Source organism: Mya arenaria, chromosome 17, assembly GCF_026914265.1.
Source record: "Mya arenaria isolate MELC-2E11 chromosome 17, ASM2691426v1".
NCBI classification, from domain to species: Eukaryota; Metazoa; Mollusca; class Bivalvia; order Myida; family Myidae; genus Mya; species Mya arenaria.
Window position 1 is genome coordinate 21,102,694 of NC_069138.1, and position 72,089 is coordinate 21,174,782.

The following is a 72,089-nucleotide window of genomic DNA, read 5'->3' on the forward strand; positions in this document are numbered from 1 at the left end:
ATGATTTTATACCGGGTCCTTCTCTGAATTGGTTGACCAGAGCAGTGGAACTAACATTTGACATTTTGAAGTTATTCTTTCTGTTCCCATTCGGGATTGTTATCTAATCAATAAAATGTTCGTCTTTTATACAAAAGCAAAGAGCCTGAGCAATAAATGTCTCTTTTATTAAATATTTAAACAAACAACTTTAATTATTCGCACTTACCAATTACATTTTTGTATCCCCCAATTATGACAGTTTGTTATACTGACACGGACGGTATTTTGCGACATGCCGCAAACCGTCATGAATTTTTTCACACCTTCGTCTCGATCTACAGTTCGACATAAAGAACATAGGAAATGTGTGAAATTCGACCACTGGGACTGAAAAACGAGGTCGACATAGCGAAAAAGTTGAGATAAAAAAATCGACACAAACAGATTTATTTATATACTATAAGAAGGAATAAATTCGGGACCGGAAAATAAAGTCGACATAATCAGAAAGTCGACTTATCCGACGTCGACATAGCGAGGTTCGACCGTATATAAAGAGTTCATTTCATATATATCGTTGGGAGCCTTGGCTATACCTAGTAAGTTTTGGAATTGATTTTTCAGAGATCTTGTTTAGGGTGTGAAATCACATGACTTCTACGGGGTTCTCACATGGGTCACCATGGGTTAAAACCTATGTTAACAAACAAGAAAGCGGATTTTTAACACGTACATAGTGGTGTACAATTCACCACTCTATCTCTGAAGCGTTTATGGTAAAGTACAGCAACACCGCCTTTTCCTCATTTTCTCTGCCAAGTAATGTCATATAAGTCATCATCAAAACAGCATAAGCACTGTAATCGAATGTTGAATTGTCTAAAAAAAATGCACATTACCCGAGTACAGCCAATGTTCAGAGACACCTCATACATCAATGTTTTTCCTTATCAATGAATCAATAAGAAATGTAGCACTAGAAGAGATACCCGTGACCAGATCCAGTTCAGAATGGTTACACACTCATAACTAGAATATATGCATACATATGTACCCCTGTAAATATTAGTTGCTATATTTAGAGTTATTTAGATGTCGCAAGTGTTCGAATCTATTATCTTTCAAGTTATGGCTGCGTTGTACACTCTGTAGGTCGATGCCATTTCCGGGACGCTTGTCGACATGTTGCGCTTCGGAACGGCCATAAATCACTCAATATCCGGGCTGGTGGCTTGTATCATTGTTTCCGGTTCCGTTTTGAAAACGAGGCGGACGCCCATGGGACCATGGAAAATATTTAAATTATCATGTACATCGCGTTCCAAAACGAGAGGTTATTTCATTATGTTATAAAGCAGAGATGAGCTTTGTGTCTTCCATTGATGTAGTGCAACTCCTATATCAAGGACACAATACTTGGTCCAAAGGAGACTTAAAAAATAAAAACGGATGCAGTAGTACAAATGACCTTGTATGTTATAGGATTCTACAAACTAAATTCTAAACAATGTTTTTCATCAGTTAAAAACAAAAGAGTTTCCTAACATCTATTTATTCAAACAAAAGCAATATAGGATTTCAGTTTAGGCTTAAATTTAACATCGTTATCATTCCAAAAACATATTATGGAAACAATATACAGAGTCTACATAGAAAGTATGAAATATATATCTTTTAAAATGGCATAACTAAAATACAAGCAATACTATATACAGTATATTTCTAATGTCACATGTGAGTATATCATCACACATAAAAATCAAATCAATTGTTGTAAAATTATGCAAAATAATCAAAATAGTTTCACTAAAATAACTCTTTTTCATGACATAAAAAAACGAAATAAACATCTAATTAAAATCATTGATAAAAATCCAAGTTGAAATAATGACCTGTCTTAAACAAGATTATTCACGGTGTTACAGCAAAGCGCATGCAATACTTATATTTAAATATAGAATATATGATATATCGTATTTTTTATAGAATGTATTTTAAGAATTTACCCAACATGAACGTGTTAGAGATTATCAGTTTTGTCACATTATCCTAGTTTAACGTATGTTTAATTCAATAAAAGCAATGTCGGAGTAGGTGCTTTGGACTTTTGCCCAAAACATATTTGGCTGGCCTTCTTTATGTGCGAAAATGAAAAAGGTTATCTTCTATAGTCCTTTTGTAAGCAACTGGTAAAACACCGCGAGAAGGCCGACGACAAGAGCAAAAATAAACAAACATTTTCTATCCACTACACCCAAGAATTCTGCCATCTTTTTCTTTGCTTTGAGTTTTAGGATCTTGCTCATAGGAACCAAAGGCATGTTTGCTGCTGCTTCCTTGGACGGTCTCCCGTAATCATGACCCCGTCTTGGTTGCATCATCTTTTCAACAAACCTGAGCGCAATGTTGTCGATATGTGGATTGTCGGAGCCATGGCCATCCACGTAACTGACCCAACGGATACAGTTGTTTTCTTTTGAACCTTCTATACTGAAATTATTGACAACCTCTGCTTCAAACTTTTCGAAACATTCTTCGGTAATATAGTCTTCCTCTTTGTCGCGTGCTTCGTAAATATGTTGGTCTTTGACCAAATCGTACTTTGTTATCACGACGAAGACATCAACTGGGTCTAGATAGAACAGAAATTTTTAATATGGTTGTAATTTTGCACATACCCTCCTTATTTGCAATACTAGTAGTTAATGGTGTATTAATTATTATATATAATAGGTTACTTTTTATGCGTATTTGGTCTAATCGGGTTTATGTACATGTGTCTGTGTGTGGTTTTTGTTCGTTTATTCATTTTGCTCGCTCTTGTTCGGGCTGGAATTGTTCACTTTAGGAATGTTCCTGTACTTTCCATTGTATTTCATCAATTATGACAAAACCAGTTATTTTCACTTTGCTATCGTTAGATAAAGTTGATTTGTACAATTTTCAAGAATGATATTTTTACGAACATATGTACAATAATTCATTTCATATTCGAAGTAAACTGTCATTAATTGTCTTTAGTGTATCATTGTCAGCGTTGTCAGTGCAAGCACCATTGTACAGACACTTTAACCTCGACCATAAGTCAAAACCCTTACAGGATATTAATTCAAACCTTAGTATAACTGTTGTTACATTACAATAATAATGCGCACAAGAATACGCCAACAGATCAGTAAAGGTTCTTTTGTTGAACTTACATTTTGGCTTTCCACTCCGATCATCATACTCTTGCAAAACAGAGTGAAGGCATTCCACCAGCTTTTCGGGAAAAGATTGTTTGCAACTAGCCACAAACACCACTTTTGTAACTTTATTTTCGTCAGAACTTTCCAAAAGATATTGTAATGTTCCAATACCGTGTTCTTTTTGCAAATTTTCTACAAACTGAATCGAGGTTCCAGACGGGACAAAACCTGCATTACAAAAAGAAAATAAAGTTTCATTCATTTGTTGAAATTGTACTACAAAATGAATCCTACAAGTGTGTATTCAAAAGCAAAACAACTAACCAATAGGTAAATAAATAACAAATCCATCGGAATTATAGGAAGTCAGCTATCGGAAATACAACAATCGCATTATCAAACAAATAAGTTTTTGAAAACAAATGTTTAAGCAATGGCATAGTTCAATCATTTAAAGATGACTTCTCAAGGCTTGGATAAAGTAGTATCCATTAACAAATCAGTTGACAAGTTTACTCTATGACAGATAACTACAAAATATGCCATTTTCACAAAGTATGTGTAATAATGGAATACTCAAAACGTTAAAACTCACGAGTCAACATCGGACCCTCAGCAGAAATGTACTGACTTGTACTTTCAAAAAAATCGCAAATGTTATAACAATTAAGAATTAAACACAATAAAATACAGAAAGAAAAACAATTATATAACTTGGTAAATAAGAGTGATACCTCCAAAGTAGACCCTTAGAATCTCTTTGAATTTTTCTGAATCTTCATCTCCTGTCCCTGCAGCGTCTATAATAGTTGGCAGTTTACTCAGGCCTTTTTTAAGAATATTTTTTTCAATCGGCTCCATTTCGTTCGCCTGTAAGCCACACCGTACCAACCTTTAAAGAAAGCAAAAACTTTTATTAAACCATTTCAACTACAGGAACAAGTTTGTTAGCTAAGAAAACAACAAAGGTACTGTTTAGAGTCAAAAGCAACGCCAATTAACACTAGCAAATAACACACAACACAAATAATAACAGCTGAAAGCGTCCTCTTAAAATGAATATTAAAACAAATGATTTCCTAATGTCATTTTGTTTGATTTGCATATAGTGAGCGCGCCTTTATACGTCATCAAGTGACATGACATTTAAAGCGTTTTATTATTTTAAGATGGACTTGCAGTGGCTTGACCACTTTAACGGCTGCCTATGTCTGAAATGAAAGGTACTTCTTGCAAGATATTCCAAGCAAACGTCAACGTAGACAATATCTATCATGAATAGTTCAATTCTGACTTTGGAATGCTCTACTGACATATATGTGTAGTATTTGCAGTAGAGAGTACCTGTTAATAAGATGAAGAAGCTGTTTAATAATACCAAGCGTGAGCTACATAAATATTAAGCTACTCCTATCAAAAAGGTGGGACGAATACAGAACGTATACCGTTGGAGAATAAGCGTTTTGGATACAGCATGTCCTTTCCCCGTGACTGCCTTTGAATAAAACTTCCCACAGAGTGCCTTCACAATGGTGTTAACTATGGCGCTCTTTCCTGCCCCTGGTAATCCAAGAAGAAACACCACTTCAGGGTAGGTGCGGTTGGGCCTGTAGGTAAATAGTGAACATTTATCAGCCTTTTGTAGTGATGATATTTGGCAAAAAAAATGTTCAGAACAAATAAATTTATCGAAGCTTATCGAATAAATAGTTTACCTTTATTTTCGATAATTTAAATGTTTTGTTTTCGTGATTTAAGCCTTAAGACATTCGCTTATACAAAACAAACGCGAGATATCTGCCGTTCATAACCAGGATAGCTTTAATTAAAATATCAGTTTTACGAAATACTTTCTTGTTTCTATGTTGTCTCCAATCCGCGTGTACATATACTTACTAAAACCATGCATAGGCTGATATTTTCCATACAAATAATGAATGTTAAACCAGCTAGTTGATCTACATGTACAATGCGTTTATGAATTACTTGAGAGTTTTCGAAACAATACTTGTACGTGTACGTGTTCATCTAGAGTACCAGTTACGCGTTCTTGTTACAAGTTTGAGCGCGAGATCGATGTTCATAACACATTAACACTTTGTGATCTAATTAATACATGTAACTATGTGAATAGTTGTGACATTTGCAAAATCCTTAAGAAAACGGTTTTGCGGGAGTCGCTTGTCCTAATGGTACACGTTAAAATGATTATTTAACCAAACGACTATTATATTCAACTGCAACTTTCACTTATTCGATTTATGCACAAGAACTCGTACAAGTATGGTTTCGAAAACCTTCTTTGTTTCATATATTTTCATTATTTGTTGTTATCATTACGTTCCTACTGGAAAGTTCTCAGCATGCTGTTACTGTCTACTGAAAAAGTAAAACTAGTATGATCACCTTTTGCATAACTGAGCAATGCTTAGCAGCAGGTCGTTGTTTCGTTCCTTAACCTTTTCAAGATCTTTTGCCATTTTCTCACTTTTAACATCTGAAATAAAAAGATAAAATGTTATCTTTACAAAAATATATGGGAGCAAACACATTGACAGTGTAATCAGCTTTAATGTCCTTCCACGTCTGCGGCTTATGTCATTACTATTAGTGAGTGCGCCGGTATGCAGGCGTTGTCCACGATCAAATCATACCATACAATTTTACTGTTAAAATGTTACACTTAGAGATAACAATGAAGTCCAAAAATGTCTCTGTTTATAATATTGTTTATGTTGTAGACGTTTATGTGTTCAAATAGCCAAAATGTTCTCTGTTTCTGAATATTATAAAATGGGGTAAGGAGAAAAACCTTTTAAATACAGAGTCTGGTCTGAGACAAGTATTTCAGTAAGGTACGAAAGCCGTGGGTAATAGCTGTATGCAAATTATTTATCTGAAAAAAATAACTTGAACAGCATCCGGTATAAGTTTGCAAAACCGGTTTACTTGCAAACTTATTTTTTTTATTATCTTAGATATCAACTTCAAAAGCGACACATAGAAAGTTTGTCCATTAAATTAGAAATATTTTAAGTAAAATTAAAAAAAAAGTTTTAAGAAATATGAAAATTTTAATTCCAAAATTGATTTCTCCCGTTGGCCACCAATTGGATTTTAGGTCCCCCACGGGGTTTTGGCAAACTCCAATTGGAGAATTTTCCATATGAGCCGAAACGGGGGAAAAATCAGCAATTTGAAAAAAATCAAATATTACAATTTGGAACAGAAAATTACATTTCTATTTATGTTTTGAGTACTAGAGTTATTAACTTTATTAAAATCTAAAAAAAATTCAAAAATTATGATTTTGTAAAAACGGTTCTCCAATTGGAGAAATTTCCAATTGGAGAATTCCACAGTCAATTTCTATTGATTAAATTCACCAATTGGAGAATACAGAAGTTGGAGAACACAGAAGTTGGAGAAATCACCAGTTGGAGATTTCCACAGTATTACAGCTGCTGGGTTAAAAAAAAGTTGGGATATATACATGTCATCATATAATTGCTAATTAATTTAATATTGATAGAATATTCAAGAAAATAACAAATGCAAGATGTTAGTTGTTACCTGATTTCGCGTATACCATCGGCATTTTCAACTTGTGTGTAATCTAAAGCAGTTTTATTATATACAACTGCGTCAGATGTGTAGTTTTATTATTCCTTTTCAGAAAACTGTTTTATCAAAATGCATATTTCACTAATAAATCTAAAAAATCAAACTGTTAGCTTAATTTTGCATTTCCCAAAGATACTTCCTGGTGGTACTTGGTTATAATATTGAAATTTTAATCGACTTTAAGGTTAGAGAACACTGAATGTTTAAGACCACTCGGTCAAGGATTACCCGTGAAAGCGCAAGCACTTGCTTCAAACAGGGTCCTTTAATTATTTTTCAAAGCACCGATGAAGGGGTACAACTTTCATTGGTTAAATCTAACTAAAATAAACAAGCTCGATTTTGCTAAAGGTGATTAGCTGATAAAATCACTCTCTAGTCCGTTTCCTGGCTAGAAACTGTTACTGTGTCATTTTTGAGAGGCCATCCATGAGATAATAGCCCTGGTAGGGATCGAACCCACATAGTCATGGGTAAGAAGCAGAAACCTACACCACTAAACCACTTTCATCCTTAAAGTACCGAGAGGCAGGCATCACGCGGCAAAGGGATCGAGCTAAATGGACCATGGAATGAACCCACGACTACGACTTCAATAGGCTACGCCTTAACCAATAGGCTACGGAGACGGTATTAATACATGTACTCAATTGCAGATTCAGTGGGGGGGGGGGGGGGGTCAGTCGTCCGTTTATACATTCTTAGTCAATATCGGGGAAAATACAATATTAAGATAAAAATGCCCTATTTCGGACTATAAATTAGAGGAGTACACCTACCCCGGCCCAACATTTTAAGCCATTCAATTTCTGTTCTGAAGGAGGGGCGGATGTGGAAAGATTGAGCCAATGAGTTTCTGTAATCAGAATTGTTGTTTCATAATGTTATAGACAGACAGACAGACATTTTTATTTAGACTTGTACAATGTACATCATCTACATAAACATATATATTTTCATAAAACATGTCAACGTGTATATACAACATGTAATGGTAAATACGTTTTTGTTTTATATAACACAACATAGTATGTGTAACAAAGCAACATACTATCATTTACTATGTGTAACTATACTATAGTTCCTTTAAACAGTTTAAACGTTTTAGGACATCGAAATAAACAGACGCATGTTCAGTTTAAACATACTCTGTATACAACGTTCTCGTACTCCAGTGCGATGATGCTATGCATTATATTTATCATCCTACCTCTGATGAACAGGAATGACGACGTTTAAAAGCTATTATTTATACAATTATGATCATCTGACTGACTATCTGCCAAAACTTTTCTGTTTAAAGAGACTCTCTCATGTTTTAACACCAGACATATTTTTTTTCTCGTAATGCATCTGAACACTTATATTTATTTTACTCCTTGGTACTGAATTTGCAGAAATAATAGTAACCAGGTTGATTTTCTTTTATACTTCAATTGCATTTTTAAAAAAAGATGGGAGCAAGCCCATGCCGGTGCAGATAACACATACTCGAAGATTATGTCAATCAATTGATTGTGCAACAGCCTTTTGTTGAATCGTGTTTGTAACGCATTTCAAAATTTTGGACTTCAAAGACTATATATTTTAGCACATATCAACATTTAGGGTTCCAGCCATCAATAGCTTAGCTTTAACACTTAGTTTGATTCACAATACTTTATTTCGTAATAACAAGCTATAAAATCCAAGTAAAAGATGCATTTTTGAAAACCCTGTACGCTTCACTTAAATTCACTCAAATACTCAAGTGAGAAAGATTTAAAAAAGTATGTCATAAACATATCCCTTTAGCGGCTGAGGAAGCCGGTCCAAACCATTCATATACTAAAAAACTGAGTTTCTTAATATATAAATCTCTAATAAATTTGCCAAATAAAATTCAACATGGGTGAACAATTATAAAAAAAAATAACGTATTTTATGTATTGCAACATATTTATAAAAAGATAAAGTCAATTGAATCAAATGAATATTTTCAATGTACTTTCTTTCCCGCGGTAAGTGGACTTTTCATCTTACTCCAACAAGTGAGGAGTATGGTTGATTCTCTTCGTGACTGAAATCAACATTTTTAAACACTTGGTGTATTTCAAATCTAGTCCATATAAAGTTTATAAACATCCCCTTTAGATTCTTTGACGATTGCATTTTCCATGGGAGATCACTGCGTAGGATAATCATACAAGTGTTGTTTAGCCACACTGTGGTTTCAATAATGCCAGGGGCGTAGCTACCCCTCTATTCATGTGGATTCATAAATGTGCTGGGGGTTCGGGGGCATGCCCCCCTCAGAAAATTTTGAAAACCATGGTGCAATCTAGTGCATTCTGGAAAATAACCAGTTTTTGGATCATGTAGTCAAGTTCGCATACTGCTACTTCAGTGTTGTTTTTTTCAGAACCATGTTTTTTTCAGCCGCGTATTCACGTATAGGTGGCTACACGCCTGTATGTTGTGCATATATGAATGTATAATTTGGTTTATATGATGCATCCTTAATGTAACACCTCCTTGCTGCTACACCAATAGAAACTTCATTGAATATTAGCAGTAAAAGGACTAGCACTGACGTTCCCAATTTTCGTCTGGGTCATTTAAATAATAGAAAACAAATTACAAGATAAACAAATTTGTTTTGACTTCTTTAATGAATTATATAAACACATTGTACAAACATATCATGACACTTTTAAACAAAAAGTATGGCTGTCAATTAAACAGTATGCTAGCTTTAAAGATTGAGGCAAACCATTGGAATTTTACAGCGGACTGAAAAAGGTGTATTTAAAGCTGCAATCTCACTAATTGATCGTTTTGACTACCGGCACTCTTTTATTGTTGGTCTATAAATAGACCATTTTTTGCATCTATAGACCCAATTTTAAGTGATATAAGACTTCTGAAATAAGATCAGATTGCATTTTGTCATATTTATGGCTAAAATGATGTTTTATGTGTATAGTAGCATTACGAACAATTTAATGTAAATGAACTTTTCGGCAGTCTTACCAAACATTTTTGATTGGTTCTATTGTGAATTATCTAATATGACTGAATTAAAGGAATGATAACCAAATCAGCTTTTGAGACAAAATTTTTAAAGTGTCTAAAATGACAATCTGTGAAAGTGCAGCTTTAAGTTTTGATCATTTACACATTGTTAAATTATAAATAACTGTTTAAAAGGTCTCATGTACAAAATAAGATAATAATTTTCATACAAATATCTAAAATTGATTAAAATAATAAAGTACCATTAACATATTTCTTAATAGTGCTGTTTCTCAACTGACAAAACCATTCAAAGCCATCATTTTAACTATGAAGTTATTTTTAACTTTCAACTTTTTTATAGCATATATGCAACAAAATATACCAAAAATACAAGCCATGAACAATATGATTGTTCAACTTGCATTGTCCTTGACCTTTTAAAATGACCATTTTCCTGTTCTGTCTATTTGTAAGTTGTGCCCTGGGGAATGAAGTATGACTGTATGAATCACAAAGAGCAATAAAAACACTAAAAAAAATCCCCCATTACCCCTGTAATTTCTAATACAGCAGTAAAATCAAGCAATGTTCAAGATAGATTGTGCTGCCAAATCAAAAACATGTTTGCCAAAACATTTAGAGCTGCATTCTCACAGATATACCGTTTTAACAACTTTTGTTTTGTCTTGGAATGAGCAAATTTTTGCGTAAATATCAGCAAACCAATGGTAAAAGATTGCTGACAAAACATCAAATCCCAGATTTCATATTTCCTTCAAAGATTAATGTTACTAACGGTTTAAGAAAAGTGCATAAAACATCAATGTTTTAACTTAAATAAAAAAGTCTGCAATTGAATTTTTTGTCAGTAGTCTTATATTACTGGTTTCCATGCATTTTTCGCAAAGACTGGATGGTACCAATCCAAAACAAACAAGAGGCCCAAAAGGGCCTATGCTCTACTGGCTGGGTTTGTGTGGTCAACATCACTGTTTTCGAAAAGAACCAACGCCTTATGGGTATCTGAATACTCAAAACTGAAGACTGTATCATATTCGCAAGCATTTATTACAAAATAGCATTTTTTATACTATCAAGGCCCATCATCTAATAATTTCAAGGCCAATAATCCAGGAAACATGGGCAGATCAGGTTTTTGAAAGGAACTGAGCTCTAATGGATATACTGGACAAGTTTCATCAAGATACAATCAAAACTGAAGACTGTATCGTGTTACCGAGCAATTGTTTACTGACACACTATTTTTTTTTATTATCAAGGCCCATAATCTTGGCATGCATGGGCGGATCTGGCTGGTTTTCGAAAGGAACCGAGCTCATATGGATATGTAGATACTGTACAAGTTTCATTGAGATACAATCAAAAAGGCTGTATCATGTTAACGAGCAATTGCCTACTGACACACTGATTTTTGTATACTATCAAGGCCCATAAACTAGGCATACATGGGCGGATCTGGCTGGTTTTCGAAAGGAACTGTAGGCTGTATCATGTAAACGAGGATTGTTTACAGACGCACATACTACGTACACATTACCATCGCATAAGCTCTTCTGGCCTTTGGCCAGTAGAGCTAAAAATGAAAACAGTTGTCAAAACATCCAAAGTGTGAGAGTGCATCTTTAACATTTGAAAGTAACTCTGTTTGCCTCATGCCCCTAAACAAGGTTTAATCATATTATATGAGCAGTGGGCTTGTCCCTGTATTTTTTATTGTATAATTGCAGTAATGGATACTGGTCTCATTACCTTCTGACAATTTTTCATCAATTTCAAGGAAACAGAAAACACATATTAAGCTCATATAACGCTGTACAAATTTAATCTATTTCATTACGTTGAGAAATAGTCCCTAAAAATATTAATTGTGGAAACATATCTTATCTAAATACATACAGGAAATGGTGACATCATTTACCAATTTAGTATGAAAAATGCAGTTTCCTGATATTTGAATAGTGGTTCTTTATTTAAGCATCTCAATTCATTCAACATACACATAGTATGTATCAAGTTTCAAAGGAAACCAAATCATTGTAACAATTGTTTTCAAAGCAAATATTCACACTCTTGACAAACTTCTCTTCCTAGTTTCAACCTTGAGACTTTTTGATGAGTCTGCACCTTCCCTCCTCTTATACAGTGGCTTCAAGCAATAAAGCTAAAAGCTCAAGTTGAGCAGCTGGTGAACAAGACTGCTGTGTTGATAGTTAGTTGACAAACTGCACACTTGATGCCATAAATCATGTCCATCAACCTCTAGAATAAAGAAATGATGCAGCACAGAATTGATTTCAATTGGACCCCTCTGTACTTTCATCCCCTAAGGCCTTGTTGTAGTGGTCAAAGACTATGTCTTAGTGTGCAGTGCGTGATCTTGAGAAGCCTAAATCTGCTCGTCTGAGGAAGTAAGTCTGGCAGAGTGTGAAACTCCTGTCTACTCATATGCTATACGCCTGTGATCTATGTCTTCTTGTTTGTGCCCAACCATCACCTGAAGAGAATTTAGAGGAAGTTAGTGCTTGATTACAAGTTAATGTGACAAAACAAGGTCTTTTATTTATGCCACCAAGATCTAGTATTCCAAGTGTCATATCTTGTATGTTAACTCAAAGCAATTGAGCATAAACTGTTTGGTAATTTATTTTAAGTCACTGCTTCCACTTATACTATCAGTAATATTGAACATGAACCGACTGACCCAAATATTATTCTAAATATTTTTATGTGCAGAAACCATAATCCTATTAACCCAAAAGTAATCCAATTGTATGTCTTCACAAAACATTTTACAACAATATTTGTCAATTTAACTCAAATATATTTATTATTGTTTTTTTGTCAGACAAACACAGAGATGGCCCTATATATATTGCTCACCTGATTTGAGAAAGGATTCTAAATTAGTTATTGTTTGAACACTTACTGGACACTTTCGGTCTGACTTTATAATGCAGCTGGTGAAAATATTAAATGTCCCTTTATAATGGGCTTACAAAAACATAAAAAAAAATGTATTTGTTTAAAAATTACAAAGGGCCATAATTCTTACAAAATAAGTTTGTATTGAGCAGAATAAAAAGGCTTTGCCTAAAATACAACCTCAGAACTATATTTACAAGTAAAACAAAAAAATCTACAACTTGAAATATGTTTGCTATATCTGGTTTTGAGAGAGAATGATCAGAAGAAAACATCACACATTCACAATCATATTAAAAAATAATTTAGTTTTTTTTTTTAATAAATTCTATTTCAAAAACACTGCAAAAGACAAGACACTTACATTCAATTTCTTGATTTAATGATTATCAATTCTCATGAAGCGAGATGGGTCTTACACTCTAACCAGTGCAACTTGCATGTTCTTAGTTGCTCAGTTATTACCTTTTTTAAATTTCTCCTCTTGATCTGAGCCACGCCAAAATGATGGGAGATGCTTTTGTTGTCTTTTCCATCAGAAAGTATAGCACCTCTGTGTTTCTGTTTATCTCCTGAAACAGTAATAGTTTATTAATAATAATAACAATAATAATAATTAGTGACTTTTATTGGAATTATTTTCACCGCTTGTGCCTTGCACATTGGGGAACAAAATTGACTCTCGGAAAAATACAAATTGGACAGGCCAACATCGATAATATATTGGTAAAATATACATATTTTATTTATAACAGTATGCAGTTGTTGTTTTTTCAAATCCTACATAATTATATTATCAATGATATTTCATAATACAATATAATTTATATAAAAATTGAAATAACACGGCATAGTTGTTGACAGAACATGAACAAATAAATGTGTAAGACTACTACTTTATGGGGTGTAAATAACTCAGGGCTATATTTCACTTTAGGGACATTTGAACACTTTTGGTGAAGATCCACTACCACACCCACTAATCCCCCCCCTTCTGAAACCATATTTTTTATGGATCAACATACGGTAAAGGAATTTGACAGATGGTAACCTTAGGAACATTTCTGTGACATTATTTTGAAAACAGGCCAGCAGGATCTGAGGAGAAGATTTTTCCATTTAGACATATAGCGAAAAGTAGCTCCGCACCCTACAGCAAGTTTTTTTATGAATCAATATCCGGTGAAGAAAATTCATACAGGGTATTGAAACATTTTTTTTGCTTCATATGAAGATAACTTAACTAGCTCTTCATCATATTAAATAAAAATTAGCACAGTCTATGCCGCACACACAGAGCCCCGCATTTGATCTTTTACCAAAGTTTGATTGAGAGTTTAGTTTCTTGGCACACTATGACAAGTCTTTACAGGTATATTAAAGCTGCACTCTCACAGATTGATCGTTTTGAAAAAGTTTTTTTTTATCTTGGAATGAGCCACTTTATGCGAAAATGAATGGAAACCAGTGATATAAGAGTGCTGACAAAAAATCAGATCACCGATTTTAATTTAAAAAATGGATACTTGTGCATTTTTCTTAAACTGTTAGTAATGCTTTATGCCATTAAAATTAGTTTAGTCAGATCTTATGTCAGCAGTCTTATATCACTTATAGCAGATATTTTGGCAAAAATTGGCTCATTCAAAGACAAAAAATAAAAGATTTGTCAAAATGGTAAATCCGTGAGAGTGCAGCTTTAAAGTGTTTGAGAAAAGTAATCATCTTATCAACACCGGTAAGAAAACAAATACAGGGCTCTTTGCAGCTGTATAGTCTGTCCTTTAGTTAATTCAAAATGGTGAAGAAAAATAAAAGTTGTCTTCTGTTTTAACTTTTAAGTCATTCAAAGGAATATTGCCTACTGTTGCAGCATTTGTGACTGCACATATCATGTGATATACACACACCGATATATAACAAAACCAAGTTCATTTGTCTCAGTAATTGCCAATTTTGGGCTTTCACTTCTTGAACATGTTTTGAGTTTTAGTGATCTGAATAGGCTAATGTTTTTTTATGACAATGATGCAGGTGATCTAAAACATATTTTTTTCATCAAAAGATCCAGGAATGAACAAATATTTTTTGTGTGAAAAAACAACAGTTCAATTCATTTTTTTATGTAATTTAGTTAAAAACAAAACTTATTTAAAGTAACTATATATATCTCTATATAATTCTATTATTTATTCCACAGAATATATTCCAACAGCAAATTTTAATGATATGCTTTTTTCAACCATTCCAATTTATTTTGTCAATAAGATCAATTAAACTATTAGCAGGCAAATTGACTATATTTAATAAATTTATATCAGTAGGAAAATGACCAACTAAGATCTTAATTATACACAGTAAAGACAGTTACCATGACAATACTAGGTGCTTTTAGATGAAGGCAAAGATAACAGTCAGAGAGTTGCTACTGAAAAATTTCTTATCAAAATTTGATCAGGGTCAGTAGCCTTCAATGATATATTGTCATGGACCTATAAACTATGGTTTATAGGTCTGTGATTTATGTATATTGAATTAAAAATAAATAAAAATGTACATTAATTTTACTATATTCTTCTTTATATCTTAAATTCTGAACAATACAATTTTATTGTTTTATATGTCACTGAATGCATGACTTGTGTTCTTTTTTAGTTGCTAAACTTTTAATACTAACATGCCACACATATATATTAATGTTTTATGCAGTTTTCTTAAATCGTTAGTAAGGCTTAAGCCATTAATTATTAATTTCTGACCGAAATATGCCAATCTTTGATGTTAGCTTTTGTCAGCAATCTTCAATCATTGATTTGCAGATCTATATTTACCAAAAATTTGCTTTTTCCAAGACAAAAATAAAAAAACAGTTGTAATATTGGTAAATCTGTGAGAGTGCAGCTTTAATTTATTATAATTTGGTGATTAATTCACGTTTACATATCATATATGTGTTTCAAGAAATGGAACTTGATTGGATATTTTAAATATCAAAATATATATTTGATAATCCTATTTGAGTGTCAACAATTATTAAAGTGTGTCAACGTTAATATACCATCCTCCACAGCTCCAACCCTGAAGAACACTCACACAATATTGTCCCCCACCGCCACTAAGGAAAGTCCCAATAAAATTTAAAACATATTGACCTTAAAACTACTTGTGAATAATAATTCATAACTAGAACTGTAAGCCATAGACTAACGAATACCCCCCACCCCTCCATGTCTAGGTTGTTTGCCCTGGAGTTAGGCCGGACAAAGCTAATTTTGCCTACAAGGGGAGATAACTCCAGTCAGGGTCATGTGACCTGTACCAAATTCACAGAGGCGAAAGTTTACAACATGGCCATTAATTTCTGAAAGTTTGATAAAGATTTGTTGAATAATAACAAAGATGAATCCCGGACAGGGCTTATTTTGCCTACTTTAACACATCAAGGGGAGATAACTCCAGTCAGGGTCATGTGACCTGTACCAAATTCACAGAGGCGAAAGTTTACAACATGGCCATTAATTTCTGAAAGTTTGATAAAGATTTGTTGAATAATAACAAAGATGAATCCCGGACAGGGCTTATTTTGCCTACTTTAACACATCAAGGGGAGATAACTCTGGTCAGGGTCAAGTGACCCGTACCAATTTCACAGAGGCGCAAGTTTACATCATGGCCATTAATATCTGAAAGTTTGAAAAAGATTTGTTCAATAACGACAAAGATGAATCCCGGACAAAAAAAACGGACGGACAGACGGACAGACAGACAGACAGACAGACGGACAGACGGACAACCCGATTCCAGTATACCCCCCCCAAACTTTGTTTTGGGGGGTATAATTAATATACTGTCATTTAAACCTTAAAGTTGTTGAAATTATAATAGCTGCATTTTCCACATACTGATAAGTCATTTAAATAGCATAATTCTAGGCACCACCATACTTGTAAGTTTTCTTTTTCTAAGTCTAAATTTAAGTTACTATGAAATGGCCTTATTTATTGCTTTTCCTATGTATTGAATGACTTCGTTCTTTGAAAAAAGGCCTTTTAATTGTTTTTATGATCCTTGTGGGAAACAGTGACACCATTCTGTGTATATCATAAACTTGTCAGACACTTTTAAATGTCCCCACAGTAGGACTGCAGAAAAAACCTTGACACTACCTAGTACAGAAAAGATGCTACACTAAATATTAAAAGTTGTAAATTTCTGGTTCTCAAGCTCTTCAAATTTGTTTAAATTATTACATATAGCTCGATATTTTTAGAATCATTCAATTTTTAAATTATTATCAAAGTGAAGAGTTTGATAAAGATTTAATTTAATACTTTCAATCAATAGCCTTTTTGATACTATAAAATCTATTACTTTAATTATTTTTCCTCCAGAAACCATTCCCTTATATTATAAGAAATTGTTCAATGAGGGTATGATTAAGTAAAATCTCCTATTATAAAGAGTACCATATATCATAAAAGAAACACAACTTTCACTGCACTACAATTAAAAAGACAAAGCATTTGCAAAGCAAAGTAGAACATTAGGTCTCTGACTAACTGATACATTCACTTAATCATATGACTGAAAATTTTCTTTCTAAAATTTCTTTTTCTCAAGTTCTTCAACTTTCTTTAAAAATTCTAAAATGGAAAATATGACATATATATATCTGTACTTCAAGAATAAAAAAATAAATAAATAAAATCTTTTTCAGGTAAAGAGTATGATTTAGATTTGAATTTTAACAACTTTTTTTATACATGTAAAATGTATTATTTTTCATTGCCTTCATTCTTAAAGCAAACCCCTTAAATTTCCATATCCAAAATCTCCAATTATAAAGAATTCCATATTCGTTTCACTATTAACTAGTCTAATAAATAAGCAAAGCAATTATTTAAACATAAAATGATATGATGATGTAATAAGAAATGCTAACAGCAATACGGGATTTTATTTACATTTAGAAATGGGATCAAAGATGACACTTGACATTCTAAATGAACGAGAATGCTTAGAAAATATACAGAAATATGGAAGAGTTTTGTTTCTTAATGACACAAATTCAAAGTAATGTTCCTTTCTTGATTGGGTGGGACTAATTTAGCTCCGCCTAAAAATTGTTTTGTCATCAGATTAGGTATAACACACAATGTGATTGGATCAAAATCCTGATATATAATAAACTCTGAATGGAGGCATCCAATCAAAATCTAGTAATATTTCCATTTGTTTCCAATTGATTGCACCATCAGTGATTTACACAGTCAGTGATTTATGGCCTTTTAACTTGTAATGGTCAAGTGGCAAGTGCATATATGACTTATGTTAAATCATGTTTTAAGAGCTAATTAGAATTTTAAAGTCTAAGCTATGTGACAGAAAATTAATACCAAAATCTTTTTTTTGAATTGTAGTAACTGATTCTTTTGTATTTGATGAGGTCAGACATTTTAAGATATATATAATATTCAGTGGATATGTGTTGATCAAGCATTTAATAACATGCCACAAAGCAGAATATTTATGAAGTCATTTTTTTTTTTACTTCAGACCCTGGGGCAAGTTTGGAGAGTTGCACAGAATGCTTAAAGAACTAAAGTGTTGGGAATCAGTTCCTGTTTGCAGTGTGTGTAAACCACGTGATAAATTGCGTCATAAATGCTACGTCAGAAGGCAATATTTTGATTTAAAACAAGAGGGCCAAATGGCCCTGAATTGCTCACCTGTCATATATTGCACAGATTTTTTAAGTTTTCACTATAACACATATAGAGAAAACCCATCAGCCCCAGGGTGTGGCCAATTTTGACCCCAGGGCCATAATTTGAACAAACTTTGTAGAGGTCCACTAGACGATGAATCATGCCAAATATCTAAGCTCTAAGCCACGTAAGTTCAGAGGAAAAGATTTTTGAAGTTTTAACTATAAACATATAGAGAATACCCTAACCCCCCGGGGCGGGGCCAATTTTGACCCCAAGGCCATAATTTGAACAATCTTTGTAGAGGTCCACTAGACGATGAATCATGCCAAATATCTAAGCTCTAAGCAACGTAAGTTCAGAGGAGATTTTTGATTTTTTTTACTATAACCATATAGAGAAAACCCATGACCCCCCAGGGGGCGGGGCCAATTTTGATCTCAGGGCCATAATTTGAACAATCTTTGTAGAGGTCCACTAGACGATGAATCATGCCAAATATCTAAGCTCTAGTCCAAGTAAGTTTTAAAGAGGAGAAGATTTTTGAAGTTTTAACTATAAACATATCGAGTATACCCATGACCCCCCGGGGCGGGGCCAATTTTGACCCCAAGGCCATAATTTGAACAGTCTTTGTATAGGTCCACTAGACGATGAATCATGCCAAATATCTAAGCTCTAGTCCAAGTAAGTTCAAAGGAGAAGATTTTTGAAGTTTTCACTATAAACATATAGAGAATACCCTAACCCCCCGGGGCGGGGCCAATTTTGACCCCAAGGCCATAATTTGAACAATCTTTGTAGAGGTCCACTAGACGATGAATCATGCCAAATATCTAAGCTCTAAGCAACGTAAGTTCAGAGGAGATTTTTGATTTTTTTTACTATAACCATATAGAGAAAACCCATGACCCTCCAGGGGGCGGGGCCAATTTTGATCTCAGGGCCATAATTTGAACAATCTTTGTAGAGGTCCACTAGACAATGAATCATGCCAAATATCTAAGCTCTAGTCCAAGTAAGTTTTAAAGAGGAGAAGATTTTTGAAGTTTTAACTATAAACATATCGAGTATACCCGTGACCCCCCGGGGCGGGGCCAATTTTGACCCCAAGGCCATAATTTGAACAGTCTTTGTATAGGTCCACTAGACGATGAATCATGCCAAATATCTTAGCTCTAGTCCAAGTAAGTTCAGAGGAGAAGATTTTTGAAGTTTTAACTATAAACATATAGAAAATACCCATGACCCCCCGGGGTGGGGCCAATTTTGACCCCAGGGCCATAATTTGAACAAACTTTGTAGAGGTCCACTAGACGATGAATCATGCCAAATATCTAATCTCTAGACCAAGTAAGTTCAGAGGAGAAGATTTCTTAAGTTTTCACTATAAACATATAGAGAAAACCCATGACCCCCCGGGGCGTGGCCAATTTTGACCCAAGGGCCATAATTTGAACAATCTTGGTAGAGGACTATTTGGTGATCCTAACTACCAAATATCAACGGCCTAAGCTTTGTGGTTTGGGAGAAGAAGATTTTTAAAGTTTTTCCTTTTGGTTGCCATGGCAACCAGAGTTCTGCATGGAATTGAATTCTTTGAACAACTTTGATAGAAGACCACCCAAGGGACATCCCTATGAAGTTTTATAAATATTGGCCAAGCGGTTAAGGAAGAGATGTCTTTTAAGTAAATTGTTGACGGACGACGCACGATGCATGCCGGACAAAAGGCGATCACTAAAGCTCACCTTGTCACAAAGTGACAGGTGAGCTAAAAAGACTTTAAACAAAGATAACTTTACTATTTCTTCACCATTTTAAATGAAAGAAAGCGCAGTCTACGCCACCTACGGAGCCTTGCTTTCGGCCATTTACCAGAGTTTGATTGCGAGTTTAATTGCTTTAAACACTTCGACAAACCTTTTCACAATACGGCCGTCGGACGGAGCACTGTCAAAACATGATTTTGAAAACGGGCGAAGCGTTTGATGAAACTACTGACTTTATCAAATGTCGGTAATAATCGCGTGGTATACACACACTGGTTTGACTATTGGTAATCAGTTCCACTCACGTTGCTGTTTATTAATAGAAGAAATATTTTTTGACAATACCTGGTACCGTACTTGTAATTTTATTCTTGTACAAAAACTCGTCATCCTTTACTCTACTTATGTTAGGTAAAGGATTGAAAATATCTAGTTAGTGTATTTTATGGAATTATTTTTACCACCTGTACAATACAATTTGGGAAAAAAAGTTGACATTGGGAAAAATACAAAATCAGGCTTAAATATCTAATTTATATTTTAATGGCAAAATATATCATCGAAATTGGAGTTCGGGATGAACAAGCATGAATTATTACTCTATTGCTTGGCATATATTTTTTTTCAAGCCCTGCTATATTAAATTCAGAATTAGAACAAGCCCTGATGACATAATTTTCACCAGTGCATGATTGTGGGCTTGTGCTAAAATATTCTATATACTACGTTTTAAAGATTTTTATGCATATATTATTTTGTTAATTTATAGTAAGTCTTTTCAAGATTTTTTATTCATTAATGTTATGAAATCTCCACTTATCAAATTTGGAAAATATAAAATATGGTGAAAAATGGACAAGTTTTCACTAGGGAAGAAGGCAGTAAGGCAGTAAATTTCACCAAAAACCCCCACTATTAATGTTGTTGTTGCTTTAGCCATATTGTTAATGATTACAACTGAACAAAATTGACAAGATGAAAGAAGAAAAACTGATTTCAGGAACATACCAGTTATTTTTTCATTATAATTGATCATCAGAACATCACTAATTAGTATAGTCTATCTATATCATTATTAAAAAAAAGAACATGGAAATTATATTGATATATGAAAAATATTACTTGAAACTTAAAGAAATCTCAAAACGCTGAAGTATAAGCAATAGTTTTGTGCCGAAGATCAGTTATAATCGACAATTGATCGGAAAGGCCTTCATCAGCGACAATCGATAGTGAAATTTGAACAATCGATTATAGAAACAAGAGACGTAACCACTACCGACTACCAGTTAAAAGATTGTCTTGAAAATATATTTTGTTTCTGGTCAATACATGTTAATGTTGAAATGTTCATGTGGTACTATATTGTGTTATCTAGTCATATTATCATGTCAGTAGCTCACTACAGTACCTTATTACAAATTTTCTTTGTAATTTAACTGCAAAAGGATTGGTTCTCAACATCACACTTTTGTGGTTTTAAAATGTTACCGGTATTGTTTACTTCTTAAATCATGTAATAATTTAGTATTCTCAGTTTTCTGAAAGAAAATGTTCTTGTAAAACACAGAATATTCAACTGTTTGTTTTACTTGTTACTGACTGATTATCAAAACGAAATTGATATTTTTCTTTGTGTTTACTTTACACATGTATTCAATACCGTACACAAAATTTAGAGCCTGCAGTCTCATGATCTGTAATAGTAACTTGTAAACACTAAAGTATAGTTGCGTTCTGAATAAATAATGTAATTTATACAAATAAATGTACAAATAATATTGTAAGGGAACATTTTTTCTTAAACTGGTTCATGTAGTTTATCTATATGCCTTATATGATGACCTAAGATAGTTAAATAATGATTAAAACGATTAATAATCGATCATTGATTGTTTTCATAAACCGATTATCTATAGTAATATTTCAGTCCGATTCCCAACACTAATAAGCAATAAAAACAGTCAATTGTATATATATAATATATATCAACATCTACAGATACTTAGCCATAAGTTTTCAATTTTGGATAAAATTAACAAAATTAGAATTGCATACCTTCTTGTGTACATCTGTTAAATAAAATGAATAATTTTCCTTTATCATTAAGTAAAACAGTTTTTAAAATAACAATTGAAGGATTAAAATTTTGAGCTACTAATTGCATTACCATAGATCTACTCAAATTTTGACACTTTTTAAAGAATAACCATCTTCAAATGTAAAAGATCTACAGCATTCTTCCAAAATGGAAATATTTCATACTTGACTGAGTTCTTATTGAAAAATTGTCCTGAGGTAAAATGGTATTATTAAAACATGTGCTAACAATATTCCCAAATAATTTGGTACAGTATGACAAACAAATAAGCACATGATTGTGAAGAATAACTGTTTCTATGTACAATTGACTGGTGCAATAGTTAGCAATAGACTTGGCGTCAATTGAATTTAGTTTGAAGGATAAACAATAACACTTTTTTAACACTTTTTTACCTTTTTTTTCTCAAAAAAATGATTGCAGTCAATTGTAACCATGAACTCCCCAGGTCCGGGGAATAGTGGGATTTTCGGTTCAGCCAACCCCGGCTTTATAAAGCTACAATAATTAGCAATCAGGGATACTTTTTTATTATTTTGACATTTGTTATTAAAGTTAACCTGGGAGGAAAAGTGCGCCCGGTGTGGGGCTCGAACCCACGACCGCCGGAACACTAGCATGGCGCTCTAACCAACTGGGCTACCCGGGTGGGCGGCTGGTTCTAACCGACACTAACTACATTATGTATCCCTGTCTCGAGTCTGCCATAGTCTAAAAATCTTCAAAAGACTGAAGGCCATTTAGGTGGACTAACCCCCGCTTAAATTCCTTCCCTGCAGGAATGAACTGATGGTAAAATGTCCTCGCACCAAAGGGAACCTAGGTTACGCCCATTCCCGAGGAAATTTTGCGGGGAAAAAGCAGACAAAGCTTTGCGGAGTAATGTCACTATGTGGGGGGGGGGGCATACCTGTGCGTGATCAAAAATAACAAACAATTCTTATCATTTAAACCATCATGAAAACAAACGGCATTTAGAATTACCATACAGTTGTCTTCAATAAGTCCATAGCCCAAAAGTTTATGATTGTCCATTTCAATCCATTTTTTACACGAATGTTCGTCTGAGGTCACCGGAGTAGGTCCTACTTGATTTGATGCTAAACCGGTTTAAGAAAATGTTCGTCTCCTACGCAGTAACCTCCCCTATTGTACAGTAGCAAATATAAAATCCATCACAAAATCTTCGCCTAACTCTCATAAATGTGATTTAAAAATATGTTAATATTTAATCAACGTGTTTAACGATATTCATCTTTGAAACATTATTACAGTATCTTTATCCTCCATTCACAAACACGTGGACATGATATTGATAAGCAAAGTACATGCGTATATTTGATAAACGAACAAAAACATGCAAACAGGTAGATCAAAGATAGTGTCATTCAAGACATGAGTTTTTAAACTATCATGAATTGCGTGAAGGGCTATACACTTTTGCAAAAAAAATACCCCTTGCAATAGTATTTGGATATATTTACTTCTTATTTATCAATGTAAAGCTATCATTCAGTTATGGCAGATGTTCAATGTAACTGAGCACAATTTAAGAGTGTAAACGAATTTCGTCACTGGTTTTAGCTACAGCTCCTAAACCCTGACAATAAGTGATCCGAGATAATGGCTCCTTTTCAAAGAATCATTTGAAATGGATGAATTCTGAAACAAAGAATGATTGTTGAGCTTATTTTTTTACGAAGTATTAAGTCAATACACAATGTTATAGAACATTTATAAATAATATCACTGACTTATAAATAATTGTTTAACCTATACTGGTAATAGGTTCGTGATAGTGCTATCATACATATATGTACCCATTTCATATGACAAGAAAAATAACATACCGTGAGTGATGGAAACGAAATAATAAAAAGAAGCCACTTTTGCATAGGATAAAAGATACACATCGAAAGGTTTTTTTCTTTAAATTGGAGTGATCAAATTAAGTTTGTCACTAAGTCAACATAGTTTAATGTACCTACTGACAATATAAGATGGTGTTCTCTAACCTATTCGATTAACTGAAAGACACAAATTGAGCCCACCAGGAAATGAAAATTAGTAAGTTATTCTTTTTAAAAGTATTTAATATTTTCGAGCATCTAGGACCAGAAGGCTTCAGAAAAGGATAAATAATTCGCAAATCTGACGCAGTTGTATTTAAGATCACTGTTTTAGATTGCACACAACGTCACAAGTGAAAACACCGATGTAATACTGGAAATCGGGTAACATCTTGCAATGTTATTTTCTTGAATAATCTACAATATTAAATTAATGAGCAATAATATCATGACATGTATATATCACAACTTTATTTCTCCCCAGCAGATGTTATACGGTGAAAGTCTCCAACTGGTGATTCCTCCAACTTCTGTGATCACCAACTTCTGTGAACTCCAATTGGTGGCTTTTATCTATAGAAATTGACTGTGGAATTCTCCAATTGGAATTTTCCCCAATTGGAGAGCCGTTTTTACAAAATCATAATTTTTGATTATTTATTAGATTTTAATTATGTTTATGAATCTAGTACTACAGACATACATAGAAATGTAATTTTCTGTTCCAAATTGTAATATTTGATTTTTTTCAAATTGCTGATTTTTTCCCCCGTTTCGGCTCATATGGAAAATTCTCCAATTGGAGTTTGCCAAAAACCCGCGGGGGACCTAAAATCCAATTGGTGGCCAACGGGAGAAATCAATTTTGGAATTAAAATTTTCATATTTCTTAAAACTTTTTTTTTAATTTTACTTAAAATATTTCTTATTTAATGGGCAAACTTTCTATGTGTCGCTTTTGAAGTTGATATCTAAGATAATAAAAAAACTAAGTTTGCAAGTAAACCGGATTTGCAAACTTATACCGGATGCTGTTTAAGAATGTTTTTTTGTTGTTGTTTTTTATGAAATTTGAACTTGTTAGCAAACAATATAAAAATAAAACTGTCAGGCGCTCAGTAAACATGTTTTCCGGCGAACGTTTGCGATTTGGTTCCCCGCTTGTATTGTATGCGCTGCGTTGCAACAGGGAAACAAACACTAGGATTGCTGGCACTCGCCTTATTGAAAGCACTGCTGGTCATCCGTTCTTGACAATACGTTACCTAGCTTTCCCCATCTTTTTCATTTGGATTTGTTTTCAAGCTAATTGAGAAAACTTTAAAAGGTAGTTTTGAAAGTAAACAGGTTTTGGTTTCTTTTTTCCGAAAAAATAGGAATTATCTTAACCAAAGGGACACAATTCTTAATTTTACTTTTCATAACTGTCAACTTTGCGGTTTTTGTACTGTTATAAGTTTCGCAAGATGTTATTAAAATAAACCGAAACGTAACAAATATATAAACTTTGTGCAGATATTCATATATATTTTGTTACCTGCCATAAAGGTTTAATTTGCCGAATAACCGAAGATGCTACTGTATTAAGTCTTTATAAAGAATTAAATTTTATGTATTGTTGTATTGTCACGTAAGGTTTCTCTCTTCGAAAGGTAGCTTCTCATGTAATTTCAATCGTACTATTTGTTAGCAATTTGCTATTGAAAATATAAATTGTACATAAGTATCGGAATAATTAAAAGTTCGATTCAGGTTCGCTAACATAAACTTCATTATACGTCTCAGAAAAGGAGTCATTTAGAATATGTTGTAATCAATATGCAAATTGTTTCGAAGAGATCTTATTGCTGATGTATTACGCAACCAATAGCTAACCCGACATCTTCTTTTCATAATGGCCTAACATGATATGCGGTGATTTGTATATATTTACATAAAATCAATTTAATTCGGTTTAATGTTTCAAACATTCTCTTCAGAATAAGCTCCAGAATAAGAACAACAAGCTGTTTAAGATATCTTATGTTCGAAGTTACTATTAAAGAATCTTTGATATTCTATATACGCACGTTATAAAGAAAATATTTAACCCGAATATGTAACTCAAAAAATGCCTGCTACTATCAACCTTTGCTTCAACATGTATGCAAAGTAAAGACTTACATTAAAGTTACATTATTATGAAAATCAATCATGCGAAGGTATCGACAATAAAAAGTATCTCAAATGTTTGATGAGTTATAAATGTTCAATAAAACAACCAATTATACAAAAAAATATATGCAAACCTTCTACTCCAGCCATACTTAAACTATGTGTTATTTATGCATTTCAGGTTACCTGAATGGAAATACCCTACTTTCGTTTTACCTTGTTAAACTAGAACATATGCGTAGTATTGCTATGTGAAACGGTATCCGAATTTTAAAGATATCATTGTTTTCCCACTTTTTTCATTTGAAATTATTTGCAAACTAAATGAGAAATTTTAAAAGGCCGTTTTAAAATTAAATAATCTTATTTAATTTTACGAAAACATCTAAGCAAAAAGGGACAGAACTCTTGATACTACTTGTAACAAATGTCCACATAGTGGTTATTTGTACTCTTATACGTGTATGTTGTGTACAGCTGATGAAATAACTAACATGTAAATCCATGAGATCTGTTTATAGCGCACCCATTTCGCATATTGTTATACGAACTTAAGCACCAAAGTAACAATTATATAAACATTTTACAATTGTACAGATATACATATATATTTGGTGACCTGCCATAAATGTGTAATTGTCATAACCGAAGACGCTTTTAGGTTAAGTCATCATTACAGAAATACTTTATTGTATTGCTATATTGTCGCGTCAGGCGTCCCTCTTTAGATGTTAAGTTACGCATTGAACCGAGCTCCTTCAACTCCAGCTGTATTATTAGATTTCAATGTGCTATTGAAAATATGCATTGTAGATAATTATCTAACTAATTCATCATAATTCGATACGGATACGTAAACATACACTTTATTTTAAGCTTTAGAATAGGAGTCATTCAAAATATATTTTAATCAATACGAGAATTCTTTCGAAGATCTTTTATTCTTAATGTATTATGCAGCAAATAGGTAACCCGACATCAAATAACTGATTTTAATCACTTAAGCTTTACAACAACACGTAATACATGTAAGAATACAAATATGAATATTGCACACCTTCTACTGGAGTCACTTTTAACTACGTATCAATTATAAAAATATCAGAAAAGCTGAATGAGAATGGCCTACTATCGTTTTTTTTGTAACAAAAAAAAGAAAAACTGGAAGGAAAAAATCAAGTCATAGAAGGTATTCTTAATCCGTTTGAGGTTCATTAAATATACACTTCATAAATAGTTTTAGAATAAAAATAGTATGCAAATTGTTTAACAGAAATCTTATATTCGATGTACGGATGTGCACATAAACATGTATCATCGATATTATATTACGCTTATTAGCAGCACATATTAATCAGAACATTTAACTGGATTATACATGTCTTCAAAGTGAAGACTTAAAGTACCGAAACATTAATATTGAAATCAGTTCGACAATCTAACGTATCGTAAAAGGAGTTTTGAATACAAGTTTGACTTATTGTAAATGAGCAATAAGACAACATATGGTATACAAAAAAAGTAACTTTTACAAACCTTCCACTCCAGACATGTTTAAACTACGTGTTCTTTATGCATTCAATGTAATCTGAATAAAAATAGCCTACTTTCGTTTTTACTTTGATAAACTAGAACAAATGTGGAGGAGCATTACTATCTGAAGCGTTGCCCAAATTCCGAAGATAACATTGTTTTCCCGTTATTTTCATTCGGATTTATTTTCAAACTAAATATGGACACTAAAAAGGTCGTTTTGAAATACATCATTTTCCGAAAACATCCCAGCCAAAGGGACACAAATCTTGGTATTACTTTTAATAAATGTCCACATTGTGGTTATTCGTACAGCTATACGTATGTATATGTTGTGTCTACCTGATGAAATGATTAACATGTGAGATCTATTGATGTCGAACCCATTTAGCATACTTGTTTTACGAACTAAAGAACCAACGTAACAAACATATAAACATGTAACAAATGTACAGCTATACATATACATTTGGTGACATGCCATAAAAGTGTAACTGGCAAAATCGAAGACGTTACTAGGTTAAGTCTTTAATTCAAATGAAAATCAATTCGACAATCGAACGTATCATTAACGTATTTTCATACAAGTTTGACTAGTTGTAAATAAACAATAACACAACAAATTATATGTAAACAAATAAGAATTGTTACAAACCTTCCAATCAATGCATGTTTAAACGACGTCTCCTCTATGAACCATACTTTTGGGCTTTGCCATGATAACGGCACTGACTAACATCAGGGTATCATCTTCAAGTTGATCTTGAACCATATATATGTCCTTTCTTAACTGCTCGCACTGTCAATTCTATTATTAAACCGCACGTTACGGCATAACCACTGAACATACATTGCATACATAGTATGCACGTAACGCAATTGACTAATGTAGTAAATTAAATTTGATAATTCAGTAAGACAATTGTGTACATGATCAAATCTATCTAGAATAAAGTGTTAGCTCAAACTTACGTCATTACCATGGTGATCTGTCCTGGTTGTATTTATACTGAAATAATCTAAATTATTTTGACTCGCGGGCCTCTGTTTAATAAACAACTTGATGTTCACCTACTTTAAGATGAGAATCCAAGTGGTTTTATTAAATTGTAAACATAATTGGCTAATGGACTAAATTGAATGACTGAGGCGTACCGTAATACAGTGACTACGGACCAAGACTTTCCCAACATGTGAAATTTATTTGACGCTATACATAGTTAGGCCACACCAAATTGATAACTTGTTCATCTGATTTCCCGCACCTATTTCTTCAGAAAAGCAAAAAAATATATATTTATTTTTTTATCACTTGCGCACGTACCATTTTAAAAAGAAATAGTTATTTTTTTAACGACCGCCAATTTGTTTAGTAGAATGTGGCCTTTTTTCCTTTAAGCACCGACTAGTCTCAATCATGAAGCCGCTCTTATTAGAGTCAATGAACGATATAGACCCTGATACAAGCGTCTAGATGATCGAGACTAAATTGGCAAACACTTAAACACTTCCTGATTCTTGAAAATTACGTGAACAAATGAAAATTCTACCACCATTTAAAGTTTGATTAAATTTTTGCCAAATGTGTTTGTTTTAATTTGGCTTCCGCTTAAAACAAACGTATATATACTGAGCAAGAAGTGCAGAATTTCATCGTGAATGACAATGATAATCCAAAGTTTGAATTTGGTTCGGACATGTTTGACGGGAATTCGGATGACCGATAATTGAAAAGACAGTTTCCGATTGGTCATCTATACCTACTACACCTGTCCATGTAAATACTTCAGGTGTGTATTTTAACTTCTTTGTTTTTAGCAAATATTATTTATTTTTTGTATTATTTGTTGCCTTCAAAAAAATATCTTTGATATAATACATTTAATGATTTATGCATTTTTGTTTTTATTTTGCTACACATGAGAGTATAGTGGTTATGTAATTCATATGCAATGCATGTACAATAATAGAAAATAAAGTTTGGCCAAGAAACAAGCACCACTTTCCTTGTGTTATCATCAAACTGTTTCAGTAATGCATACAACATTATATTACAATGAACATTTATGTATAATATTGCTTATTAAAATTTCAGATTCCTCCGATGCAGCGGATCATAAAATTCCTGTCCCCATGATGCAACGAGGGCGTGCTAGTGGTTGAGGCCTTGTTTGCCAATGAGTCCATGTTCATGGACTGTAGGATGACGCTTAAAATTAACCTGACTGACAATCCCATGAGTTTTACCATTCACAAAAAAAACATCAAACAAGCCGGATTGTGTATATTTTGAAAATGTTAGTCAAAATGGATAAAAAAAATGGTGTCAGACTGTGTGATTGGAAAAAGGTATTAATCACACTTTGTGTTGCGAATAAATGTTAGTAAATAATTTAGATGTTCATGTGAATATTTAAACTATATGTGGAAATCATTCAAGTGTATTTATGCTAATTGGTTTTTGTCTGTGAAAATATATTGCATAATTTTGTATCTTCTTGAAATATTTTTTGCTATATAAGGAAATTGACACAATCAGTATTTGCAGTACAAAAGAAGTAAAAGTGTCTTTTGTATTTTTATTACTTGTCTTAATTTGAACAAGTTATCTAAAAATATAAGGAAAATCTGCAAGTTTAAAAAAGATAGGCGTTAAATTCTGAGAAAGCCTAAAATCAATCTGGCGCTGGCTGGAGTTTTCTGTGACATATTTGGTGCTGAAATAGTTTACAATACAGTGTAGGATTTTTGCAAAATCTCTCCCAGAACTAGGATGGCTACCAAGGCATTGCAAGAGTGATAGCTGTAGTTTATATTTGATTGCAAATGCATATATTTATTTTGTGAGTTATATTTCAAGTCACCTTGTCTAGTCATTTCCATGGCATGAGATATGACGATGTCTTAGAGAATTATTATTAACCAAGTTTACCTAAGTAAAGTGGAAAATAGTTAATAGATTTGGATATGCCATTGGGCAGGCAGGTGGCTGTGACCATTAGCGCATATGTCCAGGCTTGAACTAAGCCATGCATATGGTATTTTGAAAAAAATAAAATCAAAATGGTTTAAAGACTGGAAAACTGTGGTTTTGAGTTCTCTCATATATTAAATAATTTAAAGAAATACATTTGCTTGATCTCAAATAGCATTTGTTTGATCTCAAAACTAATATTTGTAAAATAATGATCTTTTACTGTTATCATTCTTTCACTGGATGTTATCCTTGTACTGTTTACAATATCATTGTTTAGTTAATAAGTGAATAAAATGTGAGTTAAATGACTATATATATATGTGTTCGCTCTTCGCTTGCTTCTCTTTTTTGCTAAATGCAAAACAAATATTTTTATTATTATTTCGCTCGCTCGCCCCAATTTTTTTTTGGAAAAAATCCGATGAACAAGTTATCAATTTGGTGTGGCCTTAGTGAATTATACTATTACACATAATTGTGATGGTAAGAAAGAGGCTACATTTTTCAAAAACAATAACATTTGTGACAGCTGATTGACTTTTTGCCAATTGTAACAGCTTCACATTCCATTTGCTAGTGTGTCACATGTGTAATTAAATTACAGTTTTTAAGTTATGTGAAACATATATTTTAACACCATTTAGCACATGGAGTTAATACGTTGATTGTAACAATAGATGATGTTAATTGTAATGGAGTAAATGTTTCCAGTATATGTGCATGTAAAGAAGCGTCATGTGAAGATGTTACACTCAGCCAAAAGTAAATTAGCTATAAGTAAAAGTATAAGGTTATAACAAAGTTGCCTATTTTTATTAAATAAGGGACCTTATTGTTACGTACTTTCTAGTGTTTCGAATTAAGTTATCTATGCTTATATAAATTTCTATGTATATTGACAAAATTATTTGTATTAACCCAAAGAGATTCCTCTTATTGTTTCTCCGCCTTTTCACAAGACAACAAAAATTCTTTTATATTTTGGGCCTTCCTGTCTATTTCCTGGTCAAGCTTTACTAAAATCTTATTAAAATACCGTTTCTGTGTAGCTGTCTGAATTCACGTTTGACGTTTTAAAAGTTGACGTATGACGCACACAATATCCGCCGCGGTCGGCCATCTGCACACCATGCGATTTTCAGTCTTTTCATATTGAATGCGCTATTTATGTTTCTCAATACAGTAAGGTTTCAAAATATTTGCATACGACTTTTGAGGGAGTCATTTCGAAGAATAGTCATAAATACGAGTTTTCACAAGATTACATGCATTATCGATAGCCGCATTATTTATGCTGTCATATTTTAATGAATATAATTCTCTGTCATTCATTAATAAATCCAAGTACAGAGACGTATTATCGACCGTAAGCTTGTCCCAGTTGACAGTTAAATTTCCTAGAAATATTTGCATCAACAAAAACAGGCAGCATTAATTTAACATATAACGACCTCCAATTTGTGTTTGCAAATCCTAGATTTCGCAAACTCAAGTACCCTTTAAATACGGTGTAATCGAATACTGGCCGATACTTTAGTTAGAAGGCTTCATTAAGGTATGATTTTGGTGTTTTTTGTTTGCGAAATGTTTTTGGAAGTTTGTCTAATTGACCCGCCAACTTCGGGCCCCAGCGGGGTTTTCGCAGAAAAACACGGGGTTTTTCACTATCCCGCGGGATTTTTCTCCCGTTTTTCAAAAGCTGGGGAAAAATCCCGCGGGGTTTCAATAATACAAGATTCAAGTTATTTCAGCTCAAAACAACATCTTATATCAAAAGGAGCATTATGCTTCGACACCGGAAGTGAAATAACGCGAAACAAAAAAACCCCGCTTTTCAGTACGGGGTTTTTCTCCTGCGGGATAAAACTCCAAGATTTTACCGATAATGCAAAATCCGTAAAAACCCCACTTCTAAGCTATTATATTATTGTTATGATGTTAATCATCACTTGTTTAAGGATTTTGAAATACTTGCTTTTTATTTAAAGAACAACAGAAATTTTATGAATGTTTTTTACGGGAGAAACACCCAGCAAAACCTGTTTCGACTATTTATGATTTAAAACGCGATTATTGCACTTCATTTAAAGCAAAAACAAATGTTACTACATATGTATCTTATATGTTTAATATAACAACCATGTTAGTTATGTAAATGATATTATTAAAGGTAATTTAACTAATTTCGAAACTTATGAAATAGTGTAATGTAACCTTTTTAAAAAAAATAATCTTCCTTTTTTAACCGTCTTTAAAAATACTGCAGGAATGAAAATTATACGTGACGTTAAAGAGTTGTTACGTTAAAAAGATGATATTGCTTAAAATTGTTTAATTATTGGTACTTAAAATTGTTTAATTATTGGTACTTGAATCTGACTTTAAACCGGTTTAACACAAACATACAATTACAATAATCAATACCAGGGTACATGTATTATGCTGGAAAATTACGAATGTGTCAGACGAATTATTTTGTTTTTCATAGAAGATAAACAAAATCATCGAGCTTTGTAGAACGATGAATCAGAATGACTGAATGACACTAAGTTTTGCAAAATGGATATATCCCTAACTTCCATGGTAAGTCATATATATTTTATTCTATTGCATTTTTGTGTGGCTTGTTGAATTATGTATCAGCTAAGAACACAGGTAGATCTACTTGACACAAACAATTTTAATAAGAATATCTTAATACACTTATCCCATATATAAGGCGATTATTGATTATGTGACTTGCACCTGTGGCTAATGAAGTAGGACAACTCTTGGTTATGCACCAGTCAGTATTATAACCGCCCCCCCCCCCCGGTCCAGAGAATGGCAGGGACTTTGACTTTCCGTCCAGCTAAGCCCGGGCAAAGGCTCATTTTCCCAGCTATCCTCGGTATACACCCAGTCTCGGGTAATCACGGCCTTCCCAGTTCCGGAGAATAGAGGGGACTTTGACTTTCTGTCCAGCCAAGCCCGGGTAAAATCCTTGTCCTGCAGGGAGGAACTGCCGGTAAAACCCCTGCCAAATGATCCCGTACCCCAAGGACCCTAGGTAAGGCCTCCGGTAATCACAGCCTTCCCAGGTCCGGAGAAAAGCGGGGACTTTAGCTTTCTGTCAAGCCAAGCCCGGGTAAAATCCTTGTCCTGCGGGGACAAACTGCCGGTAAAATCCCTGCCAAATGATCCCGTACCCCAAGTAGTCCAAATAATTGTACGTTTAGATTTTTTTATGATTTTTGATATGGCAAATCCTTAATGTAATCTGTTTCAAAGATGTGATTACTTTCAATGTACCTGTCCTCAGAATTATTAATTTGTAAGTTGTATACATGAATGTAATGTCTGTTCGTGAATAACTGTTCCCATGGGATGTATCTCTTCATTGTACTAAATGTCCTTGTAACTCTTACTATAGTATATGTCAGTGTAATGTTCGTCCTTGAATAACTGACCCCATGGCACGTGTCTTTGTAATGTACCATACATTTTAGAATGACTATTATGATTATTACTATATATTGAAAGTCAATATGTAATGTCCGTCCCTGAATAAATGTCACTATAGTGTCATTTTTTGTTATAAAGTACATTTTAGAATAACTATTTATACTATATTGTATGTAATTGTAATGCTTGTCCCTGAATAACTGTCCCCATGGTGAGATTCTTTGTAGGTACATTTGAGAATACCAATTTCTGGAGTGTGTGTCAATGTTATGTCCGTCCCTTAATAACTGTCACCATTGGGTGTGTCATCACAATGTACATGTCAGAATTACTATTACTATAGTATAATGTCATTTAGTCAATGTATGTTTGTCCCTGAATAACTGTCCCAATGGTTCAATTCTATGTAAAGTAAATGTCAGGATAATTATTAGTGTATGGTTATTGTCAAGTGTGATGTCTGTCCATAAATAAGTCTCCTCATGGTGTGTGTCTTTGCAATGTTCATGTAAGAATAACTATAACAATATAGTGTATGTCAATTAAGTCTAGTCAATGTAACATCCGTCCCTGAATAACTCAGTCCTCATGGCGCTTGTCTTAAAATGTTAATATGTCAAAATAACTAGTACTTATAAAAGTGTATACATCAATGTAATGTCCGTCCCTGAATAACTGTCCCCATGGCATTTGTTGTTACAATGATAATGGCAGAATAACTATTCCTATAATGTATGTCAATGAAATGTCTATCCCTGAAATCCCTGTCCCCATGGTGTGTTTCTTTACAATTTTCATATCAGAATAACTATTTTTATAGTGTATATCAATGTAATGTCCGTCCCATATTAACTGTCCCCATGGCGTATGTCTTTGCAATGTTCATAAATTTCAGAATAACTATTTCTATATAGTGTATGTCAATTTAGTGTGACAGGCCCTGATAAACTTTCCCCATAGTGTGTGTCTTTGCAATGTTCATTTCAGAATTACTATTTCTATAGTGGTGTTAATGTAATGTCCGTCCCTGATTAACTGTCCCCATGTAGGGATTCTATGTAAAGTGCACATCAGGATAATTAATTACTGTAATATCAGTGTTATGTCTGTCCCTAATTAAATCACCCTAAGGGTGTCTGGTGTGTGTCTTTGCAATGTTCATGTCAGAAATACTATTAGTATAGTGTATGTAAATGTAATGTCCGTCCCAGAGTAACTGTCACCATGTAGCGATTCTGTGTAAAGTACATGTCAGGATAACTAATTACTATATAATTGTATGCCAATGTTATTTCCCTAAATAAGTCTCCCCATGGATTCACCAGTCAATTGTATCCACGCTCCCCCCCCCACCCAGGTCCGGGGGTATACCGGGGATAGCCGGAGAAAAGGGCTGTGTTTTTACTTTCGGGGTGGTCCCGCAGGGCCGGGTGACCGCGGTGGTTTTGTCATAGGGCCAAATTAAGCCAAGATTGGGCCTTATATAGAGTCTCTGGGGTGCGGGGGCATTTGGCCGGGGTTTAACCATTAGTTTGTCCCCGCAGGGCGGGGATTTTACCCGGGGTCGGCTGGACCGAAACTCAAAGTCCCGGCTATTCCCCTGACCTGGAGGGGCTGTGGTTACAATTGACTGGTGAATTATAATGTCAGTCCCTAAATAAGTCTTCCCATTGGTGTGACTGTCATGGTAATGTACATGTACCGGTAATTATTACTTTAGTATATTATTTGAAAACTAACAGTAGGATGTCAAAATGACTTAATTAATTACACCATGATAAATGATAATATATTATGAGTGGATGGTACTTTTTTTTAGTTGAAAGATTTTACTATTGTTAAAGTGACTGGAATAAACAGAATTTATGATGAAATGGGTTTCATTTTCCTACATGCCTTGGCGAAACAAAATAATCCGCTGAGTTCTCTCCATTCCTTGAAGCTGTCAAATAAGTTCACATTTGGATTATATATATCTTAAATATATATGTCTAATGCTACACTCATGCACAATATTTTGCTAAGAATTGGGCGCAAGTCCGCTAACGCGTTCACAGGAGGTACTTTGAATGACTGGGGAATGGCACGGTAGCGCCCCTAGTGTGCCTTCTTGTTTTCAGTTCCTACTGAAAGATTAGTTGGTCAGCCTTAGAGTATTTGAGGTTGGCTGATGTAGTTTTTTCAACAGTCAGAGACTTCTGTTGAGGATTTCCACTCCTTTATTCTAAGAATAGTGTTCCTTTTAAATCAGCGATAACAAATAACGCAATTGCAATTGCAAATCCAGTATGATTTAAGTCTATTTCATGTATAGTTATATGAATTTTTTATATGTGGCAGGTCTATTTTAGAAGTATTTTGTTTATAATTGTCTCTGTGGCTGCATTTATGCCACTCTGATCCTGTTGTTGTTGAGATAATGAAGATAAATTCTCTATTAACAAAAAGTCCACAATTAGAAAATAGTAGGAGAGAACATAATTAAACTTTTCCAATAAAAAAAATCTTAATCAAGATATGGAAAGGGCCCTTATAATAACCCAATTAAACTTAAAATTAAAAACAAAAAGTAAGACTTGTTAATTGCTGTAAAATCTAGGTGTTAGATGGCATTAAAGCTGCACTCTCACAGATATACCATTTTGACAACTTTTTTTTTGTTTGTCTTGGAAAGAGCAAATTTCTGCCTAGATATCTGCAAATCAATTTATGATTGCTGACAAAATCAGATCGTAGATTTTCACATTTTTCTGTTTGAAAAATTGATGTTTTTTAAGGAAAATGCATATTATATACTTTTTTTGGATTTTTTGTTAGTAGTTTTATTTATATAACTGGTTCCATGGATTTTTGCAAAATTGGCTGGTTCCAAGGCAAACAATAAAAAGTTGTCAAAACGTTCAATCTGTGAGGGTGCAGCTTTAAGTGCACTGTACAAAGAAAGCTGGTAAAAATATTGAATAAACACTTAAAGCAAAATTATGTTTAAACTGGGACCAATAATATGTTATCTTACTCCCAGGTTTAAACAATTGCAAATAATAACAATAATTATAGTTTTGTCTGGCTTTTCTTACACAAATAGAATCTAATTTTTTAATCAAACAAAAGACATTAAAACTGCATATCCAGAATATCCTTGAAATAATATCAAAATGCCAAGATATAATGTACAAAAAAACCCAAAAAACATCTGAATTAAATAACAATTAGCCACTTAAGCAAAATGGAGAATTATACATTTAAGATATTCACATAAAATTCACCTCAATTTTTCCTTTCCATATGATTATATATATATATTTTTTTTCCTCTTTGCTATTAGCCTATAAATCAACATGACCATAAGCAATTATTTATATTTTAAGCATAATTAAGGAAAATGTATTTTGATCAATTAAAGTGCATAACTGCAGATTATGTTTATTATCTTAAATAAATTATAAGCCTATTCATAATCATATTTATAGCACCATTTTCAGAATAATGATTGTCACATTAACCAGGCATTCCCTGTATAAAACTGTCATTCATAAAGAAACATTAAAAGGCAATTTTAACTCAGCCAATCAGATGTCAAAAACAGTGAAAGGGGCAATGTCAAGTCCAGTGAAAGGGGCGGAGCTAAGATAAATACTGACATGAAATGTAGATGGATCTTACCAACTGAGGAACTATTTTGATTTGCCTCATTTGCTTGTAATAAAATTAAACTTTTACATTGATACAAATTTATCAATATATTATTGAATATAAAAGTGAATCATAAAAGCAAAATAATGACACCAAACATGACACATCTTGCATAAAGATTAGCATTTTGATAAACTTCCTGGAATTGTTATAATCAAAATACCTTGCACCAATATATCAAATCCTACTCCCACACAATGCAATGTAATAAAGTAAAAATATATTATAGTATGCAGCAAAACTGTCTTCAAATTAAATCCTTGATTAGGTGAAACAAATATTCTTAGTTTCTACTAACATCCCCCCAAAAAAGGGTAGATAGGTAGGCATTACTTTTTTTTGGACGACCATAATTCTTTAGCAAACTGACCTGTATCAGGGTATTATTTTAGGTCTCTGAAAAAAACGGATTTTGATCAAAACGCAAAAAAAATAAAATAGGAAGAATAAAATAAATTCAGATGGGTGTAAACAAAGATTTGTATAGGCCTTATTATGTCCATATTATCATATCAGTGATCAAAATAATCACAAGCCCACAAGCCCTGCAAATTTAAAGTTCTTTCTTGGCTGTCAGGCGCCCAACTCTTGATTTATGGTAGGTTCTGTTGAAAGTGTTTGAAGCAAAATACTAGTTTAAAAATATTGGCTTTAAAGGTCTCCATAGTAAACACTTCTAAACCTAACAAATGGAGTGAATTAGGGGGTTAATTGGGGGTAATAAAACACATCTTGATAGTGACAATTTAAGTTTTAATCTTTCAAGTGGTGGTTCAACTAAGGAGGGATATATATATATATATATATATATATATTCTGTGACATTCTAAACTTTAGCATAAAATGTTAACTTAAATTTAATAAGAAAAAATATAATTAAAATGTGAAACTTTTTTGTCATTTAAAAAAACTTGTCACAGCTTCACATTCTCTTATTTTTAAGGCCTTCGACATATTTGAGTGGGATCCTGAAACAACCCCTGACACAACAACTTAATTTACAAGAACAACCCTGCGTATAAGAACTTCAATACTTCTGACAAAAACAAACAAAAGCAACTCCAGATTTATGAACAACTCTGATTACTAGAACATGAACACCAACCCCATCTTCAAGAACAACAACTTCAACCCCAGAACATCAACACTTCCTGCAGGGACAACTACAAAAACATCGGCTTCAAGAACAAATTCATCCTTAACACAAACATCAGCAACAACAGCTACCCGAATAAAACTACTCGAACTACAAGAACACCAGCAACACACTCTTTAAGAACACCAGCATCATCATCTTCTTCTAGACTTGCAAATGCAACAAACACCAAAGACAAAGTTGAATGGTATGTATATATGAATGCAAAGTTTTGACATACACATGTTTAAGATATAGTTATTTGTCTTATTTCATAAATATGACCTACTCATTAGAACGTCATTGATTAAATAATGTAATTGAATAAAACTAAACAATCAATTTGCTATCAGGGGCGGATCCAGGATTTTGGGTTAGGGGGGGCGTAACTTTTAATCACTCTAAAGGTTGCACTAGCAGATCCAGGGGCATACCTATAGTTCTAATATCATAACGAGGTTTCTATTAGGACGACTAAGTGGCTTATATAATTTGTATATTTTCGTTAAGCGGGAAAAACGAGGGAAGATACATGTATCATTGTGAACCCATGTTCAGATACTTTTACTATTCAACATATTCTAGGTGCCATATTCTTTGTACCCAAAGGAAATTAATTGACTGATGTGTTTGTTTGTATGGGTTTTACGGCACATCAACATGATCATGTTATATAGTGCCGAATTATTACAGTAAGGGAAGGCTGGAACGTTTAAATTGCGTGCACTCTGTGTTGTGTACGAGTACATCTCAAAAGGCAATGTTGTATAAAGATACGCGAGCGAAGCGAGCGAAGAAAAAATAGGAAAATATAGTATATTTTATTGTTTCCATACCAAAGAACATGTAAGCTCCGGGAATTTTAGGGGGGGCGTGCGCCGGGTGCGCCCCCCCCTGGGTGCGCCCCCCCCCTGGATCCGCTAGTGGCTATCATGGATTCTTTAAGTCAATGAGCATATGACTTTTTTTTATTGTCTTTTTATTTTGTTAATGTCTCAAAAAAGAATGACTTGTAACCTCAAGTTGGCTGATTTCCATTAGATTTGAAACATTATTGAAGTATTCAACAATATATTTTGAATAGGCTTTTTTTATTGAAGATTATGTTTATGCAACATACCTACTTTATTTGTGTGCAATGTAGCCATAAACTTAAAGGGACTAGACACCAGGTTGGCAAGTACAGTATTTCTTCAAAATACAAGATTTATAATGTTCATGCAACATACCTACTTTATTTGTGTGCAATATAGCCATAAACTTAAAGGGACTAGACACCAGGTTGGCAAGTACAGTATTTCTTCAAAATACAAGATTTATAATGTTCATGCAACATACCTACTTTATTTGTGTGCAATATAGCCATAAACTTAAAGGGACTAGACACCAGGTTGGCAAGTACAGTATTTCTTCAAAATAAGCCTCGAACTGTCGATGTGATCATTTAGAAGGCTGATAATACAAAAAGGTTATTAGTACTGCGTTTTGATCCGGGAGGTTGTATTTAACTTGAGTGGATTTTTGCAGATTCGGATTTCACAAGGCACAAGCCTCCCGGATCAAAACGCCATACTGATAACCCTTTTATTATATATACATTACTAATTTACTTGTAACATCACTTAAAAGCCACATGTTTTCATAATAAATGTCATTTTAAAGGGTCTGTCTCACAGATGATGAAATAGCGAAAAAAACAAATTGTCGAAAAATGACATAAACTTGGCATCGATGTGTACAATGCATTGAAACGTACTAATTGAAGTACCACATAGTTTACAATTTATTTAAGTTTAGCAGTTACTTAGTATTTTTCCATTAAAAAAGATTACTGGGTATGTGTTCAAGGTAGAATTCATTCAATCATGCGTGATTGGCTAGAAGGTGTTATCACGTGAAGTTGGACTTCAATTTTTGCGACGCGGGGTCTTCGACACAATCTTTTTTTACAATTATGACATCAAAGCGTAACACATTCTATTAGATAATTGTCCTGAGATTCGTTATAGAAAAAACTTTTTTTGGTGCAAATCTGTGACACAGTCCCTTTAAGGATACATTATTTTGTTTTATGACATCATTTTAACATCACGCAATGACACTTGTAAAGTTGTTATGACGTGACGTCACAAGAGTTGAAAATGGCTGTAGTGCACTAGAGTGGAATACAGCCTACCATATTTTGCGATAAGTATTACGTGTGGATAAATGATGGGTATATATATAATAAATAATTTTACATGATTAAAATAAACAGAGCAATCATTTGACTATCTCATTTGGGTTTCATTGTGTAAAAATAGTGAATTAAGTTTTCCAAGTTTATATTATATCCATTTATGAAAACAGATAAATATACTGATGCTTTTTTAAACTTACTGGGATATTATATTATGTGGTAAACACACCCCAGAAAGTTTCATATCGACAATATGTGCAAAAGCTGTGAAATTATGTGTCTTAAGCAATGTTATATAGCTATTAAAGTAAGATTAAAAGTTATACACTAGTATATCAATTGTATGTAAGTTTTTGACAGTTATCTATTTTTTTGCAATTGTATCATCTGGTGTCTAGTCCCTTTAATAAACACTGTTAAATTCATACATTATTGAAAAAAATGACAAGCAGCAATTGTCATCACTTGATTGTTATCCTTGCCTTGGGGTTAAGTTTTGCGTTCAGGTCAGTTAAATGGAAACTATCAAAGTTGTCACTTTGAAACTTGGGGAACTTGTACATCTTATACCCTTCTTCACATTATACCCTAAAGATATTGAGTCTCACCTGTTTTTAGGGTAAAAAACGTGAATTTTGGTTGATTTTGAGAAATGGACACTAAGCTTCTTCATAGAAAATGAAAGGATTATGCCTTCAATATATCAAACTCATTTGGAAGGGAATGGGGAGGATGGGGGATATTTTAGTATTTGTGGACTATAGTCTACTTTTTTTAAGTTTAATAAAATAATGTGCTTAGAAGGCGGCTTACAAGCAAACTATCAGAGCTATCACTTTTAAACATTAGAATATTCACTTTCAAATGTACAATATGAAATAAATTTACAATAAAAGGATATAATCAGACGAGGGTTCAGAACCCGCAGGTGGTGCTCTTGTCATATGCCAAATGTGCTGGTATAAACAAGTGCCATTTTTGTGTGAAATTTAAATTTTCCTTTCTTAAATTGCAGGCTAACTTCAATGGAGAGGACAGAGTAATGGCAAAAAGAGGATCATTTTAAAGAGAGGAGGAAGAGGGATATGGAAAGAGTGTTCTGAGGCCAGGATATCAGCAGTGCGTTCAGTCAGGCGAGCGTTTACAAAACGCTCGCAAACGTTTTGTATTGTATTTCTGTTGCAACGCAGCGCATATATGTTAAGCGGGAAACCAAACAGCAAACGTTCGCCGCAAACATCTTTACTGAACGCGTTGCAGATTCATGATGGGGGAGGGAGGAGGGGGGGGCGGTGGAACAATTTTCGAGAATTATTGACATACATGTGTATAAATATATATATATCATGGTAGGAACTGTTTGCCTTGTCAACTGTGACTTAAATATTTAGTTCTTGTGTCAGCCTGTGCTTATCTCAAATATTTAATGACATTTTTTTGGTTTGTTTGATAGACATGATAATTATATAACTATTAAATATAAATGGCAACAATTATAGATAAAACATTGTAACTCAGGTTAACTTTATAATAGATAATTAATTGTTTATATGCAATATATATTTAAGGATGCATATTTCTTTTATTCTTGAATCTATTTTTTGTGTGTTTTTTTTCATATATCGAAAATATTTTTCATGAATGTGGGTTTTTAATTCTTTGTCAGTCTCAGAAGAATTAAACAACTTGTGTTGAATTTATTTGCTAGACTGAAACTAGGCTGTTAATATTGGTCAGACTAATTGAATCGGAGAATAATATGTACAGCTATTCGGATTACTGACCAATAGAGTGAATTTAGTCAATGATGTATGACCCTAAGATTAAGATTGACTTAAAGCTGCACTCTCACAGATTGAAGTGAACTTCTTTATTTTTTGGCTTGGAAAGAGCCAATTTATGCGGAAATGCATGAAAAATAGTGTCATAAGACTGCATACTTTCTTATTTAAGTTCAAGAAGTGATGTTGAATGCCATTACACATTAATTTTCGAACAGAAATCTATAAATCTGCGATCTGATCTTTTGTCAGCAGTCTGATTTGAAAAAAAAAATGTAGAAATTTGCTCATTTAAGACAAAAAAATAGAACAGCTGTCAAAACCGTAAATCTGTGCGTGTGCAGCTTATTTGCATATTTTGAACTTATGTTTCTTCATTCGTTTTTTTCATTTTTAAAGTTATTATCAATTTAGATCTTAGAATATTGTTTTTATATTGATTTATAAATATGTAATAGTATTATACTAATATCAAAGTAAATTTGTACTGTTCAATTTTAAATGGACAGTTAAAGCTGTACACTCACAGATATACAATTTTTACAACTCTTATATTCTTTGTCTTGGAAAGAGCACATTTTTGCGTAAATATCTGTAAACCAGTGATAAAAGATTGCTGCCAAAATATCAAATTGCGGACTTTCATATTTATGTTTGAAAATTAATGTTTTATTGCATAAGACATCAATTTTTGAACTGAAATATAAAGATCTACAATCTAATTTTTCAGCAGTCTTATTTAACTGTTTTCTATGGAATTTCGAAAACTATAATGGCTCCAAGACAAAAATTAAAAAAAAATGTCAAACGTTCAATCTGTGAGAGTGCAGCTTTAATAAATGGTTAAATGTTGTTGTTTTTTAATTCTGATTTTTATAATAAGTTGATGATCGCCATGTATCATTGATAAAACATGTAAAATAAAATAAAAATTGTTTATTTTCCAACACTGTTTTGCATTTAAATTTGCTGACATAATGCTCTCCAAAAACTTCTGATATGTGGTTTTAAAATGTGTGTTCATCCTTTATTCAGCTAGTGGATGGAATTCATTAAACTACTGTATTCAGTACACCATGCAGCTCTTTCAATTGTTTGAAAGCAATTATTTCACAGAATCTGATAATAGAGGGACCGGACTCAAGATTCTACATTGCAAGAAAAAGTGAAAATTGTCAAAATTTATCATCAAACTGTTATGTTTCAACAGTGTACAGTGCACTGAATCTTACTTATGTAATCATATAATTTGAAATAAACTCACTTTGTCTACCATGTAAATCGAAGTAAATTTAGAAATAGCAATCATGTATTTATCTGTATTTATCTGTATATATGTTTATGTGACCTTTACATGCTTAATGTAGATATGATAATACTAATAAACAGGAAAATCATTATGTGCTATTTTTTAAAGATTACTTGTCTCAGAGAGAGAGACAGTGATGAAATCTTTTAAACACATTAAATGATGTAATATCAGTCTCATAATAATTGGTATTGATTCGGCTAGGCTTGTTTTGAGGTAATATTGAATATCTTGTTTTTGGATCATCTGGTGTCCAAGTCCCTTTAATGTATGTCTGGGTGGGAATCAGCCGACGGGATCAGCCACCGGGGCTGAGTAGGAGACAATGCTAGTGCATTGTCTATCATGGGTTTAATCCCCATATTGAACACCCTTATCCATACTGTTTTACCAACCCTTTAACATTCAGTATAAAACATTGTGGACACAGGGTATAGATTACAAAAGTATTACATTAGTATGAAATGGGTCGTGTCACTTGTGTGTGTGTCTATGGGGGAAGATTTTTGTTAAGCAAAAAAAAATTGTAGTCATTAATGGTATTTTTCCTAGACAATAAAATAATTAGAGATAATTATTAAAGCTGCACTCTCACACATTGAACGTTTTGACAACTTCTTTAATTTTTGTCATGGAACCTGAAAGTGCATTCAAACCATTCATATAAGACTGCTGACAAAAAAATAGTCACAGATTTTTTCTTTATAAGTTAAAATTTTATGTTTCATGCATTTTTCTTGAACCGTAAGAAACGGTTTATAGAGATAAAAGATAAGTTTTCTGACTGAAATTTAAAAATCTGCTATCATATATTTTGACAGCAGTCTTTAACCACTGGTTTCAAGATACCAATAATGGGTAATTCGAAGACAAAAAATAAAAAATCTGTTAAAACGGCAAAACTGTGAGAGTGCAGCTTTAAAATGTTAAGTGGCAGTGAAGGGGAGAGGGGTTGGGGGTTAGTTATCCATTATTTAAACGAAATTATATATCACTTGTTATTTCTTAAATGAAATTTTAAAGCCTTGAATGAAAGTGATCATGTAGACAATAAATAAACTGGAAGATCACTGATGGCTATAACGGCTGTATATCGACTATGCCGACGGTTACAAACAACTAATTATTAAAATCTGACATTTTTTATTAAAAACACATGTTAACTTAATATTATTGACTCAATATAAATATGTAAAACAACTTCACTTCCTTAACAACATCCAACCGCTGGAAATTGAAATGGCTTTTGTCGGTGGGGTTTTTTCCGTTAAATAGCATTCCTGATTTTTGCTGGGTTTTTCTCCCGTAAAATATGCATTAAATTAATAGATTTCTCAAATGAAAGAAATGACTCTAGAATAGTCATTCAAATTAGTATTTACATTAAAGTAATGTATAAAATCTCAAAAACATAAAGCTTGAATTGATTTTTTTTCTTTTGATAAAATGTAGGAATTTTATCCCGCAGGAGAAAAACCCCGTACTGAAAAGCGGTTTTTTTTTGTTTCGCGTTATTTCACTTCCGGTGTCGAAGCATAATGTTTCGTTTGATATAAGATGTTGTTTTGAGCTAAAATAATTTGAATCGTGTATTATTGAAACCCCGCGGGATTTTTCCCCAGCTCTTGAAAAACGGGAGAAAAATCCCGCGGGAGTGTGAAAAACCCCGTGTTTTTCTGCAAAAACCCCGCTGGGGCCCGAAGTTGGTGGGTCAATTAGACAAACTTCCAAAAACATTTCGCAAACAAAAAACACCAAAATCACACCTTAATGAAGCCTTCTAACTAAATTATACGTCAGTATTCGATTACAGCGTATTTAAAGGGTACTTGAGTTTGCGAAATCTAGGATTTGCAAACACAAATTGGAGGTCGTTGCTAATGGAAACTGATATTGACATCCTTATGGCTGTAGTAATATAACATAACGAGAGACATACCAGACATCTAAAATTATGCATGATTTATTCCTGCAATAGTAAGCACTCACCACAATTTGGTCTCATGCAATTACTGAAATTACATTGTAGGACTCTTGTTACCGTTCGGAAGATGAAATGACAATCACTTTATTTAAAAAAAAATATGAAATCTACAGGCATTAGATGAGATAAACTATTTGCTGAGGTTTCGAAAGCGGTCATTTTCTTTTAACATACCCGGCAGCCAGTCCGAGGGCTTCTTACGCTTGGCCGTAACCATTGAGTTCAACTATAGCCGATCTTTTGCTGGTTTACCAAAATAACTTCAGCTATTTTGATTTAGAGATGTATGCACATTTGTCTTCCATTGGGACCATAAGCAGGAATGACTTTATCATAGGTGACGATGGCTGAATCAAATCTCACATTTACATTCTATGATTGTTCCATACACACTTACCCATGATGTCAGCTAATGTGTTCAATGTTTATATTATTAATAAAATACATTGGTGCCGACTATGTTTAATTTAAAAACAAAAAATAAACACCATATTAACCGTGATTATTAGTTGTGCATAACGTATGAATGTAATTCTAATCGGCTCAGTAGATAATAACAATGTTGGAGTCTAGCTCATTAACGATAAAGAGTTCAATAGGTCGGTGTCAAATCTTTCCATAAGCAAGAGAAAGCTGGAGCTTCAGTGATATTAAAACAATAATTGCATATTCTTAAACCGCGTCTCAATAGTTCCCCTGGTGCCTACATCCAAAATCAGAACCAAAGTAAGATAATATGTTGATATATTTCTCCTAAGTCCGTGTCCTACTGAAATTCTTGTTGAGGACAATTGTCTTTTACCAACAAATAGATAATGTGTTTCATTCCAATTTAAAGAAAGTTGTGTCCTATCTGATTTGTGAGTAAGAGTGCATCTTTAAATTGACTTTGTATTAATACCAATGAACGTCTGGCCAGCAAACTACACATTAAATCAGTTATGCGTATCATTGCACGAAAATAAAACAGTTAGCTTTTTAATAGATTACAGATGAAATATCAGTATCTAAATAGGAATGCATTCGATGCGAACAACAATGAACACATTTATGTTTTTATAACATGTTCCTTTGTTCTAATACAATACATGTCTGTTATTTTCAATTTAAGTGTTTTAAAAAGACAGTGTAGTTTTCTGATTTTCTTTTATAGAATGGAAAATTATTGATTTAAAAGCCTTTCAATTAAAATGTATGGCACAAACATGAAACTCAGATTTTGTGAGAATTACTAAGAAACAAAACAGATATTGTTTAAATAAATAAATCGAAGTGATAAAATACGAAACTCAAAATGGATCTTGAATGTTGGACATGGAAATAATGTGAATGGAAAAATGTTGCAATCAAGGGCAACTACATCAGTAAATATTGATATGAAGTGATTTGATAACAACTATTCATTAGGACAAAATAGTTGTAAACATAATGAAGGATTTATTAATTATTAATTGAAAAAAAATATTACAAAAATGTTCCTCATTACGAATTAAACAATCCTGACATCAACATGAAATGTTCCAGAACAGATTCCGTATTCAACATTTAATAGAACGAGGCGTTGAATAGTTCTCAATTAGAATGTGATTAGTGTCACAGGCCTAAATTGTTTCGGTAAATCACCGTTCAGGAAAATTAACTTGGAGGGAAACTGGACTCTTTTGTTATAACCATAATCGCAGGCATATGTTAGTTGAAAAGAAAACTTAATGCCTATTAATGCAGTTTCCTGTCGGATGCTATATCGAAATTAATAAATTTGGTAAACTTTACTCTTAATCACACGGAGGTACCACAAGCTACCATTGCAAATTTATTATACAGTTTTGACTATTGCAAATAAACTGTTTATTAAAGAACTGTCAATGTTCGGCTACCCCATGCTATTCAAATTGAGTAGCATTGTTATCGGCTTTTATACGTCGTGTAGATAAATCAACCAAGAACACTCCGGTCAATCTCAAATCAACAAGCAATGTGATTTAACCGCACGATGCCAATTGCAATAGTATACCATTACTATCACAACGTCACAATTCGACCGAAAGCTACAACAATTTGTTGTCAAAGATAGAGTTCTCACACTCACACTTTTCTGAACATCACTGATAGCAACATTCAACATACCCAGCAATAAAAGCAATGAAACCTTATCAATTTGAAGCACTGAACGATATCACCTGTAACTGACAAATAGCAGACCTTATTCATCCAAAATCTAATTAAGTCGTACATAATAAAATCTAGCTTATGTCGCTTAGGTAAAGGCTTAACACGTTGACCTCGCACAGTCTAATAAATGATTGATTCCTTCTTGTAACCATAATATTCAAATCGTTATTTAGGGAATACTTTATATACATTTTGCATAACGAGTAATGATATTACTCGTAAAGTGAAAAATGCAAAGGTACGGTAATTTAAAGGAGGTAACGTTCTTATACATTTATACAATGGACACATTAATTGAACGATTGAAGGGTCCTGCACGCATTGGAATCCATTTCTGTATATGAAATTCAAGTAACTGACTATAATGTTTTTACATTTCTGCCTATTACAAACATAGCTGCAAGTTCAAACTGACAATTACAACAATATCCATTCGATAAATCAAACCGTTGTGAAATAACAAACGGTTAAATAGTCTTAACAGAACGGTCGTAATATCTTGAATATTATCGTCACCGCATTAATTAGTCTTTGTTTTATCCTGGTTCAATGCAGTGTTCTTGGTTAAAAAAGGATTTCACTGACTTTTTTGAACATCGGGAAATGTCTTGCATTACTGTGTTAACGTGGTGTCGGTGTCAAACAGTCCTTTATCTGTATAAAGAAACAAATAAACTGTTAAAACACGCACATTCATTCTAATTTCAATAAGGTGTACAACAGAAAAAAAAATCAAATTGTCGAAAAGTTCCTAATAACTGGAGTTAGCTGAGCTCATTATTTTGTTGTTGTTTTTCTATATTCATTCTTAAAGGCTTTCACGTTTTTCAAGGAATTGTCTTTTTGATAATCACAATAAACCATTTATTAATTCAAAATCAAATTTAAGTATGTTTTTGGCGAATTTAAATAAGCTTGAAAAGCCTGTTAAGACGTTTCGAAAAATTGGGAACAGTCATTTGAGATTAAACGTTGTGGGGGGTTTTAAACATGAATATATTATGTTCAATTAACTTGAAAATGGAAGGTGAATACAATTATCTCAAATCATTCTTAAATTGAAAGTAAACAAGCCGATTGTGTTTAATGAATTGCTCTGTCCTATGTTATCCACTGAAAATGTTTGTCATCAGAACAAATTGACTTATACAAAATATAGGTGTGCTTTTCCAAAACCAATTATTGTTAATACTAAGCAAATTACGAATGATGTAATGGAGAGCAGTTCAGGCAGAATTTAGACAAATATGAGTAATTGTGTTTTACAAGCCGAGAAAAAATAGGTGCAACATCTCTCTGCGCACTTGACATAGTATATATTCAACAAAAAACAATCGCTTGAAATACTTCTTTGATATCACTCACTGAAAATTGAAATTCCTAATACAAACCATACAAGGAAAGTAAGAATTCGTTTGTTGAAAGTAAAAAACCCGTTTCATTGTAGCAATAAAATTGTTTCTTCCTGAGCTCTAACCTTACATTAACAAATTGATGATAAATTATGCTTGTAATGTCAAATGTTTGTTGATTGTTGTAATATGTCGTGGTCTTAAGTCTATAATTTAATCGAGCTATTATTGAAGATTTTAAGAAATGTATTTATTCGAAAACTCAAATTATCTGCATTCAATCATTACCAAGACTCTGTTAGTTCATAGACTGTGCATATTCGTTGTTTTCAATTTAATCGTTTTGAACAATCTTGACTGATGCATAATCACTAAACAATGCATGTACCATGAAAACTTAAGTAGCATTCAACTTTGATCTAGGTTAAAGAGCAAACCACTCTGAACGAGAGGATGCCATTTCGTTTATGTAAAAATATTTCAGAGATGAACTGAATTTCCCTTTAATTCAATTGAAATACGCAAACCTATTCAAATGAAGGGCAGTGTGTTCCATCAATACCTACTGTCACCATTTCCAAGGAAAATCCGACGGTAATTAGCTAATGAAAACTGACTATGGCATCCTTATGGTTGTAGTAAAAACACGAAACGACAGACACACCAGACATCTTAAATTATGTATGATTTATTTCTGCAATAGTAAGAATTCACCAGTAGTTGGTCGTAAACAATTACTGAAATTACATTGTAGGAATCTTGTTACACATCGGTTGATTGAATGACAATCACTATGTCTGGAAATAATGCTATTTATAGGCACTAGATTATGTAAACCATTTGCTGACGTTCCGCAAAACAGGTCAGCTTCTGTTTACCTATCCTTCAGACAGTCAGAGGACATTTTACGCTTAGTCGTAAACATTAAGCTCAAATGTAGCCGGTATTTTGCTGCAATGCAGCAAACTAAAAGTCAAGTCAGTCATTCATACTATTGAACAAAAATAAAACAGTTGGCAGTGTGATAGATTACAGATGAAGTATATGGAAACTAGAGATCATACCTACTAATGCTTTACCGCCAATATTAGACTGCCAATTACGAGAAGAGTTGTTGACGGACTGAAACATCCTGTTGTTTTAATAGTTGTTTCATAATTCAGAAATAGGGTTATAAACATATTTTCTGATTTCACCCCAAATTGATAATGCACTTACAAAGTTTCAACTAAATCCTTGTAAACCGGATATAATCTTTTAAATCATGCGTTAATTTAAACAATTCCTGTTGTAATATTTTCAAAGAACCATAACAAATTTCTCAAATGAAGTCAATATTGGAGACGGAATCGTTATTTGGAATAAGGTCACAAAATTCAGTAAAATATTTTTTTTATGTTTTCCTGCACTCTCGGTCGTGAAATATAAATTTCTCATTTCAAATTATTTACGATAGACTTATATTAGTACAATGTTATAATAATTTAAATTATAAATTCTATAATATCGTGTACTAATCGAGGCATTGGTGTTGAAAATGGCGTCAAATAGTGTTGATTATTTAATTGAAATCTTAAATTGGCAAATACTAGGCGGAAATGAAATGTGCGTTTTCATAGTAGTTCGAGTAATTTAAGATCAAAGGCGATTTCATATAAGAATTTTAATGCACATTTGATCATTAAATAACAACTGTGGTGTGCTGGAGGTTTAAAATCCCGTTCCATTATTAATATTTCAATGCTGGTTTGTAGACGAAAAAGGAAAATGTCACTAGAAACAAATACAATAATTTCAAAATCAAAGCAATATTACTCACCGGAAAAGCTCCCTTCCAGAAAATATAGTACTTAGAAAAAATAAATGTGAATAGGTTCTTTTAGGACTTTTGCGTCATCAACATTATAATGGCAAAGTAATCTTATATCAGAACAATTTGTCATCAGATACTTTGTCCAACAAACAATAAAACAAACGATAAATACATTAATGATATCAGCCTTATACGATGTAAAAAGGTCAGTGTGAATCACAAACAAAACAAATGTTTTGGTGGACTCTTGGTAGCTTATCTACCATTAAGCTCGTCTTAAAACCAGAAGAGTTATTATGAAACTGAGATTTAAAAAGGATTTACTTATACATTACCTTCCAAAATGCCAAAACACCTCAACTACTTAGATACAAAAGAAAATATGCATGTTTATTTAGTTTAAATATATAAAGTGTATAATATTATGTAGTTTCTATAATTATTGCCGATATAAGACATCAAAATTTGTCAATTTTTATTAGATGGAAGTGGCATTGTTACAAAATGTACATTGCATTTCATTTTCTGAAACTCTACATGTAAGTATATATTAGTCTATCCATATGCATTATTACCAGTATAAATTATTCATGAAAATAAGATCATGTTTTCTAATTAAAAAACCGCAAGGAAAGTCCATGGGATGTTTTGCTGGTGAATCCTAATTTCTTTTGAAAACCAAATCACTGAACTCGAATGAATACAGCTCCACTCAGTAATAAAACAGAATTAAAGAGGTCAAAATATTCAGAAGAAGGTAGGCAAACAATTGAGACGTTATATATTGTGTCAAAATTTAGGACAGCACAAATTGTGTAATTTGTATCGCAGAAGACAAATATAAACTATACCCCAAGAGTAAAATGCGAAAAAAGCGTAAGCAAAGCAGGTTTCAGATTGTAAACATGGACATAATGTGGAGAGAAAATGTTGCAATAAAGGTCAATTACATCAATCATAATTGAAATGAATTGCTTCGATAGCAACTGTTCACCAAAATAACAGTAGTTGTGAATATAATGCAGCATAAATATAGCCCTTTGAAAGAAAAATACAACAATGTTCCTCATTATGAACCAAACAATCCCTTCATCAGCATATAATGTTCCAAATGTTTTCCTAATTCAACATTAAATGTAAGGAGGGGTTGAATAGTTTTAAATTAGTACGTGATTAGTGTCACAGGTCTAAACTGTTTCGGTAAATCACCGTTTAGGGAAAATTAACTTTGCAGGAAACTATTTACGTTGAGACATATTTGCAAGCATATGCCACTTGTTGAGGTAATTTTATGCATATTGTTGCAATCATAGTTAACTTGCATTTTGCCTAGTAATCATCCCTTGGTTTCTGAATACTGCCATAAGCGTTCGACATATTTACAAAAACACTTTTTTAACGCCGAAGTGCATGATATTGAGGTACACATAGTTCAAAAGATGTTGCACACAATGATCGTAATACCAAATAAGACAGTTGTGACTAATGCCAATGGATTGTGTGTTAATTCGCCACCAAATTATAATACAAAAACAGCCAATTTTAATACAGATGTACTCGGCATCCGGTCATCGGCTTTTCTATTATATTCAAATTGAGTGTCAGTGTTATCGGCTTAGATGCATAGAAAAATAAAGGAAAAAAAAAACACTTTGAATATTAAAAATATTGCTGCTGCCAACATGCAATTTAAACAGAACGTTTCAGAATGTAGTTGTAATCTAACCGCACGTTGCCGATTGCAACGGTATTGGCTATGGTTTCTTTGAATACCTTGAAAAATGCTGCTAAAAAGATGAATAGTTTAAAATAATCTTTTTTGTTTACAAATTATTTTAACAAAGATATATACAATTCAAGCCAACAGATATCTTGAATACTTTTCGGTTTGTCGAGTAATTCCTGAAACGTTAAAAGTGTTTATTTTATTTCGTATTGAGGCAGTAATTGTACTCGATTCTATTCCAGCTCTTGATGTACACAATGACTTAAAATGGTTTTTTTTACAAAATATCAGCATTTATTTGCTTGGAAGCCATCCTTTTTAATTTTTTCCAAAACGTCTTAAATGAAGACATTCCTGTTAATTAGAGACGTTTCATTTGATAATTTACATCTAATGGCACTTAACTCTCTTGAGCAATACGTTAAATGCACTTTAATAACTTTAATAACACAATTACAAGCTATTCGTGAAATTCCTAAAACCGTCACAACATACATCGGAGAATGATAAAGCCTTTGAATTAATGAACAAGAACGATATGATATTTATTTGTCAAACACAAATTCAATTCATTTCCGCTGTTTTGTTAAAACCGCCGAAAATGCATTCAACACATTACGTTAACGTTAAAGGATTAGAGGCATTATTAGGGCAACACATGAATGAAAAAAGCAGCAACCTTCTGTGTATCACTTCAGAAAAGGTGAAACCCTCTATTTCTATATGGAAAACTCCATTGGTCGCCATTTAACAGTCGTTTGCAAATACTTCTATACCAATGTATTGTGTTAATTTACTTTAGGGAATTAATGACATAAATAAGTAGATAGTTTTATGGAAATATATATCATACCGAATAGACGTGAACATTACTTATTCGGAAAAACTACCAGATGTAATTAAATGAATGCATGTATTATATTTTAGTGATTTTAAGATTATAATAATTTGTACTTGCATTCTTAAGTTGTGTCGCTGAACACATTTTCAGATAAAAAGAAATATACATACACTTGGTTGAAACAATACTTATCAAATAAAGAATACCATTTCAAGGCTTACATTTATTTTTCAAAGCAGACTTCATCGACAAGATGAGTAGCCAACCAAGAGACACACACACACCGTCACAATAACTCTCAATTCCACGCAGACATGTAAATATCGTTATCAATAATTGTTAGATAAAATCGCTTTTGTCAGTGAAACATGTGTTTTCTGAGAGTAAAACAATTAGATATACTTCTTAACCTCATATGTGCTTCCCAACATCTATCACTCAAACTAAACATATATGCTTTATTTAATCCATCAACAACATTAACATAAATTATAAAGCAACAAAAACTCAACGATCTTAAAGAAATAACACTTGCAGCGGAGTATTACGTAGGTCTCATGAAGGTACGAAACAATATACACAGATAAACATCAAACATGACTCGTCTTAATTTTAAAAGTAAAAAAACAACATGTATTTGTTTCGAAAGTATCAATTGAATCATTGTACAAAGTATAAAACACGTTAAGAAAGGCAAAGGTGCATACTATGATGGAAATCAAGTTACGAGGGGTAAACGCAATACGTGTTTCATACAACGGCAATAATATTAATCAATTTATTCAGTATTTACACAAAAGAAATTTCAAACTATCTGAAACAGATGTGTAAAGTTTCATCAAACATGATTGTAGATTACAGAATGTTTAATTTTTTTCAAAATCAGCTAAGTCGGTCGCACAGAAGCCCGATGTCGACGTTCAAAATTTAATATTGTCAACAGGCCATGTTTAAGATGATAAAACAGTTTTAAAGATATCACCATGAAAACTTCAAAGTCATTTGTTTAAATCATGCGATAATTAAAACATTTACTATTGTACTATTTTCACAGTCCCATATCAAATTTCCCACCTGAAGTCTATATTTGCGACGGAATCGTTATTTGAAATAAGGTCACACAAGTCAGTATTATAATCAAATGTATTTGTCTTGCACTGCCCGTCGTGAAGTATTAATCCTCTCATCTTAAAGTATTTACTCTATGTACGGAAATGATATTGAAAAACAAATGTTCCCTTATAAACGTGGGTTTTCATGATAATTCGGGTATCTTAAGATCAAAGGCGATTTAATATAAGAATTATTGCGCAATTGTTATATTTAATTATTTATCGTGGCGTGCTCCTCAGGAGGTTAAATATCTCGCTCCATTATTAAAATTTCAATAATGGTTCGTCATTTTGTAGACACAAGACTAACCTTCAAGCATGAAAACTATTGACAACATAGAGCAAAAGGCCGTCAAGAGCTAGGGGGCGTCTACTAGATGCAAATAGAATTTATTCAGTATCAAAGAAATATCACTCACAGTAAAACCTGTAAATATGTGGCACACATCCGGAATACATACTTCGAACATAATTATGTGAAACCAAGCCAAATGTTTCATGAGGGTATTTTCGTAATTAACATTGTCATAATATATTTCATCAAATATATGGACAAATTGTGATGATATGCTTTGTCCAACATAAAATAAAACATCCAATCAATATTTCAATCATATTTAAACCTAATAAAATAACACAATATAAATAACAGCTAGGGACTGGCCTTATAACCAAACCGTTAACAAAACCCTCATTAAGGCCTAACATATACCTTAAAACAGACAATTTATCATTAAGCATAAATTTGTACTGGCATCTTGGCTCATGATTTATCGATATTATAAACAAGAAAGCAATTGGTTGGCTTTTATTTAATTGCAGAACACTAATTACCGCGTTCTAAAGACAATATGTTGATTTGCTCGTTATACAAACGATGACTAGATTTATATCAACCAGTTGTTAAATGAGACTGTACTGAAGCCACTGGACAGATGGCAGTGTTTGAGACATAGAGCTTCGTAAGGTGATGTATGTCCTGAATTGTTTTTAAAAATAGCTGTTTTTGGAGTTTTGTGCTCTTGTGAGCTTGTTTCTGTACTTTTTCACATAAGTAATGTAGTCAGTGAATTATTAAGTAATGTTACCATTTAAACCTTTCCTGATGTAACATTTAATTATTTTTCTTAAAGTTACACATCTTAATCTGATGCTAAGTCCATAAATATACGGTACTGTAAACTTCACTGTCACAACCAATTAGTTGGTTTATTGGATAGTTTAATAACATGCACAATATAGCTAATCATTAGGAAGAAAAAAATTACTAATATATGTCGCTTTTATTTTTTATAATGTTTTCTTTAATTGTTCCCAGTTTTAATACAATGAGGCTTTCTATTATGAAACTCTATGATCACACAGTTTTAAATCTTTTATTTTATATGGCAGACTGTGTGTGAGGCTTATAGTTTCAAACAATGACTGCATCGTATCTGTAAAGTTTTTGCATTAGGTGCTCTAAATTGTATTCCATCGTCTGCAGATAAAGTTGGAATCTCTAATCATTGAAATACTTGGGGTTTACCTATAAGTTTATTATTATTTGTTTTATCATTAAGTTTTCTCAAGTTAATAAGATAAGATACGTTGATAAGATTTGCAATTTACTTTTTTACTTTATTCGGGATTGTTAAGAGTGAGGTTGTGCACACAAACTGGTTAAAACCCATAGTAAATTTACATATTACTGACCGTTCCAAGGGGGTACCTAACAATATCATAACATATTGTTTTTATGTTCTATGCCTTTGGCGTTTGGCGTTTTCCCAGTGCCATTAAACCGGGTTTATGTTTAAACTTTTTCCTTCTGAGCTTGTTTCTGTAGTTTTTTGCATAAATATTTCTAGAATCACAAGATTTTTACAATGCGTATTATTTCCAAATTAAATGCTTATTGATTTTGCCTTTCTAATGGACATATGCTAAGAATGTAATAGTCAGTTCATGTCATCCTAAACATTTGCAGTTAAAAAGCAAAACATTTGCAGTTAAAATGCAAGGTTAAATTTACATTTGTTTGTGATTTTCTTTTTAATGAAAATCAATAGTTTAATTTGAAGGTAATCATTACTCGAACTCAATACAATTATTCTGGCAAAATGCATTTAAAAAAAGTTCATAAACAATTACACTAAGTAAAGATAAGTTCCGTGTGAATCACAAAAGAATGATTTTAATTTACACTTGGTAACGTATCTGTCCTAAAGCTTGTCTTAAAGCGAAGGGTCAGTATAAAACCGCGGTTTTGAAAAGGATTTACTTATACATTTGCTTCGAAAATGCACATTTCCCTTAACACTCGCATACAACAGAAAGTATACATCTTTATTTAATGTATATATGTGTTAAGCGGGATTTATTATCCATATTAATAATGTGTATTTTTTCTATCATAACGGCCAATTTCAGACATCACAATGTGTACACTTAGATTGAGTGTAAGTGCAAGTGCTATACAATGTCAAAACACGTTGTATTTTCTGAATTTTTACATATAAAGGCCCATTATACTCCATTTATACCAGCATTTTTTCATTCAAATCTTGTCATGTTTAAAAATAATACAGTCTAAACTATACAAGACCATTTGCAAAAACAACATTAGGAAACTCAATACTAGATACTTTCTTTTGTCACTGGGTGTCACTTAATGTCAATACTGGACATTGGTTTCAGATTAGAATTACGCACAGTTAAACTAAACTTATTTATTCTTCCATATAGTGTCAATATATCAAGGGAGATATATATTGTACAATAATGTGTTGTTTTCTGTTACAAGGGCCTGTTTAAGACTATTTTGACACTCTTTATGTCCATTTTGATTGAATGTAAGTGCTATTTTGAACAAAAACCAGTATCTAAACACGAATGCATTCGAAACAAACAATGGACACATTTTTTTTATAACATGTTGCTTTGTTTATATACAATACATTTCTGTTATTTTCATTTTAAGTGTTTTGAAAAGACAGGATAGTCTTTTGATTTTTTTTTTATCTTTTAATGAGCGGTAAATTATTGAATAAAACGCCTTTAGTTTTAACGCCTGGCACAAACATAAAACCCAGATGTTGAGAGAAATACTAGAAAACAAAACAAATATTGTTTAGATAAATCAAGCGAAGTAGTAAAACACGAATGTTTTAAGTTTGCACACCCAACACCTTCGGCAAGTAGTGCAAATAAGCATCGAAATAATGCAGAAAGAGTTTGCTCTGATGCACATTGACAGGGATAACCAATACATATCAATACGTTTGAGACCACCGATAACGAGTAAATGCGGTAAACGTAAGCAAAATTGATTTTGAATTTTGAAAATGGAAATAATGTGGTGGTAATAATTTAGTAATCAACGGCAATTACATCATTGATAATCTATATGAATTTCTTCGATAGCAACTGTTCACCAGGATTACAATAGTTGTAAATACAATGCAGGATTAATTCATTCTTGATTGAAAAAAATGATACCAAATTATTACAAACGAAACAATCCCTTTATCAAAATGAAACATTCCAGACCTTTTTCCAAATTCAACATTTAATACAAAAATAGTACGTGATAAGTGTCACAGGTCTAAACCGTTTCTGTAATTCACCGCTCAGGAAAAGAATAACTAAGCTTGAAATAATTCCTTTAGGACTCTTTCGTTATAACCTTAATCGCAGGCATATGTAAGTTGTTAAGGTAACTAAATGCATATTAATTATATTTGTTTTCCTTTCAGATGCTGAGAAATATCATCTAAATATTTTCTTGCCGGCTTAGAGTGTTGAAAGTTAATAAAATCTGGTGAACATGATACGTTTTTAATGACATGACTCGCATTTTGCCGAGTAATTAATTATTTGTTGGGTTCAGACTATTGCCAATAGGTTTCGACGCATTACCAAGGACACAATTTTAAATCTGAAGTACATGTAATGGAGATCAACATAGTGAATCAAAAGGGCATTTCTGGTTCTCTACTTCGTTGGTTTTCAAATTACTTATATGATCGCTCCCAACGAGTTGTAATTAATGGCTAAGAATCAACTCTATTGAAAGTCGATGCAGGTGTTCCACAAGGATCCATCCTCGGTCCACTGCTATTTATTGTTTTTATTAACGACATTGTTAAACAGATTCAGTCAGCAATACGTCTCTTCGCGGACGATACAAGTTTATATGTCATAGTCGACGATCCTGTAACCGCCTCGGCATCTCTAAATATGGACATTCTCAAAATATCCCAATGGGCAGAAAAATGGTTAGTTTCTTTCAATCCACAAAAAAACAGAGTCACTTATTATGTCACGAAAACAAAACAAACCAATTCATCCTCCAGTTTTCATGGATAACACACAAATACAAGAGGTCACCTCACACAAACACCTTGGTCTCACCTTTTCAGCCGACGGCATCTGGCACGAACACATTCGCATTATTACAGAAAAAGCATGAAAAGAGTTCATGCCTTAAGATCACTGAAATCTAACTCGACAGAAAGTCACTTGAAATAGTGTATAAGTCATACATCAGACCCACCTTGGAATACTGTGATGTTGTCTGGGGAAATCTTACCCAACGAGATGAACATCTACTAGAACAAGTTCAACTCAAAGCACTCAAAATAATTACGGGAACTACAAAACTGGTCTCCCCCGAAAAACTCTATGAAGAATCAGGGTTTGAATCTAAGTTACGACGAGAACAGCATAGACTTACATTGTTTTACAAGATGGTAACATCATTGACACCTACATATCATTCATCTCTTGTCCCAGAAAAAGTACGTCATGTAACTTCCTATAACCTTCGGAACTCTTCTTCCACAAGGAACTACTTTTGCAATACACACATATTTGCATCCTCTTTTATCCCTTCGACAATTGCTCGTTGGAACGAGCTTCCTGTACACGTCAGGGAGGCCGATACATTTCCCATTTTCAAACGTAAACTTTCTTCTCTTTATAACAGACCAGATCCTCCGTCATTTTATTACGAAGGCACAATTAATCATTCACGCATTAGGAATCACTATAGCAACCTTCGAAAGCATCTGTTTTCAAAGAATATTGTTCCAGATCCAACTTGTGGCCAAATCGAATCAACAGAACATTATTTCTTTCATTGTCAATTCTACCACCAGCAGAGACAAGTCCTTTTCAAAGTTTCCAGCCCACTGAACATAGTACTATCCAGACTCTTCTATTTGGAAACTCTCAATTAAACGAAAATTCAAATAGAACCATATTCAAACATGTTCATAAATTTATCTCCGACACGAAAATATTTTCTTAGATACAAAAGGCCTACTCGGGAGTTTCCCCTAAATTCGGACATGACCAGTCTAAACTTGATTCTTTCTTCATCTTCGTCCTCTTATTCCAATCAACTTATCTAATTCGTTTCTAATACCTTTGTGCCAATTTAAAAAAGGAGAATGTTACTGAAAATATATTTTTCCTGCCTCATATGCTTGCATTCATTAGTACATCAAACATATCGTTTTCTTTTACAACATACGAAATATTACAACCTTTGAACAACTTTGCATTGTATTTAATTTTGGTAAAGTGTTGTCTACACGTTTGCTTCTACAAACTGACAGATAAGGAGAGAGGTATGAATATTAGCTCTAAGCTATCTCCTCAATCCTTAATTATTATGTATGTAATGTACGTATTTGCTAAATATACTTATATAGAATAAATACTGTTTAAACCAACATTGTGAAAAGAGTTGAAATAAACGTATTACCAAATAAGACACATTTTTTCATGAAGGTACCCCAACTACCGTGGTAAACATATCAATAGGTTATCCGGTCATCGTCTACATCATGGTATTCAAATTGAGTTGCATTGTTATCGGCTTAGATGAATATAAAACAATAAAGTAAAACAACTCAATTAGCAATATTGCTGCTGCCGGCCAATTTCAAATCAACAACCAATTTAAACAAAACTTATTAAAATGAAGTTGTTATTTAACCGAACGATGCCAATTGCAACGGTTTTGCATATGATTTCTTTGTATTCTATGTGATATGCTTTGGAAAAAGACGAAAGTTTTAGTTTAAATTAAACTTATTTGTTTTACAATGATTGTAAAACAAAATATAACAACAAATATGGATATAATGCAAGGCAACATTAATCTAAAAGACTATTCGTTTTTTCGAGTATTTCCTGAACTGTTAAACTTATTTTTCATTTCGTATTTCGGCAGTAATTGTACTCGTTTTTCATTTTCCAGATCTTGATGGCACTAAATGACTTAAAATAATTTCATACAAAAAATCAGCATTTATTTGCTGTGAAGCCATCGTTTTTATTTTTTTACTAAACGTCTTAAATGAAGACTTTCCTGTTAATTAGAGACATTCCATTCAATAATTCACAACTAATGGCACTTTACCCTCTTTAACAATTCGTTAATGCTCTTTAATAAACTAAATAACACAATTACAAGCAATGCATGAGTTTATTAAAACCCTCGAAAGATACTTCGTAAACTGATTAGGCCTTCGAATTAATGTATAAGAAATATATGATACTTAAAATCCACACAACATACTTTGGAGAATGATTAAGCCTTTGAATTGATGTATAAGAAAGATATGATAGCTATTTGTCAAACGTAAGTTCACTTCATTTCCGCTGTTTGCTCATAATTGCAAAACCGCCTAAAATGCATTCAACAGATGGATAAAAGTAGTAGGGGCATTATTTCTAATCAACAAATCAACAGTGAAATTTAGTAAATGCATGATGAAGTGGAAACCTGCAGGTACTTACGGAGTAGCATTTTCTAAGACTTTCTTTGATTAATATATCTTTTTTTTCCAAGGCAACGTATTACTCATTGTATGAGACAAAGCAGCAATCTTATGCGTATCACTCCAGAAAAGTGGAAACCCTAATGAATTTAAAGGCCATTTTTCAATGTATCAGTAATTTATTTCTATACGGAAAAATCCATTGGTCGCCATTTTACAGACATTTTGCAAATATTTTCATATTAATGTATTGTCTTCATTTACTTATGAATACATAACTTATTCGGAAAGACTAAAAGATTAATTTAAATAAATGCATGTATTATATTATAATAGTGATTTCAAGACTTTAAGTACTTAAATTTATTCGATAAAGAATACCGTTTCAAGGCGTACATTTATATTACAAAGCAGACTTTATCGACAAGAACAGTAGCCAACCAAGAGACACACACACGGTCACAGTAACTTGAAGATACACGCAGACATGTAAATATCGTTATAAATAAATGTAAGGTAAATCACGTTGGTCAGCGAAACAAGAAATAACTGAGAGCTACTTTATTGGAGTTTTGCATACATAATCCAGGGGATACTAAATAGAAGTTTTGTATTTAGAATCCAGTGGATACTATATGGATGTTTTGAATTCACAATCCAAGAGGTACTATATAGGAGTTTTGCATTCACAATCCAAGAGGTACTATATAGGAGTTTTGCATTCACAATCCAAGAGGTACTATATAGGAGTTTTGCATTCAAAATCCAAGGGGTACTATATAGGAGTTTTGCATTCAGAATCCAAAGGGTACTATATAGGAATTTTGTATTCAGAATCCAGGTGATACTATATAGAAGTCATGTATTCAGAATCCAGGGGGAACTGTATAGAAGTTTTGTATTCAGAATCCAGGGGATACTATATAGAAGTTTTGCATTCACAATCTAAGGGGTAATATAAAGGAATTTTGCCTTCAGAATCCAAAGGGTACTATATAGGAATTTTGCCTTCAGAATCCAGGGGATACTATATAGAAGTTTTGTATTTAGAATCCAGTGGATACTATATGGATGTTTTGAATTCACAATCCAAGAGGTACTATATAGGAGTTTTGCATTCACAATCCAAGAGGTACTATATAGGAGTTTTGCATTCACAATCCAAGAGGTACTATATAGGAGTTTTGCATTCAAAATCCAAGGGGTACTATATAGGAGTTTTGCATTCAGAATCCAAAGGGTACTATATAGGAATTTTGTATTCAGAATCCAGGTGATACTATATAGAAGTCATGTATTCAGAATCCAGGGGGAACTGTATAGAAGTTTTGTATTCAGAATCCAGGGGATACTATATAGAAGTTTTGCATTCACAATCTAAGGGGTAATATAAAGGAATTTTGCCTTCAGAATCCAAAGGGTACTATATAGGAATTTTGCCTTCAGAATCCAGGGGATACTATATAGAAGTTTTGTATTTAGAATCCAGTGGATACTATATGGATGTTTTGAATTCACAATCCAAGAGGTACTATATAGGAGTTTTGCATTCACAATCCAAGAGGTACTATATAGGAGTTTTGCATTCACAATCCAAGAGGTACTATATAGGAGATTTGCATTCAAAATCCAAGGGGTACTATATAGGAGTTTTGCATTCAGAATCCAAAGGGTACTATATAGGAATTTTGTATTCAGAATCCAGGTGATACTATATAGAAGTCATGTATTCAGAATCCAGGGGGAACTATATAGAAGTTTTGTATTCAGAATCCAGGGGATACTATATAGAAGTTTTGCATTCACAATCTAAGGGGTAATATAAAGGAATTTTGCCTTCAGAATCCAAAGGGTACTATATAGGAATTTTGCCTTCAGAATCCAGGGGATACTATATAGAAGTTTTGTATTCAGAATCCAGGGAGTACTTTAAAGGAGTTTTGCATTCAGAATCCAGGGGATACTATAAAGAAGTTTTGTATTCACAATCTAAGGGATACTATATAGAAGTTTTGCATTCAGAATCCGGGGTATACTTTAAAGGAGTTTTGTATTCGGAATCCACGGGTAATTTATAGGATGTTTGCAAACAGAATCCAGGGAATACTATATAGAAGTCTTTATTCAGAATCCAGGGGATACTATATAGAAGGTTTGCATTCAGAAACCGGGGGATACTATATAGAGGTTTTGCATTCAGAATCCACGGATAATTTATAGGGATTTCTATTCACAATCCAGGGGATACTTTACAGAATGTTTGTATTCAAAATTCAGGGAATACTATATAGATGTTTTTCATTCATAATCCACGGGTTACTTTATAGAAGGTTTGCAATCAGAATCCAGGGAATACTATATAGAAGTTTTGCATTCAGAATCCGGCTGAAACTATTTAGGAGTTTTGTATTCAGAATCCACGGGTTATTTTATATGAGGTTTGCAATCAGAATCCAGAGAATACTTTAATATAGAAGCTTTGTATTCAGAATCCGGGGAATACTATATAGAAGCTTTGTATTCAGAATCCGGGGAATACTATATAGAAGCTTTGTATTCAGAATCCGGGGAATACTATATATGAGCGTTGCATTCAGAATCCGGGGAATACTATATAGAAGCTTTGTATTCAGAATCCGGGGAATACTATATAGAAGCTTTGTATTCAGAATCCGGGGAATACTATATAGAAGCTTTGTATTCAGAATCCGGGGAATACTATATGGAAGCTTTGTATTCAGAATCCGGGGAATACTATATAGAAGCTTTGTATTCAGAATCCGGGGAATACTATATAGAAGCTTTGTATTCAGAATCCGGGGAATACTATATAGAAGCTTTGTATTCAGAATCCGGGAAATACTATATAGAAGCTTTGTATTCAGAATCCGGGGAATACTATATAGAAGCTTTGTATTCAGAATCCGGGGAATACTATATAGAAGCTTTGTATTCAGAATCCGGGGAATACTATATAGAAGCTTTGTATTCAGAATCCGGGGAATACTATATAGAAGCTTTGTATTCAGAATCCGGGGAATACTATATAGAAGCTTTGTATTCAGAATCCTGGGAATACTATATAGAAGCTTTGTATTCAGAATCCGGAGAATACTATATAGAAGCTTTGTATTCAGAATCCGGGGAATACTATATAGAAGCTTTGTATTTAGAATCCGGAGAATACTATATAGAAGCTTTGTATTCAGAATCCGGGGAATACTATATAGAAGTATTGCATTTAGAATCCACGGATAATTTATAGGGATTTCTATTCTCATTCCAGGGAATACTTTACAGGATGTTTGCATACAAAAGTCAGGGAAATATAGAATTATTGCATTCAGAATCCACGAATTACTTTATAGGAGGTTTGCATTCAGAATCCAGGGGATACTTTATAGGACTTATGAATTATTGGGATACCATATAGGAGTTTCGCCTTTAGAATCCACTTAATACTATATACAAGGAGTTTTGCATTCAGAGTGGTAAGATTACTCGTAAATGAAAAGAAATTGCTATGGAGACAAAAAAAGAAATATATAATTTTTGATTGAATGAGCGAAACAAATAATGAAAAAGTGCACAAGTCAACTAGATTTTGTTCAGGTACTGTAATTTAAAAGAGATAACGTAGTTCTGTGTTAATCCAATAAAAAGATTATGGTTTATGGAAAACACAGGCACGTGTTTAAATGTTGTTCCAATGCTTTACATAGCGCTTAAAGTGCGGAATTCCAGCTAATGAATACTTGAATGGCTAGGGAGCAACAAAACGTTGTGCACCAGTCACCATACATTATGTATATAAACACATTTATTACTGTCTAAAACTATTACGCTATACAAGCAAATGCTCAAATGCTAATAGTTTGAACTAGTTTGGAGAAGACAACTGTTTTAAACTGTTTTTTTTATTTGACCAAAAATAGCAATAATATCATTTGATTGGTCAATATTTAGTCAATTGTAACAATTTAGCTATCCATTCGTTTAAACATTAATTTTTTATCGAAGTTGTTTTTACTTGGCTGCATAACACTATTGGTATAATGAATTTTGCTGACTAACAATGTTAGAATAAATGTTATATATATGATATTCATGGTATTCACTAACAAGTTCAATTTATTTCTGTACATTTCACTCAACGACGTGAACCATCAAACTTAGGTTTTCATCATTGCTAAAATAATTGGATTTCCTTACAGTTGCTCGCCTTACTAGAACTTCTCAATTCCGGTTCAAATGTTTAGACCATAATACAACATAAACATTGTTATCGAAATATTAATGAGAATTTGTGCAAGATTTATTGCGGTTAAAACAATATTTGGCTTTCCTCAGTTACGATGGAGAACCGAGTCGTAGTATTCACAAAGGTCAAATAAATCAGATGTAGTCAATTTCAAAAAACAATACGCATCATTTTTAAATACAAAACATGACGTGCGTGAATTACACCCTTCAATTTGTACATTTTTTGTTGCTGTAAAAGGCGTCTTTAGGTCCTGAATGTCAACGAAGGTGTCTCGACATTGACAAATTGAAGGAGTATAATTAACGAAACGACAGCCAAGAAACATTTAAATGATGCTCATTCCGTGCACTGCATCTCTGTTAAGCTAATTAAAGCATAGCTTTGAAAATACCCAATTGTCTTCTCGGATTTGAATGCATTTGCTTCATTATATTCGTGATTAAATCGGCTCGATTCGTGTTCGTGTTAATTACATAAAATTAATTGATATATAAATGTATTGATTCAAAATGAAAGAAAAATATGTCTTATGTTAAATGCCAATCATTGAGCGAAACAAATCGGCCTCTTACCAAATCAACCAACTACCAAATCGGTCCTTCAGACCTTTCAGCCCTACCATTTTAGCCCCTTAAAAGGATTGACTCGAGGCTATCGGTCGCTGTAGATTGCTCCCACATTCTTGAGGAAATCCTCACACGTGGTCTCATGAGTGTCGTATGAGTCCCACTCAAGCATCATCCTTACGTCCATTTCGACGTACCGCTCATGACACTGACGGCCAAGAGATTCCTCCGACACAAGCTGACATGTAAGTTACATTTGGTTGTTGTTTGACCTGTATTTGTTTTTTTTATTCAAAACATTTTCAATTATCTGCAGGAAAACAATGCTATATGATCTGAACACTTTAATGTTACACCTAGATCGATAATCACTAAATTGTGCATGTAATATAAGTCCACTAAGCTGGCCACTGTAACACTCAACCGATATTTTCTGTATAAATATATCATAAATATTTTGCATGAAATTGCTTACAGTCTAGCGTTTAAATCGAATATAGAATTTAGGAATAAGTCTTAAATGTTTTATGTTATTGAAAGGAAATGCTAAAAAGAAAACACCAATGCACTAGTATTATATTGGCCATTGCTGGAACTTTTTCAGTACAATTAATGTTAGAACAATTGTAACCGGGGTGTCAAAACGATTCGAAAAGTTGTATTAATGGTGTCAAGTAGAAAATAATCTAGACAAAAAAAACATAAATCAAAAAATAGAAAACTAGTTCAGACTACATGTAGCAAGGTGCATATTTCAGTATTTTATCAGTTTGTGTGTTTGGTATGGTTCTATATCGAATATTGTTTTGTGTTGTTTGTGTATCGTCGTGTTTAGTGTTGTGCTATGTAGTTATTGTCCTCTTTGCGTTACGTCCGTCAATGTTCGTCAATGTCCGTTTTTGTCCGAGTGCGTCAGAGCGTGATTACTGGTTATGCGAGTTTGTCTAAATTTATAAGAGTTATTGATTGGTCCATAATGCCTTTTCCCCTTTTTCCCGCTTCATTGCACACGCCCTTTTTTACATATACACATATATCATTCCGTTCTGAATCATCATCGACGCAAGTCAAGATTGCAATTGTAACAGTTGTTACTATATTCGCTCTTATCTTTGAGGTGAAATATTTAACTTATTTAATATTCGCTCTTGTCTTTGAGCTGAAATATTCTTTCATATATAATTATTATTTAGACGTGCCTGGTTTCATTCGGCTACGTAAATAAATATATTCGAACTCCGAAGTTGAGTGGTTTCGTCTTTGCAAACCCACACTACAAATTGTTCCCCGATCGAGGTTGGCGTAGTCCAGAGCTAGGCCGTCGTGTCTCCAGACCAGACGTTGAGGGGATTTTGTCTGCGTTTTGACGCCCAGAAGAGGTCGAAGATCCCAGCAGATCCGCCGGCACCTCCGTAGTGGTATACCTCCCCGTCCCTTTCCCCACCCATCCTTCCTGATTGTGCAATATACCCCCCAGTCTTTTCCCCCACCCATCCTCCCTGATCGTGTAGTATATTTCGCGAGAGACTCTAATCCTGTTTTATTTACATTTTATCTGTCAAATTTAACAGTTATCAGCTGATCGCGTGTCACGTGACAGAAGAGGAGCACCGCGTATGGATTTCTGTGTGTTTTGTCTGTGATATATGTGTTATTTGTAATTGTGGATTGTATTTTTATGTGTGTGTGATTTCTTTCGTTGAACCGTGAGTACCCTTATTTTATACATAACTTTGTAAGTTTTTGATATTTTGGCTGTAACTATTTTTTCTTTTGAGTAAACTGGTTAGTTGACATTTATAAAGTGAAAATAGAGTGACCTAGATTTTTGAATTACATTTAGGATTTATTGCATTATTTACGGTAAGAGAACATATATTTTTTGGTTTATTTCATTTCATTTGGTATTGATTTTGTCCGTTTTGCTTGAAATTGTAACTGTCATTTTGTACTTTGTCAGTCAATTTCATTTCTGACATATTTTTGCGACCCGCTATTTGTTTTGACAGTTAATTTTGACAGCTAAATTCATAGGTTAAATTAATTGTACACACGGCTGCTGTTGAATTGCTTATCTATTGACTGTGCTTTAAATGTTTTGTTTTGTGTAAACTTGCTTGCTTTACTTGTGTCCTAGTTTAGTATTTCTGTGCTTTATTTGCTTCATTATTTTCATTTTGCTGGGTTATTGTGATCTTGCCTTGCTTTTGCATATATTTTGGTTGCATGCATTGCTTTGCTTATTTTTACACGCTTTCAATTAATGTATACATGCTTTAGACTTAGTTTAGCACGTTAGTTTAAATCATATCTATCATTAGAAAACTTAAGTGTATTTATTATTGTGTTTTCCATCCTTCACACATATTACACATTTAAATTTAAACTACACATATACACATTACCCCTGTTTTAACCCATCCCAAATTTCCTCGTTTGTGTTTATAAAACGTTTGAGAGACCAACTGCATTTCTATTCTACTTGCTATTAATTAAAGTGGAATTTCTTATTCGTTAATGCATTCCCTTAACAGGTACGAAGACGGGTTCACCTGGTGGTTAAGTGGAAAGAAAACCCTCTGTCCAAAGCAATGTATAGAAACGACATGCTTATCAGACAGCAATAGATGGCACTCACGTAAGTTTGGTCGGCTCCTATTTCAAGCAACTAATAATATTACAATTTAATTCTTATATTTTTTCAATCGTATTTGCAGATGACGTCTCACCAGTTTCAACATTTTGTCCTTACGATCTTGAGTGTATAGTTTATATATATATATATATATATATCCTACTGCCAACTCGGAACATAGAAACGAATGTCCAAAAAGCCGTCGTCATAGTGTTCGCATTACAATGCATCGCTCCTAAAATCCGTATCATCTATTGGGAACATAGCATTGAACAAACCACGTCCACACTCAATCTAGGTATCTTGCAAGATCAAATTTAAAAGTGGACACAAGCATCTCACAACTTATTCAAAAAGCTAAAAATGTCTCTTTCACAATGGTTTGACAACCTGTCAGATGGTTCGTGGCTCGTTCAGACAACCTTATGATTTAGTGAATCATTCGTAATTCAGAAGACAAACACCGTATAACTACAAGCTCGCATTTATAATGAACCTGTACATTTTGTTAAATACAAAGCAGTTTTATCAACGGCAATTCATATGAAATCGCCTTTTCCTATCAAATCGCCTTTGTATTTATTAATATTAGATTTATTAACAGCTACTCTTGCTTATATTTTGCATAACAAATACCATTTATAGGAAACTACAATGGTAAATTAATACGCCAAGCATACATATACAACCAAGATGACAGCGCAATCAGGACTGATAATTGTATGGCAAAATTGGGTTTATTTGGGTGACATCAAGCTCAGTGCTAATATACGAAAGTCAGTTATTAGTGCAGCCCGCCTTTTCTGCAAGTAAAGCCAGAAAATGTTGAAATAAAGAAGTAACTCTGATGCATTTTGAAAGAGATGCGCACTCACCGCCAATAAATACATTAAAAGGGTGGGGGGGGGGGGTGGGTAGAGAATGTGAAAAGCACTAATATTGCGCTTGTGAATTATCCACCAAAAATGAGAATGCTGTCATCGTTAAAAATAAAAGCAACATTATGAACAGATGTTTTAACATAGTATAGCTAAAGGCAATACTACCTGTGTTTATAATTATACCTGCAATAACAAGTGTTCATCAGGATCAAAACAGATAAAAACAGATTGCAGTAATTATTACTTCTGAGTTTTGAATACTATTTTTCATAAACAATTGTTCCGGGCTCAAAAAGTGCATGATTTGTGTCACATGTCCAATTAGTTTCAAGCTTCCACCGTTCTGAAACAATTAACCTAGAAAAAGATCATTGGCGTCCGCACCATTTTGTACTTGTTTAATTGTTTCAGAACGAGTTTTGATTACACAAAATGTTACATAATAATATCCCCCAAAATATCAGCCTTTTTTGAAGGAAAGCAATTTACATTAAATTTAATGTCTTTTAATGGGGTCATTCTTGTTAACCAAAGGCGTTTCTAGTCAATAATCGACAATTATTTGCACATTACCCTCTTAAGCACTGCGTTTATGCGTATTCAGTCATTACAACATGCTTTGTAGAATGGATACGCCTTCGAATTATGGAATATTAGTCATACCTAAATGTCAAATATAAAGTCAGTTCGTTTTCGCAGTTTACTCATAAGTGCCCATGCACTTGCACTGAAAACGCCTTCAAAACAGGAAAAGTATGCATGACTGTATATACAACTGGTTAACTGTGAAATGTAGCTGCCATCTTCTTTAGTTTATCGTTCAGTGTTTTCAGAACATACGTAATTAAGTACCAGTAAACATAATGCTGATTGTTTGTTTTAAGTTCACATTGGAAATAATATTCCCTCTGTTCTATAAATAAATATGGTGTCTGTGTGTAATAAAAATCAAAAGCTCAAAAAGTTTTTTTTTTTTTTTTTTTTATGTCAATGGAAATCGAATTGAATGAAAATACAAATGCATTATAACAATAAATAGACCAATTGATGTTTGCTTTTTTGGGGGGTCGTTGAAGCATGTGAAACCTTTCACATAAACATAATTAAAACTTTATTTATATTTTAACGATTGTGAAGTAAGTTTTATCTTAACTTATACTAAGTCACTATCGTTGGAACGATGTTGTGGGAGAGTGTGGTCTTGTGTTGTGGGGGAAATCGGAGTACCCGGAGAAAATCCATTCGTCCGGCTTGGTGATCATCAACCAAATTTGCATGCGCCTAGGCCGGGAACCGAAGCAGCGTCGCCTTGGTGAGGAGCGAGTGCGCTTACCACTACGCTAACCGGACAACCTTGACATTGATTGCTGCATATAACCTCTTCCGCCAACGAAAGGTCACCATAGAACTGAGGTTTCTTTTTCCGAAAGGAAAATGATTGACAAAAAAATCTAACATTTCATTATTCATTTTTAATTCATTGCATGAAATAAGACCATGTTTCCTTATTTATATAACACAAGACAATATAAAACTCATTCGTTCGTATTATCTTTATAGTTAAGTCGGCATTTATTTTCTTCTATCAAAAGTTTTTTTG

At 33.1% G+C, this 72,089-nt stretch overlaps 1 protein-coding gene and 2 long non-coding RNA genes across 6 annotated transcripts; 1 reads left to right on the forward strand and 2 right to left on the reverse strand.

Moving 5' to 3' along the window:
- Positions 1 to 1,524: 1,524 nt before the first annotated feature.
- LOC128223843 (uncharacterized) lies at positions 1,525 to 28,037 on the reverse strand. Of its 2 annotated transcripts, none has more exons than XM_052933274.1 (6): positions 27,856 to 28,037; positions 5,577 to 5,667; positions 4,616 to 4,777; positions 3,905 to 4,062; positions 3,183 to 3,398; positions 1,525 to 2,614 (listed from the first exon to the last, which is right to left on the reverse strand). In XM_052933274.1, exons 1-6 carry the CDS (start codon positions 27,869 to 27,871, stop codon positions 2,148 to 2,150), a joined length of 1,110 nt encoding a protein of 369 aa, XP_052789234.1. In that variant the 5' UTR covers positions 27,872 to 28,037; the 3' UTR covers positions 1,525 to 2,147. The 2 variants fall into 2 exon arrangements, with proteins under 2 accessions (XP_052789234.1, XP_052789233.1); XM_052933273.1 differs by lacking the exon at positions 27,856 to 28,037 and adding an exon at positions 6,744 to 6,926.
- On the reverse strand, positions 9,433 to 24,508 carry LOC128223845 (uncharacterized). Of its 3 annotated transcripts, none has more exons than XR_008259370.1 (3): positions 23,300 to 24,508; positions 13,200 to 13,306; positions 9,433 to 12,306 (listed from the first exon to the last, which is right to left on the reverse strand). It is a non-coding gene; the product is annotated as an uncharacterized LOC128223845 (long non-coding RNA). The 3 variants fall into 3 exon arrangements; XR_008259371.1 differs by lacking the exon at positions 23,300 to 24,508 and adding an exon at positions 22,876 to 23,059; XR_008259372.1 differs by lacking the exon at positions 23,300 to 24,508 and adding an exon at positions 22,711 to 22,764.
- A 5,216-nt stretch (positions 28,038 to 33,253) lies between the features above and the next one.
- On the forward strand, positions 33,254 to 42,372 carry LOC128224844 (uncharacterized). The gene is made up of 3 exons (XR_008259554.1): positions 33,254 to 33,412; positions 38,910 to 39,309; positions 42,296 to 42,372. It is a non-coding gene; the product is annotated as an uncharacterized LOC128224844 (long non-coding RNA).
- Positions 42,373 to 72,089: the final 29,717 nt, after the last annotated feature.

Coding starts and splice junctions, on each gene's coding strand:
- LOC128223843 (XM_052933273.1), bottom strand. CDS start 6,768: ATGCCGATGGTATACGCGAAATCAG. Junction 4,778..5,576: donor ATTGCTCAGTTATGCAAAAG/GTGATCATACTA, acceptor ATTTACCTACAG/GCCCAACCGCACCTACCCTG. Junction 4,063..4,615: donor AAAACGCTTATTCTCCAACG/GTATACGTTCTG, acceptor CTTTCTTTAAAG/GTTGGTACGGTGTGGCTTAC.